At 49.1% G+C, this 71,599-nt stretch overlaps 2 protein-coding genes across 2 annotated transcripts; both read right to left on the bottom strand.

Moving 5' to 3' along the window:
• Positions 1-27,814: 27,814 nt before the first annotated feature.
• On the bottom strand, positions 27,815-45,927 carry BPIFB4 (BPI fold containing family B member 4; the record flags this gene model as incomplete). The annotated part of the gene is made up of 16 exons (XM_084246812.1): positions 27,815-27,838; positions 30,712-30,788; positions 32,151-32,214; positions 33,485-33,527; positions 35,182-35,249; positions 36,680-36,850; positions 37,587-37,640; positions 39,022-39,225; positions 39,960-40,051; positions 41,143-41,203; positions 41,594-41,657; positions 41,947-42,090; positions 42,858-42,962; positions 43,845-44,349; positions 44,848-44,910; positions 45,822-45,927. 16 exons carry the CDS (start codon positions 45,925-45,927, stop codon positions 27,815-27,817), a joined length of 1,845 nt encoding a protein of 614 aa, XP_084102938.1.
• Positions 45,928-53,342: 7,415 nt separating this feature from the next.
• Positions 53,343-69,525, bottom strand: BPIFB3 (BPI fold containing family B member 3; the record flags this gene model as incomplete). Its single annotated transcript, XM_084247068.1, has 15 exons — positions 53,343-53,372; positions 54,086-54,162; positions 54,684-54,747; positions 55,472-55,514; positions 56,679-56,746; positions 57,587-57,757; positions 59,567-59,620; positions 61,318-61,497; positions 61,635-61,726; positions 62,430-62,490; positions 64,004-64,067; positions 65,491-65,631; positions 66,064-66,168; positions 68,219-68,375; positions 69,411-69,525. 15 exons carry the CDS (start codon positions 69,523-69,525, stop codon positions 53,343-53,345), a joined length of 1,422 nt encoding a protein of 473 aa, XP_084103194.1.
• Between the last annotated feature and the right edge of the window lie 2,074 nt (positions 69,526-71,599).

Genomic DNA, 71,599 nt, shown 5'->3' with positions numbered 1-71,599 from the left:
AGCAATGAAGAGTCAGCCGTTTTCTACATTCGTTCAATCTATGCCTAAAGACAAACGAGGTTGTAGCTCTCGGCCTGTTTGTTTTCATTGCAATCAACCTGGTCATTTTAGTAAAGGGTGTAGAAACAGAAATAGGAAGTTTAATGAAAATCGCTCTAATCCTGCTCCTGGACCTTGTCCACGGTGTGCTAAAGGCAACCATTGGGCTAATGAGTGTCGTTCTAAATGGCACAGAGATGGTCACCAACTTGAATCCAATAATGTGCAGAATGCAGTTCCAAAAAAACGAGAAGAGGGGCGAACCCTCAGCCCCATAAAAGAAGGAGGGATGCTGCCACCTAGTGATGATAAGGAGAGTAAACCAGCTGAACAAACAATGGTTGATATTCATGCTTTACCCAGGGCAACTCCAGGTAGTGCTGGTTTAGACCTAGCAGCTATTAAGGATGTTATGCTCTCTTCCATGGACGGTGTCCAATTAGTGGACACCTACTTAAAAGGACCCTTGCCACAGGGCACTGTAGGATTAATAATTGGACGTAGTTCAAATTACAAAAAAAAATTTGAGGTGTTACCAGAAATAATTGATGCTGACTATATGGGTCAAGTAAAAGTTATGATTAGACCATTAAAAGAAAGAATTCAGATTCACAAAAATCAGCGTATAGCTCAAATTCTTGTTATGAATTATGTAAATTTACCTAACCCAGTACTGAAGGAAATCCGAGGTGAAGGCGGATTTGGTTCTACTAATGTGATAGCATGGGCTCAATCAATTACCAGAGACAGACCATTACAAAAACTTTTGGTGAATGGACGCCCAATCATGGGCCTATTGGACACTGGAGCTGATCGATCCTGTATTGCAGGAAAAGATTGGCCTTCAGGATGGCCTGTTACTAATACTTCTTCTACATTAATAGGTTTAGGCATGGCTAACAATGTGGCACAGAGTTCTCAATTACTTAATTGGCAGATGGGAAAGAAAACAGGCAGCTTTCAACCACATGTGGTTGCTGCTCTGCCGTTTTCTTTATGGGGTCGTGACATTATGGAATCAATGAAAGTAATGTTAATTACCCCTGACTCAATAGATGAACAGGCTTTTTTATAGGGGCCATTGAGGAACAATTATACGCTGATAAAATTGCTTGGAAAACTGAAGATCCTGTCTGGATCGATCAGTGGCCCCTGACTTCAGAAAAGATCCAGGCTATACAGACTATAGTACAAAAACAGATGCAAAAAGGACATTTGGAGCCATCCAATAGTCCATGAAATACTCCAGTTTTTGTAATAAAGAAAAAAATCAGAAAAGTGGAGGTTACTCCAGGATTTAAGAGCAGTAAATACAACAATGCACTATATGGGAGCTTTACAGCCTGGCCTGCCTTCTCCTGTTGCCGTTCCTAAAGGCAATTATGTCATCATTATAGATCTACAAGATTGTTTCTTTACAATAAAATTACATCCAGAGGATTGCCCGAAATTTGCATTTAGTGTCCCATCTAGTAATTTTCAAAGACCTTGGCAGAGGAATCAATGGAAGGTATTGCCGCAAGGAATGAAAAATTCACCCACTCTTTGTCAAAAATTTGTGGATCAGGCCTTGCAAGCTACAAGTCTGGAGTTTCCTAAAGCTTATATTATTCACTATATGGATGACATTTTACTAAGTCATAAATCTAGGGACATGGCTGAGCTGGTTCTGCAACATTTAGTAAAGAATTTGACGGCATTTGGCCTTATTATAGCTCCAGATAAAATTCAAAGAAATAGACCCTTAAATTATTTAGGTAAAGTTATTCATAATAACTTTATCATGACTCAGAATATTCAAATTCAAGTAAACAAACTTACAACCTTAAATAATTTTCAAAAACTGTTAAAAAATATAAATTAGATCCGGCCTTATTTAAAAATTACTACTGGAAATTTACATCCTTTATTTAAAATTCTTCAGGGGAATCCTAATCCACAATCTCCTAAAAGTTTAACACCAAAGACACTGCTAAAATTAAATTTAGTTAAACAAAAAATATCTAAGGCTAAAGTAGTTCAACTTAATTATAAATTACCATGGGATCTGTTAATTCTCAAAACAGCCTATACTCCTACAGCCTGCTTATGGCAGAAAGACATAATTAAATGGGTGTATTTGGCACTCACAAACTCGCGTGGTGACTGCTTATGCAACCATGTGTGCTTTTCTTATCATGAAAGGTCTCAGTAGATCAAAAGAATTATTTGGCAAAAGTCCTTCAAACATTGTTATTCCTTATAACAGGACTCAGTTTGAATATTTACTGCAGAATGATGATAATTGAAGTATTGCTTTGCTAAACTTTTCAGGACAAATTAAATTTCATTTACCTCAGCATCCTTTATTAAAATTCGCAGAAGAGACTGAGCTGATTTTTCCAAAAGTCATTAGTTCGGAACAATTACTTAAAGCAAAGGTCATTTTCACTGATGGCTCTTCATCCGGGGTCTCTGCAGTATATAGCCCTGGAGATGAACCTTTACAAAAGGTCACTGCAAATGTCTCTGCACAACAAGCAGAGATTATTGCAGTCATTATGGCCCTTGAGCATTTTGCTCAACCGGTGAATTTACATTCTGATTCTAAGTATGTAGTCTCTTTATTTCCTGCACTAGAGACTGCATTATTGTCAGGTTCCTCTCATATTCTTCCACTGCTACAAAAGTTGCAAATTTTAGTTCAGAATAGATCTGCAAAATTATATATAGGACATATCAGAGGACATTCTAAAATGCCAGGCTCTTTGGCCCTGGGTAATCAAATGGCTGATTTATTGACTAAAAAACATGTTGTTGGCACAGTCACACAAGCTCAGCTCAGCCATAAGTTTCATCATCAAAATGCCAATGCTTTAAGGCATAGGTTTCATATTACCAGGGAACAGGCCAGAGAAATTGTTAAGAACTGTGCACAGTGCCCAGATGTTCATCATCCATTAAAAATGGGAGTTAAGGGCCTCCCCAGTGGCGCAGCGGTTGAGCGCTGGGTTGCGAAGCTGCCCACAGCCTCTGCAGCACTGGTTCAATCCCCGGTTGCTCCCCGGCCACTGGAGGAGGGTCCCACATGGTGCGCAGACCTCTCCTGCCACCCGCTGCTCCCCTCAGCAGTGTACTTCGGTCCTTCTGCCTGCTCTGCTCCCTGCTCTGGCTCTGGTGAATTCTCTCACCCTCCCGCGCTTCTGACTGTACCCAGTGCTTGTATAAATAAATAAATAAAATTTAAAAAAAAAAATGGGAGTTAACCCACGAGGGTTAAAGCCACAAGTTCTTTGGCAAATGGATGTGACTCACATTCCATCATTTGGAAAATTGTCTTTTGTCCACGTTACAGTGGATACTTTTTCTCATGCAATTTATGGCACTGCCCGTTCAGGGGAAGCACTTAAAGATGTCATTCAACATCTGACAGCGTGTTTTGCGGTGCTTGGAAAGCCTTTAAAAATAAAAACTGATAATGCGCCAGCTTATACATCTAAGGCTTTTCAGTCTTTCTGCGCACAATGGCAGATTGTTCATGTGACTGGTATTCCTTATAACCCACAAGGGCAAGCTATTATTGAAAGAGCACATCAAACTTTAAAAGTTCAGATGGAACGGTTACATGCAGTTACTCATTTTTATTCATCTCATCACATTCTGCAACATGCTTTGTTTGTTTTAAATCATTTAAATTCTCATGATAAAGGAATTACTCCCATGATGAGACATTGGGGTCATATGGAAATGTCTTCTTTCCCATGTGTGAAATGGAAAGATTTGTTAACTGGTTCCTGGAAAGGGCCAGATGTCTTAATTGCTTCGGGTCGAGGCTATGCTTGCGTCTTTCCGCAGGATGCCGAAAGTCCCATCTGGATCCCCGACAGACTCATCAGACACTGTTCAGGGCCGCAGGACCCATCGCCAGCACTTGAGAACGGCCAGGATGCTGAGAAACTTCAGGCGCCTTCGGATCACGGACGCCCCAACCACCGGAAATCTCCCGACCTGGGGCCAGCTCAAAAACCTGACAAGGGCCGCTGAAAATCTTATTCGCACTCAAGGACAGCCATTCACTTTGTCATCCTTATTTTTGGCCCTTGTAGCTGTACTTACCATTCATTCTGCTCCTGTCAATGCAGAAGATTATTGGGCTTACATTCCTGAGCCACCTGTTTTACATCCTGTGGGTTGGGGAGAGCAAACTGCTCTTAAGGTTTATGTTAATAATACTGCTGTTCTTGGAGGCATGTCAGACTTTCATTCTTCTCAAGTTATATCTGAACCGTTCAACCTACGCTCTTCGCGCTTGTGTTGGATACCCTTATGCATTGCTTTTTGGATCTACTAAAACAATGAACATTTCCCACCACGGGAATTCTTATTCTGTTTTTTGTTCTCAATGTATTTTATCTAATTGTTTGACTCCTAACATTGTTTATAATTATTCTGCCATGGTTGTACTAAAAAGACCTTCTTATGTTATGTTACCTGTTGATTTGAAGGACACCCCATGGTTTGACAATTCTGCCTTACAGATTATTCAGGAAGTCAGTGCCTTAATTCGTCCTAAACGTTTTGTTGCTTCGCTTATTTTAGGTATTTTGGCTTTAATTGCGATTGTGACTTCTCTCACTGTATCCTCAGTAGCCCTAGTTCAGGAAGTTCATACTGCTCATCATGTTAATGATCTTACTAGAAATGTGTCCCTGGCTTTAGCCACGCAATGGGATATTGATCAGAAAATAGAACAAAAGTTAAATGCCTTGGAAGAAACGGTCTTGGCTCTTGGTGAAGAGGTTCAACTTATTAAGAGACAAATGTCCACTCATTGCCATGTTCAATTTCGTTTTATTTGTGTGACCCCTAAGGTTTACAATTCTTCTCTTAATTGGAATCTTACCAAAAATCATTTATTGGGCATTTGGCAGGACAATGATCTTTCTCATGACATTTCCACTCTGCAATCTGAGATTTCTGCCATCAGTCATTCTCAGCTCTCTGAGCCGTCTATTTCTACCTTTGCTCAATCGTTTGCCGATTCTCTTCAAGCTCTCACTCCGTCTCATTGGCTTCACTTCCTGATCTCTTTTGGCATTCTTGCTCTAATGGTTCTCATTCTTTGTGCGTTATTTCACATTTTTTCTTGCCCTTTTGGTGAAGACTGTGTTTGGATTGAAACGTGACATCCATGCCATGCAGCTTAAACTTAAAAATGAAGGGGGAACTGCAGCTGCCTCTGCAGCGGCAGAACACAAATGAAATTGTAGATGTGAAACAGGGAGGCTTTTACTCAGACGTATGTTGAGTCAGAGTAAATAAGACCCCCTTCCCCTGTGCGCTGGACTGGACAGTCAATGACGGGTAAGATCGGGGGCAGACTAAAGAAGGCACTGGCCAGCCACATGTCTGTGACTCCTGACGACCTAAGACAGGCGCAGTCCCCGAGGGGTGTTATCTTTTGTTTTCTCGTTCTGTCGCTAGACATCTCTGGTGTTCAATTCAGGCAAATGCCTGCAAGTTCGATCCAGGCATCCAGGCCGCAGTAAAAACCCCTCCTTTGCTTGAGAACATGGCTGCTGCGGAGCGTCGTCAAGAAACAAGCCTGATGGACTGACCAACAGAACAGTTTAACTATTAACCAGTTGGTCATTGTTCCTGCATAAGCAGCAACCTAGCAACTACTCTATAATTATATTATTCTATTAACTCACTTACTTTCTCACATCTGTGTGATCTCCTTCTCGGAAATGTATGACAAAGAAAATGATTTGTGTTAATATTAGTTTTTTAGTAACCACAATACTTCTCACATGAGACAATACCAAAAATAATAAATTTCTTACATACATAAAAATTGCTATGTGATTACCTGAAGTGAAATGTAGACTAGGATAAATATTATACTTTTTATAAAATCTGCTAAGCTGAAGCCTTGGAAACAGAACAAGAAAAACTAGCCTAAAGAATGTTGTTCTGTAATCATGAATAATTGTGTAGGCTTAGATTCCTGTGATCGTTACCTTGAGATTGTTTTTTGTACTTTACTATGCAACACTAATCACGTCTACAATGATAGGTAGCATGATGTGTTACGTATTAGGAATCATCTCATGCTGAGAAAAAATTAACTTGTATGAAATCATCCATTGTTAAAAAGTGTATAAAAATGTATGATGATTTTGAGCACATTACAGTCAGATGTTCACTCCTGAAGTGTGTCTGTCTGTCATTTTTTACCGAATCCTTGACCACCCTGCTTAGTCTCTCATCTCTGGGTCAGCCTTGCTAATCAACTGCTACGCCGGTCGGCGGCACTGTAGCTTATACAGAATGAGCTAAAATGTCTTTGTTAATTGCACCTGTCAAGGATATTTGGGTGGTTTTTAATGGAAACCACACCTTAACTGACTTAGTATCAAAGGGCAACATTGACTCATTAATCGTGGGCTTCAGGCATAGCTGAATCCAAGTGCTCAGCAGAAACCTTGGAACTCTGCTTATCTCCATGACTTGGCTCTACATTCTCCCTATTCGCTTCATTCTCAAACTGACTCCTCCACCCCCAAGGGGGGCAGAGATGGCCAGAAGCAGCTCCAGATCCCACTCTCTTCATAACCAAGGCAGAAGGAGAGTCTCTCTTTCCTAATAAAAGTCTAGGGCTACTCCTTATTGGCTGGATCAGGGTTCTAGGTTGAGCACTGAGCCAATCACAGTGACCGAGGTGGAAGATGCACACTGACTGGCCAGTATGGAAGCACTGAATCTACAGAGAAGGCAGAGGTGCCGTGGTCAGAGGGGCATGAGGCCCGCCAAGGGAGCACAGCCAGAGGAAGAACTGGTTCTGAGGAGGAGGAAGTGGTGTCTGCTGTGGCCAAATAAGATGACTCTGACAAGGGTTCTAGGGTGTCCTCTATAGGAGACCCTTGAGAACCTGGTGAGGCTAGATCGGTGGGGTGCAGTGAAGGTGTGGCTGTGTCCCACACCAGCACCCTGCCCAGAGGGTGAGCTGTGCCCCCAAGTCATCAGCCTCTCCAGGAAGATTGTTGGAAACAGAATCTCAGGTTCACCAAATACATCAGGACCTGCATTTTAATATGAGCCCCAGGTGGTTCTTGCACCTGTTCAAGGCCGAGAAGCATACCCCTGAGGAGCTCCGCTGCGAAGGGGAGCACAAGGGAAGGAGGGAGTTGGGGGAGTGTGACGTAAAGGGAGGAACCTTGGCTCTTTCTGAGGAGGGGAGGTTGTGTTCTTAGCAATCAACTTTCCTCTCAGTGCAAAACATCATGACTGTGTTACAGGACACTGTTACGGATTTGCATAGATCAGATTCACATCAAATATGAGCCATATGTATTTGTTGCCTGGAGGGATGCACGTCATGATAGGGATGTTCCCTGAGTCCCACCAAGATCCTTTGGCAGCTGGTGGCCTGACCAGGATCACTTGAAGCAGGTCCAAGGACAAGTGCTGTGGGCCCCGAAGAGACTATCGGGAAGAACCCAGGGCAGCTCCACTTCCCTCTTCCCTCCCTTCATTGTCCTCCCATCTGGCTCCATGTGACTGTCCCCAGGGCACCCTCAGGTTGTTCACAAGGTGCTGGCAAGAGAAGGTTGAGAAATGTATGTGTCGGCAGCATCCCCAGGTGGGACAGCCTCGCGCTGCACGGCCAGGGTCTTCAGGCCATGGGCCCAAGGGACATGAGAGAGGCCTAGGGAGGCCTGGACTCTGGGGTTGCTTTGTGAAGGTATGGGGAGACTCCTGGGCACTGGGGGCCTTCCCCTCCACAGGACCCCCAAGTCTCAGCCCTGGGGCTCCCAGGATGGTCTCTTGGCCACAGTCGGTGGAGGCGTGGCTGTGACCCATACCGGCACCCTGCTCAGGGGGTAAGCCACGCCCCAAGTCATCAGCCTCAAGGACCCACCACAGTGCCTGGCACAGTGCCTGGCTACCTTTACAACATTATGTGGGGGGTGGGAAAAGGTAAGAAATGGGAGTAGCATCCTGGTGAGTGTCCCAACAGGGAAGTCAGAAACAGTGAGGGCCCGGCTCTGGGCACCCCAATTCCTCATAGCAACAGTGAGGAAACTGAGGCCAGAGCAGCGTGGGCCTCAGCAAGGGCTCTGCAGGGCAGTTGTGGGCTCGGACAAGAACCTGGGGCAGCGCCCCTCCCAAAGTTCACAGTCACCCTGAGTCCCCTGCCTCTGCCTGAGACCTGAGTTAGGATTCACTCTGCCTCCTTTTAGCCAGTCAGCTGATCTCGCCGGGCCTCAGCTTTCTCATCTGAGGGATGACAGGGGTGTTGACAGTCATCCCCAAGTGTGGCTCTGAGGATCCCATGAAGCGATCCAAGTGAGGTACACCATGCAGGCTGGACAGGGAGCCAAGATCGCTCAGGCCTACGAGCTCACATGCTATGGACAATCATCCCCATTTTTCATTTTTCTCTCTGAGACATAGAGATGCCAAGTATCTAGTAGGTGCAAGATGGAGATTTAAACTCAAATGTGCTGATTCCTCAGCCCACCTGTCACTTCCTGTCACTTCTCTGAACTTCAGTCTCCCCATCTTTAAGGTGGAGTTAATGACACTGATGAGTATGAGGAGTGGCTTTGAAAATGAAATGAGACAAGTCCCACCACAGCGCCTGGTACCAATAAAATGTTACTTTTACAAAAGTCAAAAAATTCCGGAGGGGATGGAAATAAAGGTAAGAAATGGGGATTAGTAGGATTATAACTCCACCCTGTGGTGTAGTCTGGGAAATGCACTTCAGTCCCCCGACTCTTGCCCACCCTCCCCAGAACCTTGCTGGTGCTGGATCATTCTTGTTACCCTTCCTGCATGACCCCCATAGCAGAAAAGGGAGTGGGGAATTGAAACACATGTAGTATCTTGCCCCTACGATTGTGGGGCTGGTCTATGGGGAGCACCAATAAAGCAGTGGGTTGGATTGTGGGTGCTCACAACACCTGAGGATTCCCTTCCATGTCATTGCTTGACCATCTGCCAGTGGAGGCAACTTGCTATACTGTCCCAGACTCTGCACCTCAGCTTTCTTCATGCTTTTTCTCTGGATTATCCCTTAAGATGTGAGCATGTCTCTCACCCCCATATTGCAGAAGAGCAAACAGTTTCAGAGAATCAGTTGGCAGGCAGAATTTGAACTCAGGTTCACCTGACTCCAAAGCCAGTGCCAATCACTGCCACACAAATGAGCCACTACAGGGGCCACGCAGCCCCTGAAACACACCCACATCGTGCAAAGAAAGGGAGCAGGGCTTCATTAGGAGGGGCTGGGAGGTTGATGTGCCTGTTCATCCCCTTCACTGGGGGATGTCCTGGGGTCCCAGGGTCTGTTGAGGCCAAGATTCTGACTTTCTGAATTCTGTGTAGAATTTTTACATTCGTTTATCTTTTCCAGGCAGATCCTGAAGTGAAAAGGCAGATTTGCCTTAAGAGGAGGACCAGGAGCAGGCTGGGTGGGGTGGAGGGGTGCGGTCATCTTCACTAGGAGCACAATTTCCTCCGGGTCCTAACCGACCAAGAGCCAGTTCTGTGTCCTAATTTCCTGCATCTTACTAGAATGCCATTGTTCTTTGGCTTAATGGTCCTGGAGAACACATACTGCAGACTTTACCAGACTAGCCATCTGAAGGGCAAGGGATGCTTCCCACTGTTCTTCCCCTTTAGAGCGTCAGGTTTGGTTCTTAGAGGCTTTTCTGCCCCCATCAGCCCCATCTAACCTGCCGTGCCTGGAGGAGGGTTGCGCCTCGCCAGGTGCCAGTACATCCAAACCCAAGCTCTGCGGAAGGGACTATTTGCCAGTGGGCTGCGGGAGACTGCTGGTGGGCAAATCAAGCCCCACGCGATAGGGCCAGCCAGCCCCACAGTGGCTCTCCAGGATTTAGACATCCTTATCATAGTGCCAGCGGGCGCCCATGCTGATCCTACAAAGGGAATAACTCCTGGCTCTCTGCAACTGATAGCAAAGAGAGACATCAGAAGACGCCACCATGAGGAACACCTGGCGTCGTCATGGTTTTTCCAAGGCCAGAGGGGCCTTGTGCCCTTCCACTTGTCATTGAAGGGGAGGACTTTAAAGACTGTGCACTTTTTCCAGGTGGGAGAAGAGACATCCAGAGAGAAGAAACTGGCATAAAGTCACCCAGAGAGTTGGTGGCTGAATGGGGATTGAACTTGGGACTCGGGGTGCCCAGGCCATCTATGGATTTCACCCTCATCATGGGGGACTCCCCAGGAAGTGTAAAGAGAGCATATGAATGAGTCAGGCCCTCCCCAGCTCCCTGGGACCCTGGTCACTGGGAAATGCGCTGCTCTAGAACTCTCTCTACAGCAAGACCCACCACGGAATAGGATAGCTGTAGTCCTGTGGGAGCTGTCACGAGGGGGCAGGCTAGCTCAGGAACCCCACTGTAACACTGGTCACTATAGAGAGGGACACCCCAGGCCTACAGTCCCCTGATATCTCTAGAGTAAGATAGTTCAGGAGTCTCTCTGAAGCATGGATCACCAAGGACTGGACTATTTCAGAAAATTCTCTTAACTACATTTATGGGCAGCTCTAAAATCCCACTGTTCACTGATCCTGTGAAGGGGGTTATCTCGGGAACTCCACTGGAGTAGCTGGGTCATTGTTGGCTGTCCAGACACCCAGCTTTATGGGTCAAGGCATGGATCCCAGTTAGGGGGTTTCTCTGGGGCTTCAAGATTTCACACCTGCTATCAGTACCCTTGAGAAGGGAGGGATATGGAATTGGGGAATAGCGTGAAAAGAAAAAACTTACTTTTAAATATCCAGTTAGGGCCTCCCCGGTGGCGCAGCGGTTGAGCGCTGGGTTGCGAAGCTGCCCGCAGCCTCTGCAGCGCCTGTTCAATCCCCGGCTGCTCCCCGGCCACCGGGTGAGGGTCCCACATGGCGCGCAGACCTCTCCTGCTGCCCGCTGCTCCCCTCAGCAGTGTACTTTGGTCCTTCTGCCTGCTCTGCTCCCAGCTCTGGCTCTGGTTAATTCTCTCACCCTCCAGTGCTTCTGACTGTACACAGTGCATGTATAAATAAATAAATATTAAATAAATAAATGAATAAATAAATAAATAAACAAACATCCAGTTAATGAATGAAGCTGGGAATTGCTTGCCCTGGGAAAAACCAGAAACCCCACGTTAGTAGAGCACCTACTCAATGAGGTTCTGTGCCAAAGCCTCACAACATTCCTAGCGATTGAGGGGTTATGAACAAGGAAAGGGAGACTCCGAAAAGTGAACAGCTTAGCTCAGGTCACATGGTGAGCTGACACAGAGCTCTTTCTAAAATTGGGACTCTGTACTCCAATCCTAGACACCTGATAGCTGGGTAACACAGCTGGTGCTGGCCCCAAGGTCTCTGAAGCTCTCCCTGGGGAACACAGCACATTCCCATGATTTGGGATGTCCCATGAGTCAGGGGGCTGTCAGGGTCACAGTAATACTCAGAGGAAGGTCTAAGGACAAGGATGCAAGTGAGACCTCTGTGGACCATGCCTGCTACGTGCTGAGACCCATGTGCTGAGATGCCAGCTAGCTGACTTGATTGCTTGATTGAAATCTTTAAGTCAACAACAAGGGAAATAAAGCATTAGTTTTCAACTTCCTGCTTTGTGCTGGACAAATATGTGAAAGACTTCACCATTCATAGTTATTCTAGATTGCAGGCATGCTAAGATATCATGGATTAAGATGCACGTTATTTAACATACCACTAAGAGAGTTTTTAAATTTCTTACACCATGCCCTAGTTAAATGAGGGCAGACCGTGGACTAGAAGGACACCCTGGTGTCAGGAATGTTCTAGTGTGGGCAAACATGAGTCAGGGCAGGGCTGATCCATGGCAGGTTCACAGCTCTCTGATAGACAGGAGTTAAGACACAAAGAGGTAAGGCAGGCTGCTCAAGATTGTACAGTCAAGCGGCAGCGAGCTTGCCTGCCTGCAAAGCCACGGCACCTGCCACCTCTCTCGAAGGGACAGCTGTGGGCACGTTTGCTTGGCTAAGGAGAGTCCAGTGACCAACTGATGGGAAGGAGCCAGCCTGCGAGTCTCAGATGCTAAGATTCCTCGGGAGAGAACCAGCCCATTGTACCTGAAAGTCCAGGTGGTAAAGTTGCACAGATGACTGGGGCACACGGGGGAAAGAGTAGAGATTCCTATACAACGCCACTGAGTAGAAATCTGACAGAGAGAGAGGGGGGAGGTGGCAGTGTAATAGATTTACCCAGGAGGGGGAAATTATTCCCAAACTTTATAGTTTCTCTTATATCCATCTATCGTTTTGTCTATCGTTGCTCTGTCCTTCCATTTCTTCATCTATTCACTAAATTCCTGTCTTCCATTTTCCCACCTTTCAACATATTCTACCGTCCTTGTATCTATGCATTTCCATCCATTGACCCAGTCATTCTTCCATGCATGTTTCCCTCTTATATTTCACCATTCATTCATAGGCCTTTGTTTCATCTTTGATGTCCAGTTCTTACTCCAACAGAATATACATGGAGTGCCTACTGTGTGCCCAGCCAGGGACTGTGAAACAAAGAAAGAGTGCAATGGAGTCCTGCTTTTCAAAGAGCTTCTGTCCAGGGGAAAAAACAGTCGAGAAACAGCTCATCTTGACACCATAGGGTGAGAGTGATAAACAGGCTTGTACATGGGGCGGGAAGTTCTGGGGAAGGAGCATGCGATCTGGAGAGATCTGGAAGGTCTTTGGGGAGGACACACCATTGGAGTCATACCTTGAAGGAGTACAGGAAATGTTCCAGCTGAAGGAAGGGGATGTGGGAAGGCTTCCTGAGCAAAGCTGTGATGTTGCAAAAGGAGCTGGAGTATAGGGGGTGGCTCAGATCAGCTGACCAGAGCAGCATTTGGGGGCTAGAGGAGGAGAGAGCTGGAGCAGTCACAGGAAAGGTCTTGACTGCCAGCGTGGGGGTTAAACTTGACACTCCTGGTACTGCCAGAAGAGTCTGCTGGGAGTGTGTTTCCAAGAGCCCTCTCTGGAAGCCTGCCCCTGATGCTGGTGTGGGAGGTGGTGCTGCAATAGTCTAAGCAGGACACTGGTGCTCAGATCAATAATGCAACTTACATTTCATCTTGTTCATCCCTTGATTGATGATGTGGAACCAGAGTTGGATCACTGGACACAGCTGAAACACAGATGAGCAGAAGCTGCTGTGAGAGGAGAATTGGGCCACCCTCTGCGGCGCCCAGCCCTGTCTTTGACTGTACAACTGAGTGACTCTATCAGTCTCTCATAAACACAGCCCAAACCTCCCTTTTCCAGAGGTGTGGATGCTTGGCACACATTAGCGCCTCTACCCCTCCGCCATAGCAGGAAACTGGAACAAAAGACAAAATCAGCCAAACTCCAGGAGACTGGGGAGCCGAGAGACAGCACAGCTGGCCTCGGCTGTGCCTTTGCACCTCTAGCTGCAAAATCTTTCCAGCTATCTCCAGGGTTCACACTGTGCCGGCTTTGTCATATTTACGATGTAGGTTAAGAAAGCCTGTAGGTTCTTTTTCATTGCAGGTAGTATGACTTATATCAGTGGAGAGAGCAGGCTGGAAAGAGAGTGGTGACATTCAAAAATAATAACAGTTATGACTAATGGTTACAAATGTATCCTGTACTCCAGGAACCAGTCTGAGCACTTGGCATCTATGAACTCAAATTACCATGACAGTTGAAAGCACAGGTTGCTTGAATCCCAGCTCCCCTACCTCCTGGCTGTGTGACCTTCTCTAATTTACCTAACCTCTCTGTACTTCTCATGTGTAATATGTAAAATAGAGTCATTGTGAAGATTTAAGAGGTAAAAGAAAGAGAAAGGCCGGAAGACATTCAACCCATCATCAGTAGAGCATCTGTCACCTCATGAACGGGTGATACCTTGAAATTCTTCGTTGCTTGATTTAAGGCACATAGAGGAGATTTCCTCTTAGAAACCCTGTTCTAAAATACAAGTGGCAAAGCAACAGTTTGCAGCCAAATGAAGGCCACGATGTTCTATTTTGCGAGAATGGTCTTTTAAAAGTTTGCAGTGAGCTCTCTCAGTATTTAAAAAATTAGAAGACTATACTTTAAAGTCAAATTTTAAAACTCAAGTTTCTCTTTAGAATACAACTAGCAAGACTGGGTCCACTTTGCCACATGGCCATAGTCAGCTGCAGCCAAAGAGGAACTGCTCTCTTCAGATGAAGTACATTGTGCCACAGCCCCCACCATTCTCTATTGCCCCTAAAATTGAACTGAACTTATATGGTGTATTTCTCTTAATTTGGGACACTAATTATGCTAACTTCCTATCACAATCATATGAGTTTGTGATTTCTGTCCCAAGGCATGGAATTCAGAATCTAGGAACTAGAAAAGACCCCAGGGACTATGCAGTTGAGTTCTCAGGCTAGACTGCCTATTTTTTTTTTTTTTTTTTAAGATTTATTCATACGGGAGGGGAGAGAATCCACCAGAGCCAGAGCAGGGAACAGAACAGGCAGACTGACGAAATACACTGCTGAAGGGAGCAGCGGGCGCGGCAGGAGAGGTCTGTTGCTCCATGTGGGACCCTCGCCGGTGGCCGGGGATGGAACTGGCGCTGCAGAGGCTGCGGGCAGCCTCGCAGCCCAGCGCCCAACCGCTGCGCCACCAGGGGAGGCCCAGACTGGCTATCTTTTTAACCCATAATGAAATTGAACTATAGCACTCCTGAGTTATAGCACCTGTTAGTGATGTACAGCTCATTCTAAGCCATGAAATAATGACCTTAAAGATCACTGAATGGGAATAGATTGAGTTGTCCAGCCAAGATCAAATTACTTACTTAGGGGAGGTGACAATCAATTCAGTCTGAAATTCCAGGTGGAGTTTGGATACAGGATGGACCTTCCATGAAATCAGGACAATATCAGATTTGGTGATTTTGAGCCTGCAGAATTGGACGAATGAGGGGAAGTGCAAAAAAAGGAGAAATCCCCAGTCTTTTCAACTCAGCACTCACACTGAAATGCAGTTTTTCCTCCATCTGCCCCTATTCCCCCCATCCTTAGCCTATTTTCACTCAGCCCAGATAAGGAAAATATTAGCCTATAACTGAGTTTTTTTATTTTTCAGTTCATTAAGATATTAACATAAACGTTGTGGGTGTAGCATGTACAAGGCTCCTTTCAAGTTAAACAAGAGGGGGGAACACTTGTTCACCCGGGGGAAATACTGATGTGCTTTTGCACCCCAGGGACTCATCAGTGGAATACCTTGTTGTTAATAAGACTAGAGCCATGGGTGGGAGTCGGGTGTATACTCACCCTCCCAAAAGCCCAAAATCCAGTGTTCAGTTTGACCCACTTTTCTCTGTCAATAAAAAGTCCAGAATCCTGTAACAAGCAGCATCCTGCATCCTACAGCCTGCTCCACAACTCCTGTTTCTTTTCTTTATCACCGTGGTGTTGGTGATGCAACAAAAAATCATCAAATTCATATCATCAGTTGATAGCTGGTATTAACGTTTAAGAAAAATGTTATTTTAATCACTGGGGTATTAAATAATAACCAAGGCATCGGCTGGCAAGGACTTCTGCTGCACCCTCTCCCAGTGTTACTTGTAATCTAGTAGGAACTTGGATGAGCTGACATAAATCCAGGGGATGAAACCATAATGGGGGAATGTTGGGCAGTGGGTTGACAGTTGGGAGGAGGAAGTGGCGTCTGATGTTGCCTTCTCAAGGTCAACATAGAAGACTCTGACATTTACAGCCCTGGGTGATAATTTTCAGATATCTGGAACCTTCACTAATCAAGGCTTTGTGGACTACTTTATTGCTAAAAGACTCAAACTCACCAGTTCAGCTTCTCAAGAGGAATCTGGTTCTTTAAAACTTCGTTCATGCCAACAAGACTCTTGTGACCGGAGAGGCCCCCCAGAGGACATTTGCCTGTCAAGTCCTCAATAGCCAAGCATCCAATTGCCACCAGGAGATCATCTTTGCCAAGAGGTAAGATACTGCTGCCCAGCGGGATCTTAAATGGTTTTTCCATACTCCTGATCACATTTGGGTTATGGAGAAAGATGTCCATCATCAGTCCTTTCTGAGGCAGGAGATCTTTGTCCAGGGCACTTGTTTCACTGAGAGGTTTTCCAGATGCTATTTCAACTTCTTGACACAGGGTAAGTACAAGGTCACAACCTCCTGCCAGTGACGGGAACAAACTGAACCAGAACTCTGCGACCATGCCCAGAAACCAGCATGAGGATTACACTTGCATATTGAGAACTGAGACTCGAGTGCTCACTGTTTTGAGCATTTGACCCAGGCAGCAATGACAAGTCAGACACAAGGTGGCACATTTGGGCCACTTATGGGGAAATGGAGCACAATGATGCAGTTGTGCTCTGAGAAATAGAAACAACCATGGGAACCTCAGAAAGGGTGTGGGTAGCTGCTTTGGCAGTTGACAGTTTCCCAAATCTTGGTTGTGGTGCTCTGGAAAGGCCCAGGGGACTTCTGAGCCTTGAAATCTGTGAGATAACCATTCTCCCTTTTTCATATATCATATTTTACCCTTAACTACTTTGTAGAGAAGGTTTATGTTCCTTGCATCCAAACAATCCCTAAGACACAAACTGGTGCCAGAAGTTGATAAGAAACCTTCAGAGAAAATAGGGGCCACGCTATAGACTTGAAGCGTACAGGTGGTTTCCAAAGTGGCCTTCACAGAAGATTAGATGCTCTAAGCCTGGGGTATGTGGTTCCAAAGCAGATGCTTTAGCACTTACCCATGATCTCACATGACTTAGGTCGTCAGAGATTAAGGCTAGGAAGATTTACCTGGAGGCTAAATGTTAGAATGGACAACTATGATGAGACAGCAAAGATGTGACTTGTGGTTTATATTCAATGATGTTCTAGACACTAAAAGGTGATCCAAGAGGAGTTAGGACTCTCTGACAAAGCGCCTCCGGACACCACTTCTGTCACTTACAAATCTAAGCATTTCTAATGAGTCACACTTGGTGACAGTTGCCAGCTTGTCCAAGAGAAAGTGAGTTTGCTTTTTCTGGAATCTCTTTGGAAGCAGCTTCCAGGAAGGATGGGATGACTTACCTGTTTGGGGACTGGAACTTTCTAACTGAGCATGACTTGTGCTAAACAGGTACCAGGGGAGAATCCACAAAAACAAAGCCATGTTCACTCCCGGTCCCTAGAGAAACAACAGTCGGTCAACAGGGAACACTGATGTGGGACCCGGAGTCCTGGCCTCTCATTGATCTTCACCATTGCTTTCTACATGGCTGGATCAAGGCACTCAATTAACTTCTTTGAGCCTCAGTTCCTTTGCCTGTAAACCTGTCACATTTTCACCTGTTCTGCCTCTTAACAGGAAAATGCCCCATTGGGCACCAAAGCACTCTGCATGTGTGGTAGTCCTGACAACAGCCGATATTTACTATGCTTGTTAGGCAGCAGACATCCCACTGAACACCTTGCCCTCCTGGCCCAGTTTCACCTTCACAAGATACTGTTATTATGTCTGCCTCATGGGGGCAAAATGAAAGCAGAGTGGGCCAGTGGTGGGACTTGCCCCAGATCCCCAGGTAGGTCAGAGGTAGAGTCGCCCTGGGGGTTATGTGGACCCCTTCTGGCTAGAACTAAGACTTTTCAAAAGAATTTGACACATTATTTCAAGAGAACTGACACATTTTGGGTCTCTAGAAAGAGTGGGTTTGGGCTTCCACAGGTATGGTGTTGGCTGTTACACAGACATACCTAAAGTTGAGGGTCCCCATTTTGCAGGTCTGGAAACTGACTAGAACCCAGGGTTCTAACTCCTTCCTTACCAGCACATGTCTGCTCTCCAGGCCTCCAAGATCAGGGAATGCAAGGCCCTTACCTGGGACATGGCTCCTCCCACCTGGGACGGGCAGGTCTCCTTCACCTAACACAGAGTGAGAGACAGGAGCCTAGAGGAGCTTAAATAGCAGGCAGGCAAGGCCAAGGAGTGGGCCAGGCACCAAGGGGGTGTCCCAGATGGCCTGAGGGACCTGAGCAGGGCTCCAGGAGGACTTGGCCACTCTGGCAGGTACTAGAAGTGGGGGGCTGTGGCACAGGGCAAAGACTCCGCCCCTGGGCCCGAGGAGGCTGAGGTTCTGAGGTCAACTCGGGCAGGAATTGTTCCTTCCTGAAACCACCGTAAATCTATGTGGGTCTGAATGTATGCGTGTGTGTGTCCATAGCCTCTGCGTGTGCTTTTGCTTAGGTGACTGTGTGCATCGCATCTGTGCATGTGGCTGCTTGTGGGTTTATGTGTGTGTTCAGTATGTGATGGCATGAGTCTCCCTCTGCGTCTGTGTGTCCATGTATCTGCATGTGTCTGTATGTGTGCCTGTGGGTTTCTGTCTGTGTGTGTGTGTCTGTGTTTCTATGTGAGTTTAAATGATATGTTTGTTTATGTCTATGTGTCTGGAGGCCTGGAGGTGGTGGGGAGGGGGCTGGGCCCTGCGTATGTTCAGGTCTATCTACAAAGTTTTGGGAAGAAGTTGTTGCTTTCACCTGATTCCCCAAGGCATCTGAGCCACACACCCCCACCCCCCATCCCCATCCCTGTTTCATCCCTACCCTGGGGATTTAGCCTCTTCTCTAAGGCAACTCCCTGTGGAGTTGGACAGACTCACTGACATAAGGAAGATCTTCTCAGTGTTCCTCAGAGAACTTTTTTTTGAATCTCTCCTGAGGGATTTTTTGTTTCTAAAATAATTCTTTTTTTTTTAAAGATATCTTTATTTATGCATACAAGAACTGGGGTGCAGGATGGAGGTATGGGGGGTAAGAGGATTCAGAGACAGAGTGGGGAGCAGAACAGGCAGATTGACTGAAATACACTGCTGAGGGGAGCAATGGGCGAGTCAGGAGAGGTCTGCTGCGCCATGTGGGTAGCTCTCTGGCTGGGATGGAACTCATGCTGCTGAGGTTGCAGATAGCTTCATAGTGCTGTGCTTAACCCATTGCGCCACCGGGGATGCCCCCTAAAAGAATTCTAATGACAGCTGTTTCCTCAAAAATACCAGTGTTTCCACTCCTAGGTATTTACCCAAAGGACACAGGAACATCCATTCCAAAGAGCACCTGCACCCCTATGTTTATAGCAGCACTATTTACAATAGCTAAGCTTTGGAAACAGCCCAAATGCCCAAAAATAGATGACTGGATCAAGAAGATGTGGTCCATATACACCATGGAATATTACTCAGCCTTCAAAAAAGATAAACACATGCAATTTGCAGCAACATGGATGGCGCTGGAAGGGATCATGCTCAGCGAAATAAGCCAGAAAGAAAAAGAAAAATACTGGATGGTCTCACTCATAGCAGGAATCTAGAAAACTTAAATAAGGGACCAGGAAAATGAATAACTGTAAGAAAGTGAAAATCAAAATCAACAAAAAACTATGAACCAGAGACACTCTATAGGGGGTGGGGTGCAGGGAGGGGAGGGATTGGGGTCAAAATAAGGGGGTTGCAATTGTATGGGGAATATAAAAATAAAATTTATTTTAAAAAAAATACCAGTGTTTCATGGAAGGCCCATGTCTCTGAGGGAGTGGCACTAATCCTGTGGGGATGCCAGGAATTTTCAACACTCCTGACAACACTTGGTATTCCTTAGAGAATTCTGATTCTGGCAGAAGAAAGTGTCACAACTTCTCTGGAAATACCAGTAATTGAACTGACACCCACACTCCTGCCAAGAGGCATCAAGGGTGCCGCAGGGCCCCCACACCTCATAGACTTCAGCCTTCAGCAGCGGGTGCCAGGTCTGCCACTGGCCAGCTGTGGGGCTTTGAATAAGTCACTTCCCATCACCGGGTCTCAGCGACTCTCCCAGCAGTGTTTCTTTTTTTTTTCTTTCTTTCTTTCTTTCTTTTTTTTTTTTTTTTTTTGGTGGGAAAAAACCAACAATATGAACTTCGTTTTTATGAGCTTTAAAAGCAAAACTTAGTAGGGGCCTCCCCGGTGGCGCAGTGGTTGAGCGCTGGATTGCGAAGCTGCCCGCGGCCTCCGTGGCGCAGGTTCAATCCCCGACTGCTCCCGGCCACTGGAGGAGGGTCCCACATGGGGCGCAGACCTCTCCTGCCACCCGCTGCTCCCCTCAGCAGTGTACTTCGGTCCTTCTGCCTGCTCTGCTCCCCGCTCTGGCTCTGGTGAATTCTCTCGCCCTCCCGCACTTCTGACTGTACCCAGTGCTTGTATAAACAAACAAACAAATAAATAAATAAAACATGCCTCTATAAAAAAAATTTTAAAAATGTCTAAAAAAAACAAAACTTAGTAAATTAATCACAAAGACTCCCCCCAAAATCACATTCTGCTTCTGTAACCTTGACAGGACAAGGGCTGTCTAAACGTCCTCAAAAGACAGGCTAGTCCAAGTTGACAAATAACAAACTACCACAAGCTCTGTGTTGTCACTTCAAACAACAAAAAATATTATGGAATATGTTATTTAATGACTGATAAGTATTCAATGCAGTTGCAGTTCATAGGACCGGAAAGATAATGTGTCTCCAAATATAACACAAGACCACAAGCCTGTTTGGATAAAATGACAAGATCAATTCCTGGATTCAAGGGAGCTAGTGGTGAGATAACTGTGAACTTTTTTCAACTTGGAGGGCCTGCGCCATTCTGTGGAAGTGTAATCCATACCCTGCTGAGCACTGGGGAGAGGAGCAGGGCGGGCCTCCTCCAGCTTGAGTTAGAAAGACAAAGGACGACATGGAAAACCACACAGAAAAGGGCACCTACCTGGAGGCTCCTGGTGGGCGGGAGGGTGACTGGCAAACTGAAGGGCGATACCACTCAGGGCTGTCACGGCCATGAGAGTGGCTCAGCCTTCACATCGCCTTTCATGCAACCTCGAGTGACTTTCTCTCCTGAGTGAGAGGACGGACAGAGCAGAGGAGACCATGGACCAGATAGGCCGATGGGCTCCACCAGGTCACACAACAAGTCACGCTGAATAAGAAAGGATCCAGGTCCCCTGACCCTATGGTCCTCTCCTAACCCCATTCTCCTTCCTCCCAGGTTGTCAGGATGTGCCCTTAGTTGCCACTGGTGTGGGAACATGGAGTCATTCTCAAGGAGTGCAGGCTGAGAGTGTTGCCAGGGAGGGCTGGCTGGTAGCCCAGCCTCCTGCAGGCTCTTCTTCCATTTCACACTTTAGTCAACAGAAGGAAGATAAATAGCCCCAGTGGGGTAGGGTGATAGCAGGCCTGAGGGCTGGGACAGTGAGTCAGGGCTGAGGGCATTTGGAACCCAAGAGCCTGGATGACCCACGGCTAAGTCCCTTCCACTCAGGGGGCCCCAGTAACCAGGCTTAGCAGCCCCTGCAGACCTCTATCTGGAAGGCTTAGCAAGATGAGGCAAGTCAGCCTCACCCCCACCTGCAGCCAGCTCTTCCCCAGAGTCTGGATATGCAATCCAGAGGGCTCTTTCTCTGATGTCTTGTGTGACATCACCCTGTGGTCTCAGAAAACACTGTGATTTCAATCAGAACAATGTCGACCTGCAAGGACTCCAAACCCTTTTGTGTGTACTGAATTGGAGCACTTTTATTTATTTATTTTGGGAAATTCTTAAAATTTTTGTTTCATTTAAAATATTAAGACCCCATCTCTCCTAACCTCAGTTCTGCTATCAGACTCTTTTTTTTAATTTAAATTTTATTTTTATATTCCCCATACAATTGCAACCCCCTTATTTTGACCCCAATCCCTCCTTTCCCCGACCCCCACACCCCAGAGAGTGTCTCTGGTTCATAGTTTTTTGTTGATTTTGATTTTCACTTTCTTATAGTTATTCTTTTTCCTGGTCCCTTATTTAAGTTTTCTAGATTCCTGCTATGAGTGAGACCATCCGGTATTTTTCTTTTTCTTTCTGGCTTATTTCGCTGAGCATGATCCCTTCCAACGCCATCCATGTTGCTGCAAATTGCATGTGTTTATCTTTTTTGAATGCTGAGTAATATTCCATGGTGTATGTGTACCATATCTTCTTGATCCAGTCATCTATTATTGGGCATTTGGGCTGTTTCCAAAGCTTAGCTATTGTAAACAGTGCTGCTGTAAACATAGGGGTGCAGGTGCTCTTTGGAATTGATGTTTCTGTGTCCTTTGGGTAAATACCTAGGAGTGGAATTGCTGGATCATATGGAAGCTCTATGTTTAGTAGGTCCAGAAATCTCCACACAGCTCTCCACAGTGGTTGGACCAGATTGCACTCCCACCAACAGTGCAGGAGAGTTCCTTTTTCTCCACACCCTCGCCAACATTTGTTGTTGCTAGTTTTTTTAATATGTGCCATTCTCACTGGTGTAAGATGGTATCTCATGGTAGTTTTGATTTGCATTCCCCTGATGACAAGTGATGTTGAACATTTTTTCATATGCCTGTTGGCCATTTGCATTTCCTCTTCAGAGAAGTTTCTTTTTAGCTCCTCTGCCCATTTTTTTACAGAATTATTTTCTTTGTTGTTGCATCTCATCAGCTCTTTGTAGATTTTTGTGATTAGTCCTTTATCATTGGTGTTGTGTGCAAAAATGTTCTCCCAGTTGGTGGGGTTTCTCTTTGTTTTTGTTATTGTCTCTTTTGCTGTGCAGAAGCTCTTTAATTTGATGTAGTCCCAGCTGTTTGTCTTTGCCTTCACTATCACTGCTTTGGGTGATGTGTCTGTAAAGATGTCTTTGAGGTGCATGTCATGTAGTGTTTCACCTTTATTTCCTTCTATGTATTTTATGGTTTCAGGTCTTATGTCTAGTTCTTTAATCCATTTTGAGTTGGTTTTTGTGTATGGTGTGAGGTAGTGGTCAAGCTTCATTCTTTTGCATGTAGTGACCCAGTTTTCCCAGCATCATTTATTGAACAAACTTTCTTTGCTCCATGAATTGGAGCACTTTTAAAGGCCATATGCTTCTCAGACCTTTTCTATTGAAGAAGAACACACATACATAAATTGCACAGATCATGAGCATAGAACTGGAAGAATTTATATAAAATGAACTATCCCCTACTTGATGGGTTGAATTATGTCCCCCAGACATAATTCCATGCCCTCCAGAATGATATGTTGAAATGCTGACTCCCAGTAGCTCAGAATGTCACTGTGTTTAGAGACAGGGTCTTCAAAGTGGTGATGAAGTTAAAAATGAGTTCATGAGGATTGATCCTAATCTGATGTGACTGGTATCTTTGCAAGAAGAAATCGGTGCAAAGGAGGGAGAAAGGCAAAGCAGGAGGTATGAAGTGTTGAGTAAAAGGGGGAGAAGTCAGATGTAGAGGTCAGAGAAGATTTCACTGAGAAGGTGACTTAAAGACTATAGAAGGTAAAAGCTAGGCTGAATTTTATCTGAGCGATTAGCAATCCAGTTGGAAGGGGCAACATGTGCAAAGGTCCTGGGGTAGAAAAAATGCTGCTGTGAAGAGGAATAGTCAGAAGGCCAGCAAAGTTGTTGAGAAACTAACAAATGGAAAAAGATGGGGGATGAGGTTGGATATCTCTTGAGAGGTGCACTTCTCTATATCAAAAATATGTATGTGGATTACAAATTTTCAGATCTCCTTTGAAAGATATTTTTCTTAAGACATTATACTTAAAATAATGTTTTATTATTATCATTACAATTAACAGTCATAGACAGTGTACTAAAAGTTTTAATTATAATCAAATATAAAGTAGTATTGATTTGGAAGTGAATGTTTTTTTCCCCTCAAATAGCTCTTTTATCTGTCAATTAATTTACTTATTACTAGGAGACAAGAGTTCAGCACCCAACAGAAACCTAATTTTCATCATTGGAGAACTCAACATTATAAAAAATATTCTGCTTATTTTTCTGCCAAATAGGCAGATGACACGAGAGGAGTTTTATTAAGAGTCTTGCTCAATTCTTTGATCTGCTTCCAATGTATAGGACAAAAAATAACAAGGTGAAATGTTATCAAAAATTGTTTCTCAAGGACTGCAAATAGATTAACACCCTTCGCAATAGTTAACACTCCCCTATTGTTGAAAGCAAATCCAAAAACTGCCTGACTCTCTTCTTGGACTTTGGAGAATTAGCCACAACCCTTCCTGTTCTGAGCCCTGGAGGCTATGCTTACATTCTGGGGCTATGCTTATGCTCTGGCATCAGTGACTGGGGACAAAGAGACAAGTGCCTCCCTTTCAGAAAGAGAAAGGAGTGACTGTAGCAGGGAAGGTGGGAAGGTGTGTGGAAGAAGTCACTCTTGAAAGGCAGCATTTTGGAAAAGAGAAATAGAAATGCTGAGAATCAAGACATGGATTCCCATAAATAACTGTGGGGGGATATATATATATATATATATATATATATATATATATATGTGTGTGTGTGTGTGTGTGTGTGTATTTGATATATATAAATATATATAAATATCTGTGTATATATATAAATATCTGTGTGTGTGTATATATATATATCTATCTCCATGGAAAGTTTTCTTGTACCTCTGCTCAAACCCATGGATTCACAACATGGTGTGGAAGATGCACCTGTGGTTTAAATCCTGAACCATCCCTTTACTATCACTGTGTTCTCAGACTGGTTAACTAACTTGCCTAAACTTCAGTGGCCTCATCTGCAAAATGGGGGCAGGAATAAAGCCATAAAAGGCTTGACCATAAGGCACTCAGCACCAGGCTAGTGCTCAGAGAATCTTAGCTGCTGTGTGGGGCTGATTCCTTGCGTCTTTCTTTATCAGAGCGGTGTCACCATCATGGCCATTATCCTCATTAAGGGGGCCGGCTGCTGAACCCCACTCTTCTGCCAACCCAGCAGCTCTACTCTCATCTGCCCTTCTCTTGGGCTATTCAGAAACTCTCATTAATTGTTCCTCCTTGAGCGGGAGCTATGATTCATGCTAATGCTCCTAGAAACCGGGAGAAGAGACAATTCAGTCTGCAGGAATTCTCTGATTCCCAGCCTCACCTCTACCTCCTCTCCACACTTTGCAAGAACCCCTGTTTGCTGGATGTAAATGTCACCCCCCCCGCCCCCACCCCGCCACCAAGGCCTGTGGCTTAAGTTGTAAGTATGTATTCTGAAGTCAGGACAATCTGCCTTCGGGTCTCTGCTGCTCAGGCACTGGGAGCCTGCAAGTCCCCTCTCTGCTCTGTCTCCCCATCTATAAAGAGGTAAATGGTAGTTGCTACTGCCAAGGGCTGTGGTGATGCCTGAGCTTCCCAGGCACAGAGCAGACCATTCAGTGTTGCAGGAGCCTGCGGGCAAGATCAGGAGACAAGGGTTGTCATCCCAACACTGTCCTCTCCTCACCTGGTAGCCTTAGCAAGTCATGCTCTCCCTATGCATACCTCTTTCTCCATCTGTGAAATGGGAACCCCAAACCCTACTTTGCCTCATGGTCCCAGATGAGGGTCAGATGAGCTCACAGCTACCACAGGCTTTGTGACCCTCCAGTGGGGAAAGGGGGTGTCCAAATCTGGGAAGGAGCACTGGGGCCTGCACCTGACTCCCTGGCAGTCAAGAGCCTTGGGGAGAGAGTAGGACCCCCCAGAGGTTAGAGGTGATGTGGGGGCCAAGATGCAAGGACTCACTGCTTTGGCAAAGGTTTTCCTAGCCCAAACCTGGCTCCCCAAACAGTGGAGCTGCCTAAATTCACAGGACACTGGGGAGGGGAGTCTTGTCCTGTACCGTGAGACATAGCAGTGGCTCAGTGAATGGCATTTGGATAGGGATCAGATGTGAGCCCTGTGGCTGGGTGGGTATGGGCACGACAGGAGCTTAGAGACAGGAAAGAGGTTCTAATTCAAGACAGTGCCACAGAATGATCTGAATGGTGCCAGCGATGTGGAGAAGGAGACTGTGGTGCTGTGGGATGAGGATGTGGGGAGGACAGGGATCCCTCACGGTGCAGCCAGTAGCCTGGTGAGTGGGAGGGACATGCAGAATTCCCTAGGGGACAGAAGAGTGACAGGTCACAGAAGAGATATCAGCTTTCAGTTGGGGGTTGGGTGAGGAGACAAGGCCCAGCAAGGTCAGCTCAGGACTCAGAACAAGGGCTCTTTAGAACTGGCCCGAAGCTCCCCAAGGGCACACACCTGGCTGCTGGTTAGCAAGCCCCAGCCATGCCAGCGTCTGCGCTGGCCTTTCCCTGAGTCACCTCTTGCAGAGAGAGTGACCGGGGCTGGGAGTTGACATGAGCTGACTCTGTCACAGTTGGCTCATACCTCCACACAGGGGAGAGGACAGATTCATGGGGTTTGGAGGAGGCCTTGAAACACATCCTACAAGTAAGTCACACCCAACAGGGTTCAGCATTGAGCAGGATTCTAAAATCACCTCCTTGCTTTGTTCCCTTTGCTCTCTCCCAGCCTCAATTTACCTGACTGCACAACGGAGAGAACCGTCTCAAAATCTCTTCCTGAAGCCACCTGTAAAGTTTATTAAATTCGAATTCCAGTTCCCCATCTGAAGCTACGGGGTCAGGGCCCGAGAACTCCATCTGGACGAAGTGGCCTGGGAAGCAGATGGCACCTACAGGTCTTCTGTCGTCCTGAAGTCCCTGCTGCAGTCACCCAAGCCCTCCTTTCCGGGATAATGAGCTAGCAAAATGTCTATGACACTTTCTCCTTATCCACTCACTTAGCCTTCACAATACCCCAGATAGGTTAAGACCCCTGCCTGGGATCATACAGCAGTGGATGGCAGGGTTAGACCAGGAGGTCTAGCTCAAGTTCATGTTCCACCCGTGGGTCAAACGCCCCTCTGTGGGTCAGAGACAGGGAACAAGAATGCGGGATGTGCACACACGCCCTAAAGAACATCTTTATCTTTGTAGGAATCACGCTTGTCTGATTATAAGTTTTCTCATGAGGACTGGGAACCCCCACCTTGGCATCTAAATGCATGAAGAGAGGGAGGATGGGCTGTGACCACTGGCCCCAGATTGCTCTGAGGAAACTGACCGAAGGGGTCAGAGCCTCTTCCCCCATCCTGCTAGCTGAGGCCAAGTGCAAGCAGCCGTACCTGCTCTCCTCTTCCCCCCAAATGCCAGCAGCTTCCATTTTCCACCTGGGATGCACATGCTTGGGACCCAGCATAGGGAACAGGCCACATGTAGGTGTTCTGACCGAAAGCCAACACCTGCCTCCCACAGAGTGTGGTGTGTGAGGAGGGATGGGGGAACCGGGCCAAGGCGAGTGCTGCATTCAGGGAGAATTCAAACTCCCTCCCGTGCACTCTGGAGTCCTCTGAAGTGGCTCATATTTTTCGGTCATGAACTGAACTGTCTTCCCTCCTGGAGCAGCTACAACTGCCAGGTACCCCGAGTGCAGCCCCAGAGGGAAGAAACACCCAGACCCAGAGCGAGGGTCCTTCTCGGAGACTCACCCCAACTGCAGGGAAAGTGGAATCTTTTATTGAAAGTATGAAGTACACAGTGGAGGCCACATGGGGTCCAAGAGGCTCCATCCTCCAGGTGGCCCCCTCCCCTTGCTGGGGGGCTGACCATGGGGCTGGCCATGGACGGGATAGTTTACCAACAGGGGCTATGGCTGGGTCCTGCCTCAGGGTGAGGGCAGGAGGGAAAGGGGCTGGGGGCTGGGGAGGCTCCTGCTGTGGGAGGCTGAGGGGACTCGGGACTGGGGACTCTGCCCTGAGCCTCTCTGGGGCTGGTCTGGCTTCTTCCAGGACTTCAGTGGCATCTCTGCCTTCATCACTCAAGCACTCAGCACCAGAAGGTCCTTCAAGGGCAGAACAGAGAAGCTGGTTAGTGGGTGGAGGGATTGTGGCTGCAGCCTCAGCAGAGTCACTTGCCTCCTACTAGGGCAAGTCAGGCATCTGGGAAGCAGCAACTCTGAAGAGCAGTGATGACGGCCCTGGGGGCCTGAGGATCATGCCTGTACCAGGAATCTTGGTCAAAACACTTCCCTCCCTTCCCCTCATCTCCTTCTTCCCAAATAAGACACGTAGGAGCTTCTCTCCACAATTCCAAATCCAGTTTTCATAATTTAAAAAAAGCTACAACAAAGTATATGATAGATTATAGTCCACAGAAGAAAATAAATATCCATGATTCTGTGATTGTATCTATAATTGAATAAACAAAGAAGAGACGGTTCTTCCTTACAGACCTGCAACTAATGAATGTCCAAGGAATTATCAAAATAGAAAACCACCAGGAGGAAAACATCACATTGATAACTGCTGCAGGGGAGAACCATCAATATGATGCCAAAATTAGTGGGGGGTAAACAGGACCTAGGCATCCTCTCAAAGTATCTCCCCACATGATATCTATTACTTACTAAGGGAAAAATAACAGTGGAGAGATCTGGCAGGTACCCCTTAACCACACAAATTTAGCCTGTCAAAGTCAGTATGCCCGGAATAAAGGCTTGATGGCACGTTCCTCTAATGGGGGGCACTCTGGAGGGCACAGGTCAGTGGTGGGGTTCTTGCTAAAAAATACATAATCTCATTCTAATCATGAGACAACATTGGTGAAATCCAAATTGAGGGACAGCCTACAGAATGTGCCAAACACAAGGAATGGTGGGGACTGTCACAAGTGGGAGGACTTTCAGAAGGGGTGAAAACCACATGGTAAGTGGGGTCCTGGATCCTGAACCAAAGCATGTTAGCAGGGAAACAGTAGCTTTATATCAATGTTAATTTTCTGGTTTTGCTCATTGTGTTCTGTTATGTAAGATGCTAAGTAAAGAGTATTCTGGAGCTCACTGTACTGTTTCTGCAACTTTTCTGTAAGTCTTATAAAAGTTATAAGACTTATATAAGAAGTTATAAGAAAGAAGTTATAAGAAAAAGTTATAAGACTTATGTAAGTGTTATAAAAGTCTTATATAAATTAAATAGCTGGACACACATAATAATAAAAGGAAAAATAACATCATTTGCAGAGGGCCTATAGGAACCTCTAAGTCTTTCTTTTAACCAGTGGTTCTCCACCTTTCAGACTCAATGTTACATTGTACATCTTACTACTAGAATTTGTATTATTTCCTTTATTATTCTGAAACAGAATTTATATTTTAAGCCAGTGCAATTCTCTGAATGGAACATAAAGGCTAAAAGGTAAGCAATTCATAATAAAATATGTATTTTGATATAATTATTCAAGTATGATTATTCAGGAAAGAAAAATTCACCCCTACTAATTTGAAAAAGGCGCTTGGTTAGAGAGGGGATTTGCAATACAGCCCTGGTAGAGAACCACCATTTTGAGCTACCTCAAATATCAGTGCAAACTCTTTACTAAGCACTGCATGTGCTTAGCAAAAGGTTAGATGATGGTGATGATGACTGAAAAAGAAGAATTTGTGCCAATCCCATTTCTATTTCTTAACCCCTTTGAAAAAGTGAATGATAGCTACTGACACTAAAATGCTGTGTATCATGCAGTTTTTCGCCATAAACTCCATAAGACAGGAATTCAAGAGATGGGACTAGGACAGGTCATTGCTCACGTCCCATTTGGTGGGGGATTGCCTCCAGGACTGAGGTCCAATTCCTGCCTGAGAGTGAGGAACTAGACTCTCTGCTCCCTGCTGGCAGTGATGCAAATTAGTGCCTCCTTTTGGAATGGAAATTGTCAATCTGGGGCAAGGCCCATTTATTCCACTTCTGGGAGTATGTGCTAAGGAGCTAAGCCCTCAAACCAGAAGCAGTTTGGTGCACCAAGATGTTTATTGCAGCACTCATTGTTATAATGAAGATGCTGATAATGATGGATGCTTCTAGAATGCTTATTCACAGAGTCTCATTTTCTCTTAAATGCAGCCATATAGATGTTTGTGATTAGCCCCTTTTTACAAAGGAGAAAACTGTGGCTCAGAGAAGTTAAGTGGCTTGCCCACAAACACCCAGCTGGAAACCAATAGAGTCAGGATTTGAACCCACATCATTGGGCTCCACAGGTCTCCTCATTCTTTGACTGTAATGCATTGATGACTCCTTGATCAAAGTCATGTTTAAAAATAAAACTCCAGAAAGGTGGAATGAAAAACAGCTAAGTGTATTAAGTAGTCGTTTCAGGATTGCAAATGTATCTAGGATAGTAAATATCTGTTTGTTTAATATTTTCTGTATTCTTCAAATTTCAAATACTGAGCACATGTGATTTTTATATTTGTGATATAAAACATTTGTGATTCAAGGGACCTGTGTGATCATGATTAGCAATGATTCCAGGAGTATTTACCAAAGGCCCATTGCTCTGCTGAATGGAGGAGTTTGCAAGGGCCACAGACCTCTCCTTTTCACTGCTGTATCCCCAGCCCCATGCACATTGTCCCCTGAGCAGGTGCTCGGTGTGAGTTTTTCCGGTGAACTATATCACATTTCCACTTTGGCCAAGCCCCTTACTGCTCTGAACCTCAGTATTCCCACCTGTAAGATGAGGACAATGGCACCTGTCTTGAGGATGAAATGAGACCATGGATGTGAAAATCTTCATTGACCTCTTCTCAGCAGCTCCATTTCTGCTTCTCCTTGCCCACCCTCGAGACAATGCTGCTGCCCACCCCTTCCCCAGCCTTCTCATCCTCCTCCCAATTCCTGGGCATGGAAGGGAAAGCAGAACAGAACATCCCCTTACCTCCAAGACGTCGATGTCTGCATTGCTGAAGTCAATGTTGAGGATTTTGGGGAGAGGGACCCCAGAGCCCAGCATGGCTGTGAAAACACCAGTCAGGCATGGTCAGCATGGCCAAGAGATGTCAGCCTCACAGGAAGCCCCAAAGTTTGCAAGAAGAACAGCCATTTTGCTTCTGCCCATAGACCCCTGCCCTTGTACTTCCTCCTGCCTGCAGCACAGCTATGGCCCTAGTCTGTCTCCTAAGCTCTGAGCTCTGAGACTAGTGCTGCCTCCTCCAGGAGGCTTCCTCAACGCTGGGCCAAGCAGCTCTGGGCTCCTGCTTCTCCTCCAAACTTCTCTGTTATAGAAATCGCAGGGTATTAATTCTCTGCTTCTGTGTCTGTTGCCTCTCCAGGCTGTGAGTTGCAAGCAAGGACTGAGTCTTGCATCCCTCAGGCCTGGACGGGACACAGAGGACAAACATTCGCTGAGCAAAGCATGAGAGAATACAGGGACCCGTGGGATGTACTGCTAATTTTTAGATTGTCAGAGCCTGAGTAGACCTGCAGATGAATACTCTAGAAAGAAAGAAGGAAGTGAGGGAACAGAAGGGAAGGAGGAGAAGAAAGGCAGGTGGGGGGGGGCGGTGATGGATTAGGTGAAGTTGAACAGACTTCCAGCTTCCAGCAGGACTTTCCAGAGAGGGGAGGACATTGTGACTCTATCCCAAAGGAGAATTTTCAGCATTTCCCAAACTTGCTGGTCATGGAACCCTTTTCTCAGAGTATTTTGTGGGACTACTTCTCTCTGGAGCCCATGTTGGGAATCATGGATCCAATCTGATCTCTCACTTTTGAGACTGGCATATTGCATCACAGCAAGACAAGTGACTTACTACTAAGTCCACACCATTTCTTGGTGATCAAGCCAGGGGCAGAGTCTATTTCTCGCCTCCCAGGTCAGCCCAGCCCAGCCCAGGTCCCGGCATCATGATGTATGTGCTTTACCACAATTTAAAACAAACACATAAAAGTAAGTCAGGGAATATCTTGGGCCATATTGAAAAAAAGGAGAAAGGAAAGTTTACAACGTGCCCAGATACTGAGATTAGTAGCTGCTAAGAGGGGAGATTTTCTGTTTTTAAATTGTTCTTGACTTCTTGTATAAAAGTTGCATACATATAATTTTCATATACAGTCAGAATTTTACATAAGTAACCTGAAAAACAAAATGATCAAATTGGGGGAAAATATAGCATAAGTACAAATAAGGGAGCCTTGATGGACCCCTGGGACAACCTTTGCACACAGAAGCTTAAATAAGCTTAGAATGAAGTTCTCTGAAATACTATTGAGGTGGAATGGCTGTCCATCAAGTGTGCCCATCAAACCAGCAGCTGCCCAGCCCCCTAGCCATGCACCCCCACATGCATCCCCACCCGGGAAGGTGCCCACTCTCACCATTCATCGCGGGCATAAATGCCAGGTCGAAGATCTTCCCAACCAGCATCTCCATGATGCCAACCTGCAGGGGATGAAGGAGAACTTAACCCAGACAGCAAGTTCCTCAGCTTCCAAGGGCTCCTTGAGACCTTGCCTGTGGCCCCAGGGGAAGCAGAACTGCTCTGAGAGAATTCAGGGGCTGTCAGAGCTCCTTGACTCCAGAATCTCTGAGCAGGACAGCTCCAAGGTGCATCTGGTCCACCTCTCTGAGCACCGGCAGGCTGAGGCAGCATGAGCCCAGGGCTGGCCCAAGGCTCAAGGTGAGGCAGGCCCTGTGGGAAGCCAGCTCCTCCTGGGAGGTCCAGGGTGGCTCACTCTGAAGCCACGACTGTGTCATGGATGCCCTTGGTCCCCATCCCAGCTCAACACCCATGGGCCTCTGGGCAGATTCCCTTACCTCCCTGAACCTCAGTTTCCATAGCTATAAAATGGGCCAGTAAGCCCAGCTTGCAAGGATGCAGCGAGACTTATGGGCAGATCATATAAAATTGAGCCTTGAGACTTTTCTCTTAACTTCTCTAAACCTTAGGTTCCACATCTGAAAATGGAATGGTTATACAAACCAAGTGCTTATTCTTGTGTGTGGAACACCTGCCCTGGTGTGAGACCACATCACACTGCCCAGAGCACTGCTCTCACACCCCAGCATGCACAGGCTGTGTGACGTTGGGCAAGTCACTTAACCTCTCTGCATTTGGCTCCCTCATCTGGAAAATGGCTAATAATTGTACTCAAGTCATAATTTTGTTGTGAGAATTAAATAAGAAAATCTTGAGGGTTGTTTTTGTTGGGTTTTTTTGAAAAGCTTAATTTAGTGTCTGTGGCACAATTTCTGCCACTCTATAGTCATTCATCACATATTAAGTGCTGGTGTCTTTATCACATAGAATCCAGAAATATTAGTTGTAGACCCAGCTCTGCTCCACAGAGCTAAGAGGCCTGGCACCACTGTTCTCTCAGTACCAGCGTCTCCCTCTGTACAATGGAACGGGCAAAGCTGAGCCCTCTGATTCGGGAGAAAGCAGTCCTGGAGGACACGGTGTCTCCATTTCCTCCCCACTCATGTGGCGGGGTTTGGGCCAAGTGGCCGATAAGTCAAATAAACGCAACAGCACCATCAGCAACGTAGGCGCCGTGATTCTGGGCTCTGCCTCGATCTGTGGCCTCTGTTTCCTCATCTGTGAGGTAAGGGCTGATAGCACCGATAAGAGTGCTTTGGAATTCACCCCAGGCCCAGCCAGCCTCATGGGCATGCCGATGATTTGACCCTGTGACCTGGGCTCAGTACTTACATCAAAATTGCCCACATTTGAGGTTTTGAGGTTGAGGTTGGTCCTGCAGAGAGAGAAAACAGCTGGTTAGAAGCAGTGATTGCCCAAGAATCACAAGGGGCTCAGAAGCCCCCTCTACATCCTCACAAAGATGTCTCGATCTGGGGGAAATTAACAAGACAATGTTTGTCCGCACACATGGCGCGCTGACTGTGGACAGAGGTGATGCTGAGGCTTTATGTGCCATATGCAGGGAGCTCATATCGTAGTTCTGCCACCTACCAGCTGCGTGTTTTTGGTCAAAGCCTTTAAAGTCTCCGCACCTCAGTTTCCTCCTCTGCAAAGTGGACAGCTCCAAGGATTAAATGATACAGTACAAAGAAAGCCTTTAGAATCAAATATGATGTAGGGTGAGTGCCAGGCTCCTGTTAGTGAGCCTCTCTGCCTGGCTTAATCCTTTCAGTAGCAACAGGAAGAAAGGAACTGAGCTCCAGGGGTAACTTGAGAGGAGTGGCCGTCTTGCTCCTGGCCGCCTGCCTCCTGGCATCCGCTCCACTAGTCTTTCTTTGCGTTTGGCCTATGGCCATAGAGCTCGGGGAGGGGAGCCTAGGACTGGTACCCCAAACCTGTACCTGGTCTACTGTGCTATCCTGAGCAGGGAGGCCAATGTCCCTGCTCAAGGTCTGGCTCTGCACTGTGAGGGCCTCCGTCTCCCTGCGCTTGAATCTCACCTGCAAACTGACAGTCCTACCTCAGAGAGGTTCAGCTAAGACTCGTGCATGGGCAGAAGAACCACAGGCCGTCAGGGCCAAGTAGGAGAGAAACCAATGAGCCTTCTCAGCGGGGAAAACTCGGCTTCAGGTGTGTTTTTTCTTTCCGAAGTCCACCCCAATCCCTTTCTCCCCTCCAGTCAGTCCATCCGTATTTGTTGTAAGAAGAAAAACTTTTCGTGGACTTGGCACATATTGACAATTTTACATACTATCTCATTTAATCTTGAAGGAGGGATAATAGATGTACTTACTTCCATAGGCTAATGTCAAAAGAAATGAATTAAGATGCATTTAGGGTTTAGTTTAATAGTTATTACTGGTATTATTATGGACCCTATGAAGTAGAAATTATGATTCTCATTTCCAGATGAGAAAATTGAGTTTCAGAGAGGCAAAGTCACTTGACCTACATCACACAGCCAGTGAGTGCTCCCACTGGGATCTGAAACCAGACTTCTTGGCTCCAAAGCTTATACCGGTGACCATTCCACGTGGCTCTAGGTCAGACAGATCTGGATTGGCTCACAGACTGTCTCTGCATTGCTGTGTGGCCCTAAGAAAGTACGTCCACCTCTCTGAGCCTTCATTTTCTCCTCTTTAAAATGGGAGGATAATAACCTGACTCTGCCGGACCATAATGAGCGAGGTTAAACAAGGTAATATATACGAACTGCCAGCTCAGAACCCGCGCGTGGCCATTGCCGGCAGTGTTGTTATTACTGATGTCATTGTTGCCAGTAGTCGGTTCTTTCTAACCAGCTCATAGCTTCACCCACCCAGCTTGCGCCAGTGTTCTTGGAAGTTAGCCCATTTCACCTTTTCTGCCTTTTGGATGTATTGGGCGCTGACAACTGTGCCAGGAAGCCCCCTAAATCCCCCTTGGAGTGCCCCCCGAGTTGGCACCTGATAGCAGCACCAAAGAGGCCTTTCTGCAAACCCCCTTACTTGTCCAGTTTGGCATCAATCATGAGTTTATCTCCTTCCACAGAAAACATGGCCAAGAGTTCTGCATCCTGGAGGAAAGGGGAGGAAGAAACGTCGCTGTCATCTGTGGCCGTGAAAGGGGAGGAAGAAACGTCGCTGTCATCTGTGGCCGTGGCTTGCTGAAGCTCGTGTGTGGCAGGCACTGGCAAAGTGCTTCATTACCACGGGTCCAGCTGCTCAAGCCTCTCATTCGCTGACAGTCCCAATGATGCCCATCTAAGTGTAATGGATTTCCCCCCTCTGGAGGGAAGGCATTAGGAATAATATATCGCCTACATTAATTGTTGTTCACAAGTAAGTCACAGCAAGGGTTGAGTAAATGTCTCTCAGTAAGCCACAACTGGCAAGGGGTGTTCCCCAAGTTTCTCTGAGCTGTCTCAGAAGAGGCGGAGTGGCCTGTGGTCTATGAAACCTGCTCCAGACGAACCTTGCAGGTGAGGTTGGGCAGGACGACAGCCAGTCAAACTTCCCTGCCTCCCAGGGAGGGCACAAAAGTTTCAGACTCCTCATCCCCCACTCCAAGTAGAAACCTTCTTGTAGAAAAATCCCTCTTTGTTTCTCTACTCCACACTCCCAAAATAAAATATGTAGGTCTTGTGAAGAAAAAAAAAAAAAACTCCCAACAAATTTGATGATGTGATGATTAATAACTGGGATGATGGAAAAGATCTGGGGGCTCTGGAAGTACATGGCAGGGACCTAAAGAAGCATGGGAAATTGTTCTGTCCATTAAAAAGGAAATGGTATTTGAACTGAGGCCTGGAGGATACTGTAAAATTTAGCCAGATGAGAAACTGGGTGTAAGAGCGATCCAGGCAATCAATGGGAAGAGCATGTGCAAATGTCCTGGGTGGGACCGGGTCTAACATGTTGAAGGAACAGTAAGGAGCTGAAAGGTGGCCCAGGAATGATCTGGAAGAACTTTGTGGGCCATTGTTAGGTGATTAACTTTTGCTTAAGTGTGGAGAGAAAGCCTTTTGAGCAGGGCAACATGATTTTAAGAGGATTCCCCTCTAAGAAACAATTATGGAAATTGTTTTATTTGTAAGTATTTCCTTTAAGTGCCAGACAAGAGATCTGGTACCACCTGGTACCATATGTTCCCCTTTCTTCAGTATCCAGTAGAAAGCATAACACATAGTGGATGCCTTAAAACCACCACTGAATGCAAGGCCTGGGTCTACTCCACCATTATTCTGGTGTACAATCCATGAGAATGATACTAGCCAATGCTTTTGCTTATGGTATGTTGGGTACTGCTCTGAGCACCTCCATTCCCAAGTGATCAAGGAAAAATTCATCCCAGAGAGGCGTAGTGACTCACCCAAAGTCACATGCCCTGAATTAGAAGCAGATCATCCTGCTGCAAAGCCAAGCTCAGGGTCACTACGCTGGGGATCATGGGGACTTGCAGGGATCTGAAACCTCCAGGTGGCTGCCCATACCTCTAGATACTCACCACCTCGATGAGGCAGATGGTGGTCTCGACATCATTGGGCTGGGAGACTGTGACCTCGGCGGTGGCGAACACCTTCACCACCGCCTCGTCCTTCTGCAGCGTCACTGAGGGCGGATTGGGCACCTGGATCCTGATGGTGAGTGGGCGGTTATCGGGGTACTGCTGGAACACCTGTGGGTGGACACCAGGTTGGGGTGGGAGGAGCCCTCGGTAGTGGGGGATGTACATGGGGTCATCAGCCGGCCTCTAAACACAGCACAGGGCCCCACCCTGGATTCCTTCCCATCCAGCCTCATTGTGTGTGTCCTATAAACCACACCCACACCCACTGCTGAATTTGGGCAAGGGTCGCCCTCTGCAAGCCTCTCACAGGGCTGTTGTGAGAATTAAGGATGATAACACCAGCAAAACTTTAAGTTCAATGCCTGATGCGAGGAAACGCTCCACCCTTGGTATGAGTGGCAGGTGGGGCCACTTGGGAGTCCAGGGCCCCAGCTGGACATTTATGACTCCATGAATCATCACCCTGTTACAGATGAGGAAACTGAGGCTCAGAGAGAGGCAGTCGTTTGCCTGATGTAGTATGATTGGTGCAATGCTAAGCTGGAATTCAAATTCCTGTCTGTCTGCTCCAAAGATCGAAGACTCTTGCTCAAAGTCATAGAGCAGGGAAGGCCAAGACAGGATTCACCTGTGCAGGCCAGACCACTGCTAATCACTGCTCAGGAGCTCCCTGCCTCACCCTTGTGTGCCCTCCTCAAATAGGGGTCTGGCCTCCAAACCTTTGTCGTTACCAGCGGGGAGGGTGTTGCAGGGCTCCACCCTAATATTCAGCATCTTCCCTTTCCACAGGGCTCCCAGAAGGAGGGTGACGCTGAAGACAGGGAGACACACCCTCCTTACATACCTTGGGGATCAGGGCTCCCAGCGTGGAAGTGGTGAGTGGAGGCAGCTCTTCAAACTGCAGGACAAGAAGAGGGCGCATGTGAGCTCCTGAGGCCACAGGGACTGACAGGAGTTGCTGACATGGTGCTTAAATTCCTGCAGCCTCTCCATTAACCCGAGGGGGCAAGTCGTCCCCTCTAATGTCCCTTTGGGAGACCCTGCAGCCACCACACAGACCACAGTAGTCATTTGGGGGTGAAACGGACAGGGGCAGCCACTTAAATTCACAACAGTGCAGGAGACAAGAGTGGGATCTTTCTTCTTTAAAAATGGGGTTCTTTATTAAAACCAGGTGAGCACCAGCCTGTTCATGTGTACAACCCAGTGTCCACTAAATGCATGACTCCCCCATAGCCCTGAACTAACTGGACATTATTTCAAGAATTTCTCTTTAAATCAACTCACTTTTTAAAACCTCAAATACTAAAGAGTGGAAATCCAGGACTCCTGCACAGAAGAGGTAGCAGCTATAAAACTAGAAACAAAGAAAGCAAAACAATGCCAGCCCATTCTGAGTGGATTCAATTATTTGTGGAAGGTTTTGGGGGTGAGTTCTATTTGCTCTGAGTTAAAAAGAACTTAAAAGTACAAGAGAGGGTTAACTATATACTGGCACAAAATGGAGATGTTCCTCTTGTTGGAGTCAAGATGGACATAATTTTGGAAAATAACTCGTTCTTATGAGATACACACTGAAATTAAGGGTTTGTCTGAAAAATCAAGTTGTTCAGCAAGAGATGATAGATAGATAGATAGATAGATAGATAGATAGATAGATAGATAAAAATAGATAAAATAGATAGAAATACCCATGGATGGAGGCATGGGTAGGTGGGTGGACAGACATATGGATAAAAATGAAGCAAATGTGATAAAACATTCACTGGTGGATCTAAGTGAAGGATCTCTGGGTCTTGCTAGTATTATATTGCAACTTTTCTGCAGCTTAGCAATTTTTCAAAAGAAAAAGTTGACAGAGGAAATGCCTCTGGAGCATAACTAAGGATGGTCTCTTCTTCATGTTTGACTTAGTTACTTAATATCAATGTTTTCCAAGTTAAACATTTCAATTGAGAAACATATATATGAATATATATTATGTTTTTTAAAAAGGATCCTAATAAAAGTCGATAGAATTGAATAAGAAGCAATCTTCTTACCATATAATTTGATTTAGTTTATTGCCATTCTCATGAATCACCTAAAATCCTCTCAAGCACAATGTTGGGTAAACACTGACATAGTTAATCCACATCCATCTATTGAGATGAGTCAGGATGTGAGCCGTCTACAGCGCTCCCCTAAAGCCATTGCCTGCAGGCCATGGGGACTAGAATGGATCAATGGGAAGCTGTTTGCTGCCCAGGCTGCCCCCTCCCCCAGGGGCCATGACTCACTGTGCCATCGGTGATGTCAATATCCAGTGCCCCTTGCTTCTGCAGGAGAGTCAGCACTGAGCCCAGGAAGTTGGCAGAAATGGCCAGCTGGGAGTTGGTGTTGTCACCCATGGGGGGCAATTGTGGCATCTTTTGCCTGGGGTTCACAGCTGGCCGCCCCAGTGGATAATCGATGAGATCTCCTCCAGCCTCCCCAACCAGAGACTAGGGAAGCAAAGAGAAAAGAGGTCAGAGGGAGGGGTGCAGTGCAAAGAGTGAAGGGTAAGGCCTGAATCTGCCTCCAGGCAGCCCTCCTTGATTCAATCTACTGGGTCCAGTGGCTCTTTCATGTATGACTCCCAGCTTGTGTTTAGTCTGTGAAGAAATTGACTCTCTTACAGTACCTGCTTTATGACCACTTATAATTATAGCCAACATATATCACCATACATTTTAAATATCTGTATGACATAGATTCCCCATGAGCCCTGCCATAACAAATTATCACGTTTATGTACCTGCATAATACACATATCTAATCTCTAAAGACCAGACTCCTCTCCTTGGCCTCCAAGGCACTGGAGTCTGGCCCAGGCAACCATCCTGAGTCACGCTGGCCTTCATACCCTCTTCTGCAGAGCAGTCACCAGGGCTTCATCAGTCCCTGCCACCACCTCAGCAGCCCCACCATGGTGCTTCCCACATGCTGTTCCCCCCTCACATTACCTCAGGTTGCCTTCTCCAGGAAGCCCTCCACGACTTCCTTGGGTACATAATATCCCCTGCTTTAGGCTATGATACTTGGGGACCCTCTTTTACAAAATCATCTATAATTGTTCATTTGTTTGACTGATTCTTGGGTGACCTGGCCCCACCAATAGATTGCAGGCTCCCTCAAAGCAAAAGCCTTGTCTGGTTCACCACTGCACCTCCCCTTGCCCAAAAGTCCAGGCACTCACGTTGAGGTCTATCTCCAGGAATTCCCCGGTCACAAGCGGAAGGCTGGAGAAGGTATATTGGACACTTCCTAATATCCCCAGAGGAATCAGAGCTGCAGACAAAAATGGGAGTCACTGGTTGGTCCCCTTCACCCACCAAATGCCTTCCCTTCTTGTGCTCTGCGGATGGTGGTGCAGCAGGCTCGTTCCAGACGTCATGGAACAAACAGGAGTTCTAGGTTCAAATCCCAGCTAGGCCACTTCCTGCGGGGTTCAGGCAAGACACTGCATCTTTCTGAACATCAGTCTCCTCCTCTGTAAAATGGGCTAAATATAACTCCTTGGACTATGTTGGGGGAAGGGTAGCAGTGAGTTCCTGAATATTGATATGTTTTGTTAAACTGTAAAGTCTTGTGCTCCTGGGAAGAAGCTTTAGGGTTCCACAGCATGTTGCTGAGTTTGATCTGGTATCTCCCTGATGGCTGTGATGACTAGCCCCTTGCTGGGCTCTTCCTCCCTTGTTCCTGGTCACAAAGGGACAGAAGTTTACCTGCCTGGGAAGCTACCCTTAAACTGTCTGGAGCCCCAAAGAAATGGGAGAACCATTAGAGAGGGATGCCCTGTACGACCGCAGGTGTTGTGCACTGCACAACTCCGGTGCCTCCGGGACATGACGGTCAGGGGCTCCTGGGGGTCATGCAGTACATGCACTGCACAAGCACATGGGGAAGGCTGGCCTTTGGGGCATTACCCCCAGGTTGGGGATGATTCTGGAGCCCAGTTCCAAGGACCTGGCTTTCTTTGGGGTGCCTGCTACTCACTTTCCATTCCCTCTGTGGCTGGAAGCTGAACCTCTTACTTTAGAGATGAGGAATCTCAGAAGAATGTCTCCAAGTCCCCATGGCTGAGAGGGCAGAGCCAGGGTTCAAACCCCATCTCCTGACTCCCTGTCCAGAGTGGTAGCCTCCTGGCTCTGGGGGAAACTTCTCCCTCTGGGACTTGGAAGGATGTTTGGGGACCAGAGGAAAAGTCAGGCGGCCCCTCCTTGACATCTGCCACACAGTGCTTCAGTGGCCGAGGGCAGACTGCTGCCCCCAGCATACTGGCTTTGCTCCCAGACATTGCCAAGTCCCCGGGGCACGTCTTCAGGCCAGAGCAGGCACTCATAATGTTGGCCAAGGGAAGCAAAGCAGGACAGACTTACAGTCCACAAGACCCAGCTGGTCGTTGACAAGTCCCAGCACCACGTCCACGATGGGGCAGAGCTGTGGGAGAGAGATGGCGTGAAGTTCTGGAGGCCACACCAGAGCTCTGGCAGGGAGGCAGCTAAGCCACCACCTGCTGCTCTTGCTTGGCCCCAGGGGGGGGTGCTCTCATAATGCCCATTTTGCAGAAGGGAAGACAAAGACTCAGAGAGGTATTATGCCAAAACTGGGGTTCAGATCCAGTCTGTGTGATTATTCTCAAGCTCCATCTCCTTATTTCTTCACAAATCTGTCCCTCCACATTCCTCAGGGTCCTTCCTGGAGCCCCAAAAATATGCCCATGGCCTGCTGGGTGCCCTGCATGTCCACAGGGGTGTAGGGGGGCCATGTAGTCCCTCAGTCTGAGGAAAGCCTGTGCTCTTTGCTCCCCATCCTGGGAGGGTTTCTTACCAAGTCAGGGAGAACGTTGGCCAGGACTCTGTTCACTAAGTTGTCCACGAGGTTAGGGAGAAGCCTAAAGAGAAATACACTCATATGTTCATAAGCTCTTTCAATGCGCTGGGTTATGCTCTATGTTTATTATCACAATTCCAAAGGGAAAAGGATTACCCCATCTTCACCACTGAAGAAACTAGAGCTCAGAGAGGGAGACACAAATTCCCTAAAATCACACAGTAAGAAATAATGGAGCTGGGGCTTAATGCCAAGCTGCTTCCAGAGCCTCTGTTCTTACCCATGTGACTTGCAGGAGACAGACCACTGCACCATGGCCCCGAAGGGCCTCACACCCTGCTGCTACTCACCCTCGAAGCAGCTTGACCTTGATGCCCCCCAGGAGGGTGTCACATCGCTCAATAACCAGCCTGGGGTAGCCCGTGCGGTCCATGGTCAGCCGGACCTTGGCTGTGATGTTCACCTCCACTGCGATGTCCAGGAAGCCAATAAGACTGGGGGAGATCAATAGGACGGGGCCACGGTGAGTCAGACCCCAACCCAGCAGCTCAGCTTCACTGGGGGCCTGCCTGGCTCTTCCATAGCCCAAGCGCTGGCTGTCCTGCCATCTGTCATGCCCCGGCTCATGTCTAGGCATCCCAGACCAGAAGACTCCCCTCGTCTCCCCAGTCATCTCTCCTCCCCCCGCCACCCCCAGTCCATTAGAGCTTCAGGCTGGGAAGAGGGTCAATAAATGGACTCTATGTGTAAATTCTGGTTTCCAAGGTGACGCTTACGCGATCACTCAGTTTTGTCCTCATCCATTAAGGATAAATGATGTAGAAGCCCACTCTCTGAGGTCTTCTAAAGAGCCCTACTACGTAGCAGGCACTATCCTGGGAGGCATTTGGTGGCCTTCCCACACTTGGCCACAGTCACCTGGGAAACGAGGTGTCCTTTTATGGCCATTGTAGTGAAGCTGTCAAGGCTCAGTGACATTAGGGGACTGGCCCAAGGTCACACAACTTAAAAAAGAAAGTCAGGACTCAAATCCTCAAATCCAGACTGTCACCTGACTGCAGTCTCCACCACACTCGGTTGCCTTCTCTGCAGGCAGGGACTACAAGATGACCCGAGCCCCAAGGACAAGCCATGCAGGTGCCAGTATCACATTAAGTTCTCCTGTCCCCTCATTACAAATTTAGAGAGGGGTGACAACCTGCCCGAGGCCTCCTGACCAGGAGTGGGGTGGTGGGGACCACCCAGGACCCAGGGCACGCACCTCTTCCCGTTGATGGCCACACGGGTGTACAGGCTCAGGTAGACACCTACACCGGGCAGCAGCCGCACGGACACCCGGGGAAGCGTCAACTCCATGATGCGCAGCCTGTACGGGACAGTGTGGTAAGAGGGGTCCAACCCTACAGTCTACCCCCGTCTACCTGGGAGTGTTCTCCCTCGTACCCCTTCTCTGCACCCCACTCAGTCCTCCTGACTCTGAAGGTTTGTGAACTTGGAAAATACAGAGAAGTTAGAGGCAAAGAGAGCCTTGGTCCAGTGACCTGCTGTTTACATTTCTGTGTATTTCCTTTGAGTTTTTCTCCTGTAAAGATGCCTTTCCTTGTCCCTGTCCCCTGCCTCGTTCCCTCCTACACATTCTTCACATTTCAGCTCAAGGTCTTCTTCCTCCAGGAAGTGCCCCCGGATCTCCCCCACTAAACACACCCTCATTTCTCCATGGGCTTCTCACCACAGTTGTAATAGTATGATTACATTCAGGCTTCTTTATCCCACCAGCCCGCAAGCTATGTAAGGACAAGAAATGAGTTTCTTCTTGGCTAACTATGGGGGTCATGTCCCTAATGCCAGTACAGTGTCTCGCGCTTAGTAGGAGCTTTAAATAGCTGTTCCATTAAACAGTGACTATGAAGAGGTGCACATAGTTGGCATTGTAACTTATATGTATAATTTTAAATCTTTGGGCTCTTTTCCACTTAAAACTGTCTTCCTATCACCACTGTGCAGATAAGGGAAACCGAGGCTCAGGGAGGTGAACAAATGATCCAAAGTCACACACAAATATAAAAGGTTGAGCTGGGACTCAAATTCAGGACTGTTTAGTGATAAGACCCCAAACCACATAACTTGGAATTTCAAGAAGTCCTGTCCTGAGACCAAATCCTATGCAGAGCCCAGGTCTCTGGGGGAGATCATCCCTGTTTGTGGGGTTGTCAGGAGGCTCGATAGAGGGAGCCTGGCCTTTCCTTACCCTGTGATGCCTTGTACGGTGCTGAGAATGCCGCCCTCGCCAAGCACACCCAGAACGCCTCCTCCTCCGAGAAGTCCTCCATCTCCAAGGAGACCACCTCCGCCGAGCAGGCCACCTTGACCCGACAAGATGCCATCCGCTGCCAGCATGCCGCCAGTGCCCAGCAAGCCACCAGGGCCCAGTGCCCCAGTGGCCACACCAGGTGGAAGTTCTCCAGGACGTAGCTCTCTCCGGTGAAGCCTGCCCACCGTTGCGGAATCTTTAGCTGACCTATACCGCCCACGGCCCCTGTGGCCACCATATGAACTCTCGCCATTTCGGAGGTCCCTGACGCTTCCATCAGACTCAAGGATCTCACCGTATCGGTACTTGCCACCCAGCTGAGCGGTGTTGTCGTTGGTCTCGATGTGACCATATTTGTAATTACCACCAAGCTGTTTGCCATTGGTATATTTGGGGGGGGGATCTCGGATGTGGAAGTCATTGTAGGGAACGCCGCCAACACCTCGGGGGAATTCAACGCTTCTGTAGTCATCATAACGGTGTCGGCCACCACCCAGAAGACCGCCACCGCCACCCAAGAGACCACCACCACTACCACCCAGCAACCCACCACCACTGCCACCCAACAGTCCCCCACCACTGCCACCCAACAGTCCCCCACCACTGCTACCACCACCCAACAGCCCCCCACCACTGCTATCACCACCACCCAATAGCCCCCCACCACTGCTACCACCACCAAGCAGCCCCCCACCACTACCACCTAGGAGCCCCCCACCACTGCCACCCAGGAGGCCCCCACTACTGCCACCCAGGAGGCCCCCACCACCACCACTTCCACCCAACAGTCCACTGCCAACTCCGCCCAACAGGTCATCACCCCCTCCACCTCCACCACCAAGCAGGCCCCCCAGGAGACCTCCTCCCCCTCCACCTCCACCTCCACTTCCACCAAGCAGACCCCCAAGGAGAGGCCCACCACCATCACCACCAGCTTTACCCATGGGCACCTCTCTCAGGGCCGTGCGGAGAGCATCGCTCTGCTGCAGGGTGCCCGAAATGGCTGCAGAGAAAAAAAGGTGCGAGTCAGAGGTCTCTCGCTTCCCTCCACCTCCCACCCCCGTCAGCACCTTGGAGTGTGGCTCTGCTCTGGGCCCCACCTTTCCAATCAGAGAATGAGAGAATTTCAGACAACCCAGCCTTGATGCCTTGGTGAGCTCATGAGCTGCTGACTTTGACCTGCTCACACTCTAACTAGATTTGGGCACCAGTCAGCCACACCTCGCCCTCCCAAGTTCTCCAACTTTACCGTTTTAATAAACCTGCTTCCTCAAGAATTATCCCAACTGATTCCTGGGAAATCGTAAGGGTCAGAATTATCGCCCCATTTAACAGACAAAGAAATTGAGGCCTGTGACATTCCGAGAGGAAATAGCCTTGGGTGGGAATGGGGACAGTGAGGAGTCCTCATTGGTCAGATGACAAAGTGAGATCCCAAGAATTGGAGGCACGGGTAATTATAGCTTCCACTCTTGAGGGTCTTCGATACAGGGACTGTGTTAAGTTTGCAAAAGCTCATCTTGCTTAATTTTCTTTCATATCCGTCCTCTGAGATGGAACTGTACCTACACCATTTTGCAGAGACAAACAGGCTCAGAGAATTCAAGTCATGGACTTAGGGTCACGCTGTTCGCACTTGCATCCCAGGAAGGCTGACTGTAGGACCAGCTCATAATCACTGCTCTCTACTGCTTCAAGCATAAAGTTCCCCCAACATGGTGTAACACCTAGCAGGTGTTCAGGAACTGTTAGCCAAAAAGGAAAAGGGGAAACTAAGGCCCAGAGAGGAGAATTTATCTATGTGCCTGAAGTAGAATCTGATGGTGAGGGAAGAAGGTTCTAGGGAACTTAGAGCAGGCTGGACTGCCCTGCCCACCCATGCACCCCTCCATCCCCCTGGGGATCCAGACTCACCATTGCTCAGCACGTCTTTGGTAACCCTGAGGACAGTGTTCGTCTCTTTCTCGGCGCCACATACAGCTGCTATGGACAGAGCAGCCACAAACCACGCTGTCCACATGCTGGTGCTGCTTCTCTGCTGAGGAGATTGTGCATCAGATGGCTGAGAGCGAGCATTACCACCCTGGCTGTCAGGTGGAGCTTAGCACCCCCTGCTAAGAGTCCTATCAGGACCCTGAGCCAGAAACAGGAGATGGATGGGGGTCACACAGTGGGTGGGGTCCCGTGTTCCTGATTCCACCTTCTGAGTTTTAAATGAATCTAGAGACACACAGCAGACCCATTAACTAATTTGTCTATTGTGCATTAGTCTAGATTAACTTGTGCATGCATGTTTGATTATTTCCCAAGACAAAATTTCCAAATGGAAATTTGTTGAGGAGGGGGGGGCCTGGAAGAAAGCATGGTGGGACATGGGGTTCCAATCAAAATAGAAAGCTGGTTCCAGACAGGCCCTGCGAAAATGCTCTCTCCAGCATCTACCTATCTATCCACCCATTCACCCATCCATCCTTCCATCCATCCATCTTCCTGCCTTCCATCCATGTCCAGCCGGTCATCAGATACACTTTCCCACCTCTTTGGAGGAAACAGTCCTACCCCATGTGGTTAAGATTAAGGACTCTGAATCAGAGCTATTCTTAGAGAGAAACTACCTTTTTGGACTTCTGCATTCTAGTCACTAACACGTTGTACATGGCACATAGTAGATACTCAATAAACCACAGTGGTTGCTTTTGTTTGGGGAATATTATTTCAGATCCCTAAGAAGTGGGTATGGAGTGTTATAAGATTATAGGGAATGGAGCTAAGATGAGCTGGTCATCCTCTCAGAAACTTTATTTTGCTGCCTCCATGCCTTTACCTTCTTTCACTCCATGAGCCCAGTCTACCCAGTGACCAGCCTCAGAGAATTGGCACAGAATATGGTCTCCATTCCGGGCCATTCTTATGTACCCTCTCCTTATGCACCCTCTTCATTTTTCCCCTGCCCTGCTTCCCTTGAGGTTCAACAAGTCCCTGGTTTTTCCCCACTCTCATCTGTTCCTAGGAGACTATCAGAGGTGCTCATTTATACTAGAATATGAACTACTGCTATATGCAAGATTTTTTTTTCTGACTTCTTCACCTCACCTAACTACACTGCCCAGACAGTTCTGGATTCAAGAAGGGATCACCCCTTCAGTGAAAGAGACAGGCACCAAAAGAGGAATTTCTGACATCAGTGAGCAGCTGAAGAAACTCAGAGAAATAGTAAAGGTCCCAGGTCCCCAACACCCCGGGGAAAGATGAGTGCAGCACCTATGTAATTGGCATGATGCAGGCCCTTTTGTTCATCCCTGAGAGGTTGTCTGGCTATGTCTTCAGACCAGACAAATGGAGCTCAGAGAGGAGTCACCTGGCAGGTCTCCAGTCTGGAGCTCTCATTGCCACCCCAGGCCTCAGCCTCCCCCCTGCCAGCCCTCCTTACCCCTGAGGAAGTCCCTGCAGCTCGGTCTTGGTCTCGAGAGGTCCCGTTCACCGGGCCCTCTGCTTTGGGCTGAGTCTGGTCACAGGCCAGCCTTATATAGCCCCCAGAGTCTGAGCCCAGACCTAGAAAGGGAAACACCAGATAATTACAAGTGACCGGAATCCAGATTTGCTCTGCGAATCAGACATTGAGCTCCAAAACCACAGAGGTTTGCGGTTTGTGTCTAATTCTGAGAGCTGAGTTCAGCCCCGGATGGTGTCACACGAGCTGGCGTTTATCAGCCCCAGGTCTGGGCACATTTCTAGAGACCCCACTGGGCCCCCAGATGGGAGAACTGGACACTTGCAGATACATCTGTTTCCTAGAGGGAAGGCCAGTGCAGCCCACTGCAGATGGCCTGGATTGTACCCCTCCAGAGTGTGCCCAGACTGGACTCAGTGTCAGCCTGCTCCAGGTTCAAGTTCTGCTCAACCCTTGACTGACTGCATGACCTTGGGCCAGCCCCTTCCCTTCATTATTCCATCAGTTAAGTGAGCATGACACCTGCCTCACAGGCCTGATTCAGGGACTCAGACTGATGGATATGGAGCTGACCCTTCAAACTTGATACTGGTGCAAAGAGGATGAGAAGATAGTCCCTTTTTTTCAGTGGCCTAAAGAAGTTTTCTCCCAATATTTCATTATGAAATGTTCACACAGACGGCAAAGTTGAAAGAATTGTACGGTGAACACCCATCTGCTGGTCACCTTGCATCCACCAGCTATTCTATCATTAATATTTTGTTACACTTGCTTCATCACGTCTCTCCATCTTGGCTGTTTTTCATCTTTTATTACATGTGTTTCAAAGTAAGCTGCAGACAGCAATACATCCCCCTAAACACTTCCACAGTGTGCCACTGTGAGTCTCTTCTTTAGATGTAAGATTTGTATGTAGTAAAATGCACAAATCTTTAGTGTTCACTTATTGAGTTTTGACAATTGTATATAGCCTGACCTCTGCTATCTGAAGTTAAGACATTTCTGTCTTCCCAGAATGTTCCTCCTAGTCCCTTCCCAGTCAATGCCTGCTCCCACTTCTCAAAGGCAGCCCCTGCCGGGTAGAGTCCAGACCTCACCTGTGGCATTAGAAATGCTGCTCTTTCCTTTCATCTACCCACCCCAGCCTCCTGCCCCCAGGCCTTCGCACATGCAATTCCTGCAGTCCAGAGTACTTTTCTCCTGACTCCCTTGGTCAAGATCATGCAGACATGTCAGCTGCTCTGGAAATCTTTCTGTGACAAGCCCCAATCTGTACCACCCAGGGCCTGCTGCAGGCCATGCTGAGCTGGCATTGCTCTGGCAAGCCAAGCAAAGCAGGCCTGTGTCCACTCCTACCTTAGCACAGGCATAAGTGCCAGTGTAGCCAATGAATGAATGTTTCTTTATTCTCCACTGTAAAGGGAGTCTTCCTGCTTCTCAGATACCAACCTCAGCTAAGTCCCACCTCCATGTTTAACAGATGCCATCTGCTCCCCATTCCCAGAGGCCCACCTGAGAATTCCTCTGGAATGAGGGGGTCTCCTCTCGCCCCACCTAGCCTGCACTCAAGTCAGGTAAATAATAAAGATTCCTCTGAACTCTGAAAGAAGATGTTTCCGCCCCACCTGAAGCAGACACAGTTGGCATCTAGTCCTGGCTGCTGGGTCAGCCTCCTCCGGAAATTTCCCCATCTGCAGTGGGTGCGTTAGTGGAACAGGCTTTGGAGTTGGATCCTGGCTTTGAATTGTGTTGCCAGTTCTCCCCCAAGCTTCTATTCCTTTGGATTTGGCATGGTGACCAGACATCCCAACCTCACAAGGATATGACGAGGACTGAGTGACTCAGTCATGCAGAGCACTGAGAACAGGGTCTGGCACACAGTAGGTACTCAGTAGGTAACATTTCTACCCTCACCACCCCATTTCCCTGCTGGATCCACACAGCAAGTCTGCAGAGGGCTGGGAGGCAGCACTTCAACACCCTACCCACCACCCACTTTACCATCTGTGGGGCTGGGAGGGACCCAGGGCTGGGAGGCCAGGAGCGCACACACCTGTGTTCCCACAGCCCAACTGCCTTCTGCCCTGGACAATTAATTCTCCTTCCAGGCTTCCGTTTGTCCATCTGAGAAATTGGGTATAATTGCACTTCCCCAGCAGAGTTTGGAGGATTATATAGAAACGTTTGGAATTTCCTGGAGCCTAATGGGAGCTCGGGAGACAACAGCCTCTCCTGCCCAGTCCCTTTGCCTGGTGCTCTGTGTGATATATATACTTGCTGAACAAACGTGTTACCTTTTTTAATTGAAATACCACCCAAAGACAGAAAGTGCGGCACTTCTCCGCAGCGACCAATGTGCACAGTAAACTGTAGAGGGCAGTGCACACACAGAGGTGGCCATTGTCAGGCCACAGAAGTTCTGTGCCCTTCCTCAGTCCTGAGACCAGGCCTGGTGGCCATGAGGCTGGCCTGCCCCCTGGGGCCGGCGGGATTAGTGCAGCTCTGGCGCCAGGGAGATCGCCTGGCTTAGTGTTCAAAGGCACCTTTGTCCAGAGCTGGAGGGACCAGGCCCTGGGAGGTGACTCACCCGCAGGTGACTCAGCTACGTGGGGGGCCCTGTTGGGGGCTCAAATGGGGGGGGGGGTGGCTGCAGGTTCCAGGAAACAGACCAGCCCTACCCCGCCCTCTGCTCGGCTTCGGTCTCCCTCATCAGCTGCAGGCACCAGGGCAGCCCAGCGAGGGGACTGACTCCCTTTCCTGTCTTGTTTCACCCCCACCCTAAGTGTGGACGTTCAGAGCCCAGGCTCTGGTGCCAGGGCTTGGGTTCAAATCCTGACCACATCATTTCCTAGCCATGAGGCCTTGGCAAGTCACTTGCCCTCTCTTTACCTCCGTGTCCTCAACTATAGAAAACAGTTCCTAAAAAGCAGGGTGATTCCAGGGGTCAATAACCTAATGTACCAACCCCATTTCTCTGAGTTTTAGCTTCTTCGTAGGCAAATAAGGTGTTAATACTTACGAGCTCAATCTTTATGAAAACTAAATGGCCTAAGGGATGTTAAGCATCTAATGTGCTGCCTGGTATACAGCGGGTGCTCAATGGAGGTTAGCTGCTCTCGTTGCTACTCTGTGCCACCAGAGGACCCACCACGATGAGGCAGATACCATCGCTGACCGTGCAACACTCTCAGTCAAGTGCGAGAAGGTGACCCAGGCAGTGACAACCCAGGATAATGGAAATAAAATCACACACAGCGGAGGAGGCTGGAGGCCAGCGTGCCCTGCGTGCTGGGTATGCGGGAGTGTGTCAAGCACACTTGGTGGAGCAGAAGACTCCAGGAAAAGGGAAGAGTCATGCAAAGACCTGGTTGTGCAATATTGTGTGTTTACCGTGTGCCAGGCCCACTGCCCAGCACTTTACAAGGATCATCTCATTTAATCCTCGAACCACCTATGAGCACGGCCTACAGTGTGCCCAGTTCACGGATGAAGAGCCTGAGCACAGGGACAACCCTGTCCCTCTCCAAGCCCAGGAGAAACAGGGTGGGACCTGCAGAGGCAGCCTGCAGGGGTAAACGGGCAGGGGTGGGGGAGGGAGGGCAGTGGCGGTGACTGCCTTTTGGGAGAATCCAGCCTTTGAAGGGCTGTCGGTGGGGTTGAGAGATGGTCAGATGAAGTGAAGAATGGCCTGGAAGAGGATGGGGTGGGAGCGAGGTGGTGGGAGACCAAGGAGGGGCAAGTGTGGTCCTAGCGAGAGAGGAGACGGGTGTGCAGGGGTGCGGGTGGAGAGAAGGGGACAGAGGACAGCCTGGTGCCAGGCAGAACAGTGCAGCAGTAAGAGGAGCTAATGGGCACTGAGGCTTCTTTTGGGCAAATCACCATCCTGAGTGCTAGTTTAGCCCTTAAAACCTTATTACATTTCCTAGATTCCTGCTATGAGTGAGACCATCCGGTATTTTTCTTTTTCTTTCTGGCTTGTTTCGCTGAGCATGATCCCTTCCAGCGCCATCCATGTTGCTGCAAATTGCATGAGGTTATCTTTTTTGATTGCTGAGTAATATGAAAAATACCGGATGGTCTCACTCATAGCAGGAATTTGGAAAACCTAAATAAGGGACCAGGAAAAAAACTAATTACAATAAAGTAAAAATCAAAATCAACAAGCAACTCTAAACCAGAGACACACTACGAGGGGGGGAGGAGAGGAGGGATTAGACTCAACATAGGGGGGTGGGAATTGTGTGGGGAATATAACCAAGATGAACATGCATACATTGTGCAAAAATGGAAAATGATGTAAAAAATATATAAAATAAAATATAAAAAAATAATAATAAACCTTATGACGATCATCCTCAAGTAGTTGATGAAGAAGTGAGATTAAATGACTTGCTGGAGGCCACCAGGGTGGGATTTGAAATTTCATTTAACCACTGGTGGTCGGGAGCAAGGGAAGTGAGGAAGGAGTCCAAGATAAACCCCAACATGTCCCTCAGCACTGGGACTGGTGTGTAGGAGGTGCCAATAAATTTAAGGCAGATGTATGGGAGGGAAGGAGGGAGGGAGGGAGGGAGGGAGGGAAGGGAGAGAGGAAGACTGGCTGCACGGGTGGATGCAGCAGTGGGTGAATGAACTGTAGATGTATGTATGGATGGGTGGATGGATGGGTGGGTGGGTGGGTGGATGGGTGAGTGGATGGATGGATGGATGGATGGGTGGGTGGGTGGATGGATGGATGGGTGGATAGGTGGGTGGATGGATGGATGGATGGATGGGTGGGTGGGTGGATGGATGGATGGATGGATGGATGGGTGGATAGGTGGGTGGATGGATGGATGGATGGATGGGTGGGTGGATGGATGGATGGATGGATGGATGGATGAGTGGAGGGGTGTGTGGATGGATGGGTGGATGGGTTGGTGGATGGATGGATGGGTGTGTGGTGGGTGGGTGAATGGATGGGTGGATGGGTGGGTGGATGGATGGGTGGATGGATGGGTAGATGGAAGGCTGATCACAGGCTCATTCTCATTGGTGGACACATTTCCAAATGGACTCCAATTCTCCTCTGTTCCCCAGCCCCAAATCCTTTGAATCAATCTCCAACACTCTGCTTTCACCTCTTCACTCAGACCCACCCATAAATGTCCACTTGGGTACCCATCTAAGCAATGGGAGAACCCCAGACCTAGAGGCATGACCCCCGTTCCCCATCCCAATGCTGCCTCTCGTGGCCTTGGGCAGCTGGGCCCCTCTCTGCCAAAGAGCGCTTGGCGTGCCTTGGTGTTGAGCTCCGTGCTGAAGCGTGTCCTGGCTGATGTGCAGCTGGAAGGAATCCCTCTGGGGTAGGACCCATCTTACTTATCTGTGCTTCCTTGAAGCTGGTTCCTTCCTTTTCCTTTTGGAAGACTCCTATTCACCCTTCACAATTCAGCTCAGATGTCACTTCTAAGAAGTATCTCAAAAAGGGGCAGAAGCATATAGACTCAGAGACAATGAAAGAGGAAGTGGGGGGGACAGTGAGACAGGGAGCTCCAGGCAGGGGGAGGCAGGACAGGACACAGAGGCTGCCCAGGTCAACCAGGTAAGTTTGGGAAGCAAAGCACCAGTGACTGGGCCCATCTCTCACGGGTCCACCTTTGGAGGTGGGGAGGGCATGGACGTGCAGGTCAAGGTGTCCCTGTGTGATTGGGGAACAAATCAGCCAGGAGGTGCTGAGATAGAGGAGTAGTTTATTGAAATTTTGGGACTTGCCATGGAGGCCCCAAGCTCCCTCCAAAGCAGAGTCCTGTGGCAAGCCTTGCCACCCCTACCCCAGACTGGGGGCAGAGCTGCAGGGTCAAAGCACCTGGGTGGGCCTGGGTGGCTAAAGGACACATACTGTCACCGACACAGGCTAGAGGTTAGAAGGAAATTAAGACAGAGTGGGCAGGTGGACAGGACTCTGGCCGTCAACAGAGAGGGACGGTGGCCATCTCTCAGCCTCAGGATGTCACAGTCAACACAACAGCATTCTGCAAGGAGCAAAACAATTCTCAGTTAAGCCCCCTGAGTCCTTGTGCCCAACACCCCTGCCACACCCCCACTCCTGTACCCATGCTCCTGTCCCCCGTGCTCTGGGGTTAGTGCTGGACCTGGAACACAGCAGGCATTCATGAGACAAATGAATCAACAAATGGATGAATGGTAAGTAAATGTCAACCAGTGTAGGACAGGACACTGACTTCAGGACTTAAGAGGCCCAAGTTCAAATGCTATTTCTGCCACAAATTTCCTTCAACTCTGGTCTTCATGTGAGAAATGGGTGCAGAACTCCCTGTCTGCTCACCTCCCTGAGCTGTTCTAGGACTCAAAGTTGTGCTGGGTGGAAAGGTTCATAGGCAGTGTGGCTATTCAGCAAGAATAGGATCTACTGGCTATACTGCATGGAGAAGGGGGAGGCATGGCATTGTACTTGCCACCCCTGGGCCAGGGGAACTGTGAATCTGTAATTCCATCCTATGAGCCAAAAGTGTGTCTGAGTTTAGCAGGAAACAATTCTATGACTAATTGGCAAATGTCTGTCCTAGGCAAGTAAGGAAGGCCTGGTAGCACATATGTCAAATATTTGCCATTCCCACGTTAAGTCATTTGCAATTCTCTGAGCAAGTTAGAAATGGTGCAGGTGATTTTTCTTATAAATTTTAAGCAGGACTCTCCAGATAGTACCCAATTTGGGGAAACACACCTCTATGATTTCCAGGACTGCATTGGCAAAATTGACGTTGAGAACCTTAGGCAGGGGAATTCCAACACCCAGATCAGCTGTGAAGAGGGAATAGTTGAAAACAAAGATAAATGGAAAACTGAGGTAGGACCTGCAGACCTTATTACACCACGTTCCTTGATTCAGACATTTCTCTTTTTGAGGACTTAGTTTCCCTATTAGCAGACTCCTACTCATCCTCCTAAACTCAAACAAAAATGCCCCTTTCCTGAATTGTTATCAGTGGCTGCCCTCAGCAGAGCTTCTTCAAGTTTCTGTCATCCCCATGCACATTCTTGGTCATCTATATTCTGGTCATTTGTTTATATGACTATTTCCCTCTGGACTATGAGCTTGAAGACAGAACCCAGATCAGATAGAAATCAGGGCCCAGAGGCTGGTGTGATATAGGTGCTAATCAATGTTGTTTGAATGAAACACTGCTGCTGCATCTTAGAAATATGTATAGATCCCCTCCAGCCTCAGTGTCTCTATCAGAACAATGAAGAATGGCAACAGATTCAACAATCTCAAGTTGAGATACTCTATCATCTAAAAAGACAGTGAAGAATGTCCGTACCATTGAGCTTCGGCACATATGCTGCCCGGACCACATCACTGAGCCATTCTTGTAAATGGGAAGCCTGCAAGAGAGAACAGGTAGGGCTAGAGGAGTGGCTGACAGGCAGCAGGGCCCTTTCCAGGTAGGGGTGAGGGGAGGTCCAGCTGTTCCAGCCTAAGAACACATTTTCCAGTGGGAGCAGGGCCTACTGGGGTGGACTGTCCACTAGTGACTCCAAAGGAGACTCTGTGATTTAGGCTGGCTGTACTCAAGGCCCAGAAGCTAGAAAGAGCTGCCTTCTTAGAAGAAAGATCTGTGGGATCTGAGGAAGAGTGAGCTAAGTGTGCCCAGCTTCAGTTGCTGTCTAATCACAGATTCCTATAGATCTATGAGCCCTTAGAATATTCTAGGACCTGAGGCCATCTTGAACCACAGAACTCTGTGAGAGGACTTAGAGGCTCTGAAATGTTAGAACTTTCTGGGCTCAGGAACCTCATTTCGTTACAGAATTTTGAACCTATGTGAGGTTCCAAACATTTACAAATTTCTGAGTTTCCAAGACTTCAGAAAATCATGAGAATCACTTCCCTAAGATGATGATTATTTTGCCAAGATACACACACATGAACATACACACACATACACCTGCCTTGATGTTCACCCACTCTGGCTTGTTGGGGCAGAACCCAGACAGACAGGAGCCAGCCCGGTCATATGGCCCATGGGCTCATTCTGCTATCGTCCCGCCCCCACCTGCAGAGCCTCACCACCACCGAGCCGTTCACCACACCCCTCCAAGAACTTACATCAAAGGAATGGGCAAAGGCAGAGGTCAGTTTGACACTGATCCTGGTGGAGAGAAGAGAGAGGTTAAGCTGGCACCACACCTGCTGGGCAGTTCTCTGCCCACCCCACCTTCAGCCTGCCCTGCCCCTAGGAGTCCAGCATCAGAGAACAGGGGTAGGCCCAGCTCTGCCTCTATCCGGCCCCAATCAACAACAGCCCGCCCACTTATAAAATGGATGTGGAGGCACCTAACCTCCTGCCGAGATACCATGACCGCCGTCTCTGACTCCATGGCCCTCGAGCCCCATGCTGACCCCCGAGACAAGCGGCTGATCCTCTCTGAAGAGCAGCCCTCATAGACCGAGCACTGGACACAGCGCCCTGCACGCAGCAGGTGCTCCCTGAAGACAATACTACCCATGGCCCACAGGAGCCCACATGTAGGTTGGGGCTAGAGCTCAGCACACATCTTTTTTCCAGAGGGTTGAGGCATGAACTGCCATCAGGATGGGGAGACAAACCCAGGCAGCAGGCAAGGCCTTTTTATCAAGATTAGAAATGGGGCAGCAGTGAAGCCTGGCAGAGGGCAGTTGTAGCCTAAGGGGGCTGAGGGTCACACTAAAGTGGAGTCAGGCAAGCACTGGGTGCCTACGGCTCAGGACAGGCAGGTCCCAGAGATCCCTGAGACAGCCCCTGTGTCCAGGGGAGGGACAGGCAGGCCGCAGCCCTGGGTCATGATGAGAGTCCTGGGTCAGGAGAAAGAGAGGCCTAGACTGCAGACCTGCTTCCAGGGGTAGGTGCCATGCATATGTAAGGAAGGAGGTCATCAACATCACCATCTTAGTTATTTTTATCACGAGTCCCAGTTACCCTAGGGACGGGCAGTTAGAGAAAGAATCAGTCCCGGCAAATACAGCACTTTACAACAGCCAAGGGTTGTCGTGCCGGGGGCTAGCCTCTGCAGCGGATTCAGGACTTTGGGCCCTCATCTCAGCAGCAAGTTCATCTCCAGGGCAGCCTCTGAGTCAGTGCAGTGGACCAGGCCACTAGAGAGTCTGCACTTCTGAGCACCAGGGGCCTCATCTTTAAAATGGGCTGAACTCACACCCTATCCGGCAGCTCCTGGAAGATGCTAGTAAAACATCTCGTTGGTGCCCAATTAGAGGGAGGAGGCTCCTGTCAGTCCCTAATTCTTGTTCCTAAAACTAAGGCCAGGATCCCCATTACCGTTCCAGGGACAGGGTGAGGTGCAGCTTGGTAGCCGAGGGAGACAGCTGGGCCGTTAAAGTCATAACCTGCATGGGAAAAGCAGAAAGAGGTTACCCTGGATTTGACAGAAGGCGCCTTAGCCAACAGATGAATTTCTATCACCTGCTCCCTCTGCTGACCCTTATCTGGCCTGACTGGGTGTTAGGCTGTGAGGAAGTCACTGGAAGGTTCTAGTGCGCCACAACCAGAGTATTCAAATTGAGGCTGATCAGCATTGTGTGAGAGGAAGTTCTGGGGTTAAGGGGCGGTTTCTTAACCCAGCTTGCAGTTGGATGAAGGACAGTGTCCCCGATGAGATGAGCATGAGGAACTAGCCTAAGGAGGGGGCAACCGCACACCAGGTGTGGACCCCTCATGAACCAAGATAGGGAATCTTGTCTCCCTGAGCAACCGAGGCTTAGTGCTCAAGGATGGGAAAGGAGGCATTGAATCCCAGGGCTTGGGAGCCAGGGCACAGTGAGAAGGGAGAGGACCCTCCTCTGCCCGGATGTATGTCTGGGGGAAAGTACTAGAGGTGGGTGGAGGGCAGCAGACTAGAGGTGGGGTCCGGGAGGAAGCTGGAGGTAATCCCCAGCCCAGAGCTACCTGAGCACAGAGATGGAGACATGGGGACGTGTGGAGATGGGGGATCGGTCACCCCAAGGAAGCAGAGCAGACAGGTCTGGGGTGGGGACAGATGAGCATTGAGGGAGCAGACCAGAGTCTACGAGGGTACTCAGGTCTCAGCGCAGGTGATGACTCCCTGTGCTATGCATGTGGGGCTTTCCACCCTGAAAGTGGGGGAGAAGGGAGAACAGGGACATACCGTCTGCAGTCCGGAGAGGGTCTACCCTGCTCAGAACCCCAGTGCGGGGCTTCCCACTCACCCCGCTCAGGTCAAAGAGGGCTTCCGGGGTCTCCTTCTGCTGGTAGGACTGCACGTGGATGGTTGCTGGGATGGAGACTGTGGCCTTCTTGTTCTGGAGTGTGATGGTGGGCGCTTCTTTCACCCGCAGAGAGAGCAGGAGGTTCTTGCCTGGGGTCAACTTCCCCAGGGCCTGAAGAGAGGTATGGGCAGAACAAAGGGCATGAGGGCAGCCTGGATGCCCCAGTAATGGAAATAAGCAACAAACACTCATGGACCCCCCGATGGTGGTCCTTCTAGGGGACTGGGGTTACACAGCCTGCACCAGACAGGCCTGGTCTCAGCACCAGTAGGCTGACAGGCAGATGAAGAGACACGAAACCGTGGAACAAACCTGATCAGACTCTTGTCTCCCTCAAAGCCAAAAATCTACCCTGAGGCACAAAGGCCTTACATGACCCAGCCTCTGCCCTTGTCTCTTCTCACCTCCTACCACTGCCCTCCTCGTTCTCCCCTTTCCAGACTCATTGGCCCCTCTGCTGCTCCTCCAGCATGCCAGTCACTTCACCTCAGGGCCTTTGCAGGTACTGTTCCCTCTGCCTGGCAATTTCATCTCAATACATGTATGGTTCCCTCCCTCATCTCCTTCAGATTTCTGCTCAAATGTCACCTTCTCAGTGAGGCCTCTGCAGAGCATCTTTTTAAAGGACACTAACCCTGTGCTCCTAAACCCACTCAGGTTGAAGAGAGCTTTGACCCAACTTAGCGCCTCTATTCTTCTCCACCTTCTGATCCTGTGTGAATTCTGCCTGCTTATTTGTTCAATGTCTGTTATCCCCACCAGAATGGCAGCTCCTAGAGCACAAAGGCCTCTGTCTACTTTTCACCTTTTCCTTTTGCTGCACACTCAGCACCTGGCACAGAGCCTGGTAGAGAGTAGGCACTCGGTGAATTTCAGTTGACTGACTGAATGATCATGCAATCAGGAACTTCTGAATCTCATAATCATGACTTCAGAGAACAATGTCAGTCACAGAAGCTTAGAACTCTGGGGTCCAACTTCTCAAGTCAGACTCCAAAAGGACAGGAAATCACCAGATTTCTCATGGGGGAGAACAAAAGCTTCCACCTCTAGAGATAGACCCAGCCTCCCAGGCTAGAGGGACACAGCCTGACTGACTGCTATATCTGTGGTCCCCTGCTGCTGCCCCCTCCACCACCTGACCCTTAGGAGTGTCTTCTGGATGTCTAGCCCCAATCCCATCCCCGACCTGAGATTCCCATGCTCTTTAGCTAAGGACCCCATGAAGCAGAGGCCCCAACCACACCCACTAAGGTTGATTTGAATTATTACCTTAAAGGATTCATAGCTGGTGTCCCTTGGACCCACAAACTCAACAGCCCCCTCCATTCTGTAGAAATCTGGACCTTCTTAGCCTCTTTCCATCCTCTATCAGATTCTATTGTTATACAAGGACCTTGGAGTAGTCACTTCAATTTCAGTGAATTGAAATTCTCACAACTGGGAAGTTGCTGTTCACCCCCAATTGAATGGAAAACTGATATCAGGTCTTTAAGTCATGCTCTGATGCCCATTAGTCAAACATCCCTGAATATTTTCACTTCCCTTTCCTCCCCAAAGCCAGTGCTCTGAGTCTTCTCTCTAGAAACAGAAAAGACCATGACCAAGATGGAGTAAGGAGGTAGAGAGAAGTGGCTCAGTATCCTGGAGAGAATCTCCTATTTTTTTGCTTGATAGAAAACAATAACCACAGGACAAATGCCCATTGACTTCTGGGGCAGTTAAACCCTGGCCCTCTCCTCTCTAAGCAAAATCTGCTAACAGGAAAGGATGCAATGTTAGTCATTTACACTTTAGTGTGAAATTGGACTCTACATTCAATCACAGTTATCTGGAGAGTTGTGTTGAGAGATTCTGGAGTCTATTCAGGCTCATTCAGAAAGAACTACAGTGATCAAAGCCCATGAGAAAGTTACTCACCTCAGGGACCAAATTCGCCAGCTCTGTAGTTGTCAATGGAATATTGCTGGGAACCTGGACCCAAGACCAAATTTAGGAGAGGAGGTGAATAAAGAGACAGGTCAGGGATCCCTCAGTCCACACAAAGCAACTTTGTCCATACCCAGTCCCACCACTACCAATTACATACACACAAGTGCTCCTTTTAATGGCCACTGCTCACTAAGGGTTTCCTACAAGCCAGACAGATACACACTAAAGGTTTTGCATGCTTTTGCTCACTTCACCTTTACAACAGTTCAAAGTGGTGGGTGCTAGGATGGCTCCCATTTTACAGATAGGGAACCTGAGACTCCTGCCCAGGATGATGAGCTGGTAGGTGGTGGCAGCAGCTCTTGTCCTGAGCAGACTAATTCCAGAACTTTAAAACCAATCTTTCAGAGCTCTCAGTCTGAACACCGCTGGATCGGACTGCAGATGTTTTTGCCTTTTACCCAAATAGTATATGCAAATCCTATGGATTTAGTTCCAGTATTTACAAATCAGAAATTTTCATATGAATTTGCCACTTTCTAGCTAAAAAAAAAATAGGAAAATCTGGTCACCCTGGGCTTGTACTCCCATCCTTTGGGGAAGCTGAATGGAAGCTGCCCGAGAAATGAGACACAGGCTCCCCCAGCTCATTACAGTCTGACCAGCCTGGCTTCCCCGCTTCTGCTAACCCTGGTGGCAATGTGGGCACAGAGACTGGGACCAGCATGGAGACAAAGGCTGCAGCCTCCAGAGACAGGTCCAGCCCCCTCATGCTAGTGTTTGAGATCCCTGAACTACACATGCCCTCCTCAGGACAGACCTGTTCACCCAGGACAGGCATACTGGTACACTCTTTCCTGCTCGTAAAGATTCCCAGACACACCCAACACACAGTTAACGCCATGGCTGAACAACATTAGGTTGTGGACTTTAATGTCCTACTTTCTTTCACATACGCGCACACACACACACACACTCACACGGTTCCGACACACATTCTCACTCTCAAAAGCCTCTGCCTGACTATAACTGTCCCCTCCCCTGCAACTAGAAGACACCTGCCTCTCAGTCCCTGTTCCAAACTTCTCCCCGACCCTCCAGGTAAGAGAGTACTCTCTGGACCCCACCTGCAGGAAGTGAGTGATCAAACTTTTTAGGCAGAGAGCCCAGGTAGCTCAAAGCTCACTGCCTTTGAAGAGAGCTGAGACTAAGGAAATGCCTCTGGGTTAGGCCTCTGGATGCTGGGATTTTTAGAATCTGTGAGGGGTTAAAAGATGTCAGAATGAAAGCAAAGAAGTCTCAAAAGCTTCAGAATAAGTATCCAAGTGACCTCTGGTATAGCTCAATCCTAGTGTTTTTCTCTCCAATTCAAATCTGCTCTTGAGAAAGTAGTGGGAATGTTAGCCATTCACACTTTAGTATAAATTGAACTCTGACTCTAGAAGGGCCCATGTGGTGCAAGTTAACAAGTTATCTACATTTCACATGCTATTTCTGACCAATTGAAAGTAAATTCCTGGAGTGTCATATTGAGAAGAACCCAGAATTTCCATTCAAGTATAGCCAATAAAAGGCCATTATTAATAGCAATATCTACCACAAGGACAAGAGTAGGCATGTACACATTCAACTCCATCAATTCTCTCTAGAAGAAGAGCGCTTGTCAAGACATCAGTGGTGATGTGGCTAGGTCATCACTAGCACTGTCAAGCTGCAGTGGGGGAGGGTGCCATGCTTACCTGCTCAGGAGTGATGTCTATGTCGAGGGCACCATTGGTCTGCAGAAGTCCAAACACAGTATTGAAGAGGTACAGAGGTACAGTCACTTGGGATGTGTGGTCCTGCTTGGGGGGCACCTTGACTGGGACATGGGCCTTGGGGAAGTCGATGATGTCACCAGCTATGTTCTTCACAATTGGCTGAGGGGGACAGGAGGCAGAATGAGAAGGCCCCAGGGTAGCTTGGCCACCTGGCTCTGAGCCCACTGCCCCTTGCCAGCCTCCACCATACCCCCCTCCACCTTCCAGCTGTGGGCAGGGCCTTGGGGAGGACTCACATTGATGTCCAGTTCTATGTACTGGTTAGAGATGAGTGGCAATGTTGCCAGAGTGAATTCCACGGACCCAAGACCCCCAAGGGGCACCAGGCCTGCATGGGGAGAGGAGGAGGGAGAAAAACCCCATGAGCTTGGGGTTCTATATTGAGTGACTAGTACTCTCCTAAGTATCTACCAAGGCACTACTGTCATCCCCACTTTACAGATAAGGAAACTGAGGCTCAGACAGAGGCAGTTCACAAGGCAAGACAACCAACAGGGGTCCAAGTCAGGGTCCTGCTTCCAGAGCAGAAGTTGCTGACCATGCTGCTGCCTGACTCTTTCACATGGGCCACGTACTGAGACACCTTTGCTCTACGTTTTCCATCCTTTCCACATTCTTCAAAGTCCTTTTGTGCACACAAAAGGCTGCCATGTTTCCATGAGGCTTAGAGAGACCGGGAGCCGCTATGTTCTGGGGGCTTGGCTTCCTCACTTAAGTTCTCTTGGCCTTGGGCATTTCGTCTGTCCAGATAATAGCTATGTCTGCCTCGTGTTTGACTGAGCTAGACACACCTCATGTGAGCTGTGCATGGCCGGAGGCCCCCGGAGATGGAAACTGGATGGCTCTGAGGCTCCAGGCCCCTCTGAGGGGCATCAGCCCACATCTCACCACTAGACCACCTTCTCCTCTGTCTGGAGAGGAAGTGAAAGGTCCAGAATTATGCTGTTCCTGCTTCCCTTGGTACCAGCTCCTCATTGGGGAGCAAGGGGTGAGAGAAGGAGCAAAGAGAAGTAGGGTGAACCCCGACTTACATAGCACAGCCCCCAGGAGCTCATTCACCACGCCCAGCACAGTGTCCACCACGGGGCACAGCTGTATCGGGAGAACACGGAGAAGGAGAATTGGGTTCCAGCCTGGCACAGGGACACTGCACTGTCTTTAGATGTTTTGCTACGTGATTCCAGGATTGGGGGGCACACAGGGAGGCGTCCAGGGAGGGCCTGGAGCTTGAAATGTCAAAGCGCAGATTGGGTGACGGAGGCCAGCTACAGGATCCTTGTCAGAAAACCTGTAAGGATGCTGGGGAGACACTCCAAAGCCCAGCTGGGGGAGTCGAAACAGGACTTGCCCCAAGAAGACAAAGGCAGCTCTTTCCTCAGAGGCCTCGGGGCCCTGCCATCCAGGTGGACAGCCCTGCAGAGGGGCGCCCCTTCCCTCCACCAAAGTCAGGCCTGTGCCCCAGGGAGTGCACTGCTGCGTGTTTACTAAAACCCCTGTGCTGAGAACAGGGAGCAAACAGTTTGGCTTCCAGAATCTTAAGTCTGGGAACCACAAATTCTGAGTCCTACAGCCCAAGGGAGCAGGCTGGGCCCCCTCCACCTCCAGGGCCTCTAAGGTCAGGCGTGTCACAGAAGAGAGGAGGAAACCAGACATGCTGAGATGGGCGGGGAGCAGCCCCCTCGGCGCCAGTCCCAGCTGACCTTCGGAAGGAGGCGCCTGCCCCCCCGGGGGGCCAGTTGCACAAAGGAAACCAGAAATCAGATTGTTAAGAGAAATCGTCAATCTCTAAATGTTGTAATTAACTCTTATTTTTAAAACCTCTTCGAGTCACACAAAACCTGTCCTGTAGCCAAGTGATTTGGTTAGGAAATATTGGGGGGCGCATGAGCTTCCCTTTTTGCTCTGAGCTTCTTTTCTGAGTGGCTCCTTCAAGCCCAGGGCAGGGTCACCCACCCCAGGTCCCCAGGCCCTTGCCACCTCCACAGATGTGCTTCACAAGAGCGGTCTGCCAGGACTGGGGATCAGTCCTTTGGCTTTGCTGATTGTGTGACCCGGGAAAACCCTTCCCCTCTTCTGCATCAATGAAATGGACCTTTGGTTAGATCATTTTTTCCCAAATGTGGCTCATATGCCCTGAGCAAAGCCCAGATGGCCTGAGCAGCCACAGACAAGCAACCTTGATCAGATTCATCAGAAGGTGCTTCTTACAACATCCTACGATATAGACCTGGGCTTCTCTGGACAAGACTGCCAGGCACAGGACTCAGTTTAAAACCTCTGGGTGTCCCAACTCTTCATTCAAAACTAGTTTTAAGTCAATAATAATATAAGTGGCAAAGACAGAGCAAGAGGTTAGAAAGGGACTCAGATCTGGGGGCAGGGAGTTGCCTGCTCAGGATTCAGAGGACCGGGGATGGATGTGCTGTTCCACCTACACACTAGCAGGTGGCTCCTGGAGGTGTGGGCAGGCCAGGATGGGATTACCTGGTAGGTGTGGAAAGGAAGAACCGCCTAATCCTCCTGGCGCCCAGATTTACTCAAAGCTGGGGACACTTTACTCCTCCCAGGGGGAGGGCTGTGCCTGACCCGAGGCCCTCACACTCACCAGTCCCGGCAGCACCTTGAAGAGTGTCTGTTCCACGATCCCGAAGAGCGGTGCAGGCAGCAGCCTGGGCAGAGTGAGACGCATGAGAGAGATGCCACCGCCAGGTGGGGGGCAACTCCACCCAAATGACTGGACAGGGTGGGCACTTGGGGCTCTGGATAATTCATGGCTCTTCTCTGGGACTCTGGAGACCTGGGCTTAAATCTTGACTCTGTCTTGCCATGGGATCCAAGAGACATTTTCATTTCCCCATCTATTTGAGGCCCACCTTAGAGAATTATTGCTGCCAAGATTAAATCGGCGTGTACACGTGTCTGCTCCTTTTTTCTACTCCAACATCTATGGACAACTGGCATTAGATCCTAGAACTACGCCTGACTTAGAGTAAGAGCTCAATAAATATCCTTTGGATGAATGAATGATGAATATTTGTTAAACGAATGACTAAATCAGAGTGTGGTCTGAAGATGAGAGATGCATGGAGGTGAGCTCGGCCTGTCTGGGAACTATGTGGGGACAGAGGGAGGGGTAGCCACCACAGACCCACACACTGGCCACCAGGTCATTCTGGCCTCTGCTCCCCCAAGGCCCCTCCCACTCAGAGGAGCGAGATGGAATGGAATGGAGACCAAAGACAAGACACCACCTAGAATCCCTTTTCAAGGTCCTTCTGAAGACAGGAGCAAGCCTGGCTCACCCTATTTCTGGAGCTAACAAAGAGCTGTCCAATCACCCATCACCACTGGGGCTACCCAACAAAGATGGGGTGAGGGTATGGGATTCAGGCTGGAATGTTCAAATTCTGGGGGAGGTACAAAGAGGCCAGAGAGGGGGTGAGTGCCACTGGGAGCACCACTGGGAAGGGGACGTGGAGTGAGTTCATGTCATGGGGTGCTGGGGAAATCCTCAGCTCTGAGTCCAGACGCCGGCGCATCTCTATCCCTGCCTCAATCTAAGTGTGACCTTGGGCAAGTCACTTGCCTTGGCTGGGCCTCCATTGTCCCATGGAAGTGATGCATGGAGGGCCATGGTTTCCTGAGCAGATGGGGGGAGAGGTGGGTAGGAGAGTGCACAGGCCTTACGGAGCATCAATTTAAGGCCTCATTATACATATGGAGACGCCGAGGCCCAGGCAAGGGAAGGAGTTCCCTTGGCATCGCAGCATGTCAGGGCAGAGCTGAGTTTCTGATGTGCTGAGAACAGGGACTGAGGTACCCAAGGGTGGAGGGACCATGGAGGGTGGCTGTCCTAGCTGGGCAGGGGGACTGGCAGGATCGCAGGGGTGCCCAGGAGTGGGGGGACAAGCTCCAGCTGGGGCAGAGCTCCTGTTGCCGGTTGTGGTCTGTCAGTCAGCGGGGGGAAGGGAGGGGGAGGCGACGTGAGTTCAGGTCCAGCCTAGCCAGCCACTCCCAGGGACCCAGGAAATGCCCAGTGCAGAGTCGTGGGCCAGCCAGGAGCACCCCGCACAGCTGAGCCCGCGGACTCACCCCGAGAGAAGACTGATGTGTCCCAGGATGGTGCTGCAGCGCTTGAGGATGAGGATGGGCGTACCCCGCGGGCTCATGCCCAGCGCCACCCGCGAAGACACGTTCACCTCAGCTGCCAGCTGCAGGAGGCCCCCCAGGGGGCTACAGGACGGATGTTGGGAGTGTGGCTAGGCTGCCTGGTCTCACCCTCCAGGACCACCTCAGCCATGCCCACTCCAGGGTCACTGGGGCCTTGAAGGACTAATGGGGTGGCCCTGCAAACGGCCTAGTCCCCATGCCCTCCTCTCACCCCTGCCCCACTCTGTACATTCCCTCCCCGCCTCCACCCCAGTGAGTATCAGCAATGGGCTAGGGGTCTCCAGAGAGAGTGAGGTGAAAGTTCTTGGGGTTCAGTGGGATGGAGGTCCCTGGGTGGGGAGTAGGGCCGTAAGGTGGGAGTCACTTTAAAGGAAATAAGTTGAGAGTAAGGAACTAGGGGATAGTGAGGTGGAAGAAGAGCAGGGCAGGGGTCCCCAATAGGGCAGTGGGTGGAATGGAGAGCAGGAGGGTAGAGGTCTCCAGGGGTATACTCACCCAGAACCATGCAGGCCCACCTTGGTGTGCAGGCCCAGCTGCACCCCAATCCCCGGCAGCAGCTTCAGCGACACTGTCGGCAGCGTGAGTTCTTCGATCTTCAGGCTGGGATGGTTGTTGAGAAGAGACCACTGACCCCCAGATACTCCCAGGGCTAGTCACTCCGTGCGGGGCCATCCCAGATCAGGCACTGGCTGAGATCTAGAGCCTCCATCCCACCTCTAACCATAAAACCAACTGTGGAGCCAGATATTTCACCTTTCTGGTCTCAGTTTCTTCACCTGTGAAGTGGGGCGATGCAAGGACCAGCTCAGGGGGATGTTATAAAGACAAGTGAGCTGGGCAGGTGCAGAAGCTGGAGTGGCCTGTGCTCATGAAATGTGATCTCTTCATCAGAGACTCAATGAAAAGTGTTCTTCCCACTCCATACCCTTGGCCTCACCCCTATGAGTCTGTCACTAGCCTGTGGCTTCACTGTCCTCCATTAACACCCCCCAGGGTCATGCATAGGCAGCCCAAGAAGTTCACAAAAACAACTCCCCACGCTTAATTAATTTCTCTGTCCTCTGGGCTTTTGTGCAGGCTGTTCCTGCCATCTGGAATGCCCTTCCTTTCATTTTCCTTCCACTCTGCATCCACCTTCAGCTGCCTGACTCCTCTTGGCACTTCTGATTTCATCTAGGACCTCCACACCTCCAGGAAGCCCTTCTTTCAGCTTCTCCATCTCAGGGAAATGCCCTCCTCTGAGCAGCTCTCCTGCCCTGCCTGGGTTGGCTCCACCACTGCCCCGAACTCATGGGATTCTCACTGTTGGGCTCTGCCCCGTGCACGGGGTTCTTGAAACAAGGCCAGTGTCTGGCTCATGTCTAAGTGCCAGCCCCACCCAGCAGGGGAATTCTGCAGCGGGAGGGGGACCAGACCCATTAATAAGAGTAATAGTTGATATTTTTTGAGCATTTACTTTGTGCCAGGCTCCATTTTTGTTGCTTGACAGTGTCCTGGCAACAGCCCACAAGTAGCCGCTCACAGGGTTGCAGTAAAAAGCCTGGCGGTTCAGATTCTAGCTCTACCGCTAGTGGACTGTGTCGCCTTTGACAAGTCGTGCTGCTGATCAGTAACTCAGTTTCCCCATCTGTACAATAAAGATGCTGACAACACCTACTGCAGAGGGGCGCACGGTTAACCACAACCAGTGTCAGCCCTTTCCAGTTCTCCTTCCGTACATCTGTTTGCTGCTTGGGGGTGGGGGATGGGCATCCATTCCCCCTTCTTCTGCTCCCAGCAGAAGTGACCTTTCCTCATACCCCGGCTCCTGGTCTCAAGCCTTCCTTGGGGTTTGTTATTTCACCTTCCTCTCATCACACCAGCCCTGGACCAGGTCCTGCCAGCCTGGGGCAGACAACATGGCCTGTGATTAAACACTCAGCACCACACCCCTTCAACTACCACCACCCTCTAGCTGGGTGAGCGCAGGTGGTCCCTTCACTGCCCGGGGCCTCAATCTCCTTACCTGTTAAATGAAGTTGATAATAGTCCCACCTCTGGATTCCATGAAATTCAATTATGACACTCAGCACAGTGTCAGCCACACAGAAAACCCTGGCTAGGTGGTTATTAAGTTACAGATTTTCATTTATTCTAAAATATTTTTGAGCATCTATTACTTGTCAGGCGCTATTTATGATTACGGGGGATAGTGAACAAGCCAGACAGAAGGTCTAGCCCTCCTGAAGTTTATAATCTAGCAGAGGAAACAAGAAACAAACCAGTAAAATATATGGAGTGAACTTGAAGGCAGGGAGGGGATAAGGAGGAGCTAGTGAGAGCGGGGCTCTTTGAAGCAGACACCTGAAGGCGAGGCGGGCTGGAGCCGGGCAGCTATCTGGATTAACCCAGAGAGACTGAGAAGTGCGCCCCAGGTCACACGGTGGAGGTGGACGAAAGGGACTCAACCCCAGAACTGGAATCCTCAACCACAGGGGATGCTGTCTTCCCTGCAGACTCTGTCCTGGACTCCCTAACCCCATGCCACTCCCTCTGCCTGACAACAAACTAAAAAGAGTAGATGTCTCCTTTACTTCCTGAAGCAAAGACCAGCCTTCCTATAGTGAGTGCAGTCGGTGAGTAGTCAAAAAACCACGCTGCTGGTACTCACCCCGAGAGCTCCTCAACAACACCAAAAATCCCTCCATAACTCAGCAGGCCACCTCCTCCGAGCAGTCCCCCAGAGCCCAGGAGGCCCTGGTTCACCGATGTGACCGACCCCAAAACATTTTGCAGAATTGGTCCCCCGACCAGCGAGTTCTGAATGGCTGCAGAGAAGGGGAGAGGAGGCAAGTTCATTTTATGGATGGGGAATTAGGGCCCAGAGAGATCAGAAACTTGCCCAAAGTCGCACAGCAAATTGGAGTCAATTGTATGACTGGGACTCCTGGCCTAGGCCTCCATATAACACCAAAAGGGAGAGCAGAAGCAAAGGCCTGGGAGCACACAGCTGCCAGGAGTCTATCAAGATGGAGGGGCAGGGCCTCCCCTGGTGGCGCCGGCGGTTGAGCACAGCACTATGAAGCTGTCTGCAGCCTCTGCAGCGCTGGTTTGATCCCGGCCAGTTGGCGAGGGTCCCACATGGCGCCGCAGACCTCTCCTGGCTCGCCCGCTGCTCCCCTCAGCAGTGTATTTCATCAGTCTGCCTGTTCTGCTCCCTACTCTGTCTCTGGTGAATCTTCTCACCCACCCGCGCATCTAGCCTGTACCTCAGTTCTTGTATAAATAAATAAATCAATCTTAAAAAAAAAAAGATGGAGGAGACAACTTCCATTCCTCTTGGGCACCCCTGGCTGACCATGCAAGTGTAAGGATAAGATGGAAGAGGTGCCTCCTAGAGGCTGGAACAAGCCAGGGTAGCCTCCTACCTGCTATTCTCCACATTTCTCCTCTGTCCCTGAGACTGTTACCCTAGGCTGCTGGGTCCAGGAGCACCAAATGCATGCTAGAGTTTCCTAGCCAGAAAAGTGAGGCTGCCAGCAGCCTCCCCTGCCCCATCCATCCCCCACCCGGAGGCAGACACAGCCCCCACAGGACCACACCCCCAGGAAAGCCCTCTCCATGCAAACCTGAGCCCCATATCACCCAGCCCACTTCTTGCAAGTGATCACCCATTGGAGCCTGCCAGCAAACTGTCAACCCCCTGAAGAGACACAGCTTCTCCTGGTGTCCCAGGGACCTACTCTCTGTGCAGTTGAGAGCTGCAAATTGCTCTCTTCTGCTCCCGCAAGCAGATCCTCGATTCACTGGGGTGGGGCCATTTACACTGCAGCCTGCCCCCTCGCAGACCAACCTCCACTTACCTTTGCCGAGTTCATCCTTGTCAATCCGAGCAAGCGTGCCCACTGCCTCGAGCAGCCCCTGGCATGGAGTCACCAGACCCCCGAGGAGAAGCAGGGACCACAAGCCCAACATCATTGGTGCACACCTGTGAGAGAAACAGGAACTCCGAGGCCCTCCTTGGATCCCCCTGTGGACCTCACCAACCTGCAGCCCCCCCCCCCAAGACCTCCGCAGCCCACCTACCAGCTTCACCCCCAGGAAAGCCCTCTCCATGCAAACCTGAGCCCCGGTTAACACTCGCACAGCCCAGCATAGTGTCCAGCATGCTCTGCAGGCTCCAGGGCACATCCCGAGCCGCTCTCTTATTGAGCCCCATTTCACAGGTGGGAAAACTGAGGCCAAGTGCCAGGAGGGGACCCAACAGAGGCCGCAGAGTCCATCAGTGCCAGGGCCAGAATTCAAGCCCCGGTCCAGCTGACTTAAAAGTCTTAGTCCTCTGTCGCCCCAGTGAGTCTGGGCTGGGCTCTGGAAGGCACGTACAGAGGGGCCTCCCCTTCCGGGACAGGATGGGAGTTCTGTTTCCTGGATCTGCTTTCCCCTTGGCTCATAAGGCCATTTCAGAAGGTGTGGCTGATCGGAGACGTCCAACATTTAGAATTAATATGTCCCATGTCTCTCTTCCTCCTCCGCCCCCATTGAGTGATGTTGAAAGGAATGAGATGGCAGGTGGCTAGCTTACGAGTTTCAGAGAATAGGATTTTCTTTATGGAAGTCCATATCCGCCCACTCCATCACACAGCCATCTATCCCCTCATGTCACCGCCATTTAAATCCTTCAGCGGCTCCCCACTCAGCCCTTGAGATAGAACCCAGGTCCCTTTCCGCTCACGAAGTCCCGGCTTGCCACTTTGACCTCCTGACTCTTAAACAAGACCAGCCCCTCCCCCATCTCAGGGCCTTTGCACATGCTGCTTCTTCTGTTAGGATGGTTCTTCCTCTGGTTCTTTGTATGATCGACTCCTCATCCTTCAGGTTCTAGATAACTGTCACCTGCTTGGAATGATCTCCCACCTTGCCCTTTTCTAGAGAAGCCTGTCCCTAAACATCACCCAGAATATTTATTTTAAGGCACTCATCACAATTTGCAATTGTGCACTATGTAGTTGTGTCCTTGATTGCCATCTCTGCATTCTCCATGAGGGCAGGGGCTGTGGTGAGGGTCTCCGTGCATGGTTGTGTGCTGGAGGGGCTGCCTGCTGAGTGGGCAAGAGGGGATGGAAATCCAGCCACTCCACTCGCCAACTATTTGCCCTGGCAAAGCCCATGTCTACCCAGAGGGTAGCTTTCCCTCCTTGTGCAGATACACGGAGGTGCCATATGATCTAGCAACAGTCTTGGCAGTGTCTGTCTGCTTTCCCGAGGTACATCCCAGAGTGACTCCCTGTGACCCCTGGGTCTCTCACAGAAATACTCCCACAATGGGAAACCAGCTGGTTTCTGTGGCACAGACAAAAATAGGCAGCCCTGGAGCCTGGTCCAGGGGACCATTCTGTCCTCAGCCCACCCATCCTTTCCTTTGTGCCTCTTTGGGTCCCAGTTTTTCCATCTGTAAAATGAACTTTCTCTCCCATCACCTGCTAAGTATCCTCCTGCCCTCCTAAGGCAAATTTTTCTGTGCCCGTTATTCAGATGAGAGAGCAGGATGGCCAATGGTTGGGGATCTGGACAAGGTCGTGGCTGCCACAGGCTGCCTTACCGGCTCCTGCAGCTCCACAAGGGGTGGGTGGGGGCTCCCGGCCTCCTGTTGGCTCCTCCACTCACTCGGGCCTGGGGCTGGCCCTTATATGCCCGCACAGCTCTGGGGACACAAAGGGGGCACGGCCGCCAGAAACCCGTCAATGTGTCATGTCACGAACAAATTGCGGTTTTCCTGCGGCCCTAGGCTAAGCCTTCCTTCTGGGGGGAGAGAGAAGGGGAAGTGGGGGGGGGGCTGGGGTCAGTGCCCAGGGGCGGGAGTGAGGGCACAGGGCACACAGAGGCAACCACCTCTCGCGGAGCTGGAGGCGGGGTGGGGATTTCCGCTCACCTACAGGGTCTCACTCCAGCATTCCCCAAGGGCCATCCCAATGGCACAGAATCTACCCTGACTGCTCCTACTCCCAACTAAGACTCAGGAAGTGAAGGAAGGAGCTTAAGGGTGCAGTCTTCT

The sequence above is a fragment of the Talpa europaea genome, assembly GCF_964194135.1.
Source record: "Talpa europaea genome assembly, chromosome: 11".
In the NCBI taxonomy this organism is placed as follows: domain Eukaryota; kingdom Metazoa; phylum Chordata; class Mammalia; order Eulipotyphla; family Talpidae; genus Talpa; species Talpa europaea.
Note: the sequence above shows the minus strand (reverse complement) of the source record. Positions and strands in the feature narration are given on the sequence as shown.